Source organism: Vigna unguiculata, chromosome 2 (assembly GCF_037176805.1).
Source record: "Vigna unguiculata cultivar grain cowpea cultivar isolate G323 ecotype 2 chromosome 2, ASM3717680v1, whole genome shotgun sequence".
NCBI lineage: Eukaryota > Viridiplantae > Streptophyta > Magnoliopsida > Fabales > Fabaceae > Vigna > Vigna unguiculata.
The window spans coordinates 30010978-30071925 of NC_140793.1; the positions used below are offsets into that span (position 1 = coordinate 30010978).

At 29.6% G+C, this 60948-nt stretch overlaps 3 protein-coding genes and 1 long non-coding RNA gene across 9 annotated transcripts; 3 read left to right on the top strand and 1 right to left on the bottom strand.

Annotated features, from left to right (window-relative positions):
• Positions 1-17900: 17900 nt before the first annotated feature.
• On the top strand, positions 17901-19360 carry LOC146888505 (uncharacterized). The gene is made up of 2 exons (XR_014992927.1): positions 17901-18194; positions 18319-19360. It is a non-coding gene; the product is annotated as an uncharacterized LOC146888505 (long non-coding RNA).
• Positions 19361-29676: 10316 nt separating this feature from the next.
• LOC114173264 (uncharacterized) lies at positions 29677-40387 on the top strand. 6 transcript variants are annotated; one of them, XM_085669621.1, is made up of 15 exons: positions 29677-29825; positions 30201-30277; positions 30414-30567; positions 32489-32627; positions 32894-33116; positions 33809-33992; positions 34359-34460; positions 34590-34916; positions 34993-35076; positions 35167-35325; positions 35874-35957; positions 36763-36900; positions 37240-37352; positions 37479-37639; positions 38203-39247. In XM_085669621.1, the coding sequence occupies exons 2-15, from the start codon at positions 30201-30203 to the stop codon at positions 38286-38288; spliced, it is 2031 nt and encodes a 676-aa protein (XP_085525747.1). In that variant the 5' UTR covers positions 29677-29825; the 3' UTR covers positions 38289-39247. The 6 variants fall into 6 exon arrangements, with proteins under 6 accessions (XP_085525747.1, XP_085525750.1, XP_085525751.1 ...); XM_085669624.1 differs by having other exon boundaries at positions 33809-33920; XM_085669623.1 differs by lacking the exon at positions 38203-39247 and adding an exon at positions 39901-40387 and having other exon boundaries at positions 29678-29825.
• A 5729-nt stretch (positions 40388-46116) lies between these two features.
• Positions 46117-49215, top strand: LOC114173258 (plant intracellular Ras-group-related LRR protein 4-like). Its single transcript, XM_028057532.2, has 4 exons — positions 46117-47071; positions 47249-48162; positions 48258-48457; positions 48847-49215. Exons 1-3 carry the CDS (start codon positions 46390-46392, stop codon positions 48411-48413), a joined length of 1752 nt encoding a protein of 583 aa, XP_027913333.1. The 5' UTR covers positions 46117-46389; the 3' UTR covers positions 48414-48457; positions 48847-49215.
• Positions 49216-53353: 4138 nt separating this feature from the next.
• Positions 53354-57714, bottom strand: PHT3;3 (phosphate transporter 3;3). Its single transcript, XM_028052926.2, has 6 exons — positions 57360-57714; positions 56624-56973; positions 56489-56532; positions 55705-55919; positions 55491-55615; positions 53354-53686 (listed from the first exon to the last, which is right to left on the bottom strand). Exons 1-6 carry the CDS (start codon positions 57492-57494, stop codon positions 53590-53592), a joined length of 966 nt encoding a protein of 321 aa, XP_027908727.1. The 5' UTR covers positions 57495-57714; the 3' UTR covers positions 53354-53589.
• Between the last annotated feature and the right edge of the window lie 3234 nt (positions 57715-60948).

Below are 60948 nucleotides of genomic sequence, written 5' to 3' on the forward strand. Positions count from 1 at the left end.
TATTAAATATTTGATTTATATTTTTATATTTATTTTAAATATGTTAAGGAACCTCTTAACTATTGTGTTATTTTACTTTAAAATGTTATAGATTATGATATTATATGTACGTTGTAGTGTTTTATATATTATTAAATTACTGATGACACTTATTAGAATTCAGGCACATTAAATATTAATGATTAGTAAAAAATAAATCCTCTGCTAGACCTTACTTATACGGTATACAAAAATAGTTTTTTAAAATATATTTAGGTATAAGCTTAACTTAACATAGAAGTATTATGTATAAATCGTAACAATGGTTTAGTTATTGATTAAATGTTATAAATGGACATCTGACTTATGATATCAGATAAATATTAAAATGAAAAGTAAAAAACTTTAAAGGAAATTATATATATATATATATATATATATATATATATATATATATATATAGGTTTAATAAATATACTACTGTCACTGCAAATAATGTGTCTCCTTTCACATTACGATACTTTAATAATATTATTTTCGTAAAAAAAAATTGTATATACTTTGTTATATTTCATTTTTTTCTACGTATTTATGTTGCGTTATCTAGTTTTATTTTATTTTGTTTTGTCTTTGTACGAATATGAAGTAAAAATATCAACGTTTTTCCTATGTTACATCGCCTTCACTCTTTGGCAATAAAGCACGAACCAACCACCAATCTCTTGTACTCATGTAGAAGTAGTTCTATGGTGTGAATGGGGTGTTACATTCCTTGAATAGCCATCATGGAAAGTGATATTTATCCAAGTTATGATAAACGTTTACCTAATTTTGAATTCAATTGTGGAAGAAAAGGAAAAATAAAACAAGAGAAAATGATAAATACAATAAGTGATTTGATTAAAAAGGGACAAAAATGAAAGAAAAATAAAGGTATGCGTAAATTTTTCTAACTCTGGTTCGATGTCTATTCACCGACACTGTTTGCAGTACTCAGTTTAAGTTTAAGATTGAGTATTCCCTGAATATTAAAAATACAATAAATTATAAATGCAAATATAACGTTGTGAAAAAAATTCCACTTGTTAGAATTGTATAATTTGTGTACAATACTATAAGTTAGGCGGTGAAAGTGTTAAAAAAATAGACACTGTGGTCTCAATTTTTTTCTTGTTTTTCTTATCCTTACATATGTCAAACACAATAGAAAAAAATTCTTAAAAAGCTAAAGAATTATATTTTATAAAGGGTTAAATTATATTTTTATAAAAAGTAAAATTAAAATTCGTTTTTGTCCCAAAATTTGGTAAAGTTTAGTTTCCAAACTTTAAAAATGAATGAATATAATCTTTTTAAGCTAATTATATTATTTTTTTTTAACATATTAAACTGCATTCTAAAGTAATTTTTGAGTTTATACTGTTTTATACATTTCAGTTCAAATGTAACTCTGAAATATCATTTATCTGATACGTCAATACATTTATTTTAAAAATAATAGAACATAATATATGATAGATACACGATATATGAATATTGAAAATATAAATATTAAAAAGTATGAAATATAATTTTTAAAGTTCCATGTATCATTTTAAAAGTAGGTCACAACACAGTTCAGGTTGTTGGTCTCAAATAGTTGGACACTTTCACTCTTCTTTCTCACGACTTTTGCCAACCACAGAGCTAAACTTTTTTTTTTCCAAGTCTGTTGATTCACAAAATAGTTGGTCAAAATCTTGAAATTGTGTGCGATTTAGTAATTAACTTCAAACAGAAATGATTTCTATTTAGAACCTAATAAAAAGAAATAGAATGCAAGAAGAGCACAAGAAGTTGTTGAAATGAAAAGGAAATAGTAAAGTTTGGTACTGTGGTGCACCTTGTTTGATTAATTGCTTAAAAAAATGGCATGAAGCAGATGGTTTCTTACTTGGTTTGTTTTTTAAAGTGTAAGTGTCTTGCAAAATGAGGTAACTTGGAATAGAAAATACCATAAAATCCAAAATGCTGTGATAGATGTGGCAGGCCTAGTTGGTGCGCCATGCATGCATATATATATATTCATTCCTATGTACCCAAAGCGCGTGATCAACGTAGTCGACAATTCAAAATTTCTGATCCAACTTGCTTACTAAACAAATATGACTTAACGTTATTTGGTTTTAGAAAAATAATTTTTTGTTTGTTTTGTTTGTTAGTTTTGTAGTTTTTTACGTGAAACTGTATAAGGTTATTATTTTTACTTTTTTTTTTTATTTTCCATGTTTGTATTTCAGGAAATCAAATTAAATTTGGAAGGAGAGTTAAAGTTGACAAAAATTGATAATTGTGTTTTTAAGTTTAATTCCGTATGTTCTAAATAAAAATAAATAAATAACTTTATTCTTCATTTATCTAAAATCATTATCTTTCTAAATTTTCAAACCCATTTTATCACTATTTCTAGCATTTACCCACTATAAGAAAATTATTGAATTATGATTATTTTTAATGATAAAAAATAATTAGTCATTATAGTAATTTAGATACCAATTTATAAACTATCAATTATTGGTAACTAAAATAGTTTTAAAAAAATTATAATTGGTCACTAAATTAAATTGATAACTGAAATAATTTTTAGGTTAAATTATGTCTTTGGTCTTAATTTTTGTAATAAAATATCGATTTGATTTCTCTATTTTTATTTATCTAAATTTGGTCTCTATTTTGAGACATTTGATGTCATCAAGTCATTTATGTCGTTAGTAGTACAGTAACAACTTTAAAGAGGTGTCACGTGTCAGTTCCTACATTCTTTATTTTTTTTAATTAAAAAAAAAGATTTGTCACATGTCAAGTTGACGTCGTGCCACGTCACAGTAACATTGTGATGTGGCAGTGGCATGTATCACTGTTACACCAAGTATTATCATCTTTTTTTCAATTTAGTCCCTATATTTTTATTTTTGTCTCAATTTAGTCTATTTTTTGTAAAAATTAAGTAATTTTATCTCTCTCAAAATTAAAACTATATTTAATTTTTATATAAATGTTATGAGATTGAGTGTGTATAAAATAATTCAGAAAGGTAATGTCTTCGTTGTGATTAATCTATTGAGATTGAGAAGTTATTTTACATGTGGAATTATGTTTTTGATGTTTTGATTACAAGTTGGAACCTGATATTTAATTTATGATATGAAGTATTTGTTAACTGGTATTGAAACTTTATTTTTATTTCAAATGGAAATGATAGATGAGGTTCATTTTGTAAGAAACGGTGGAATTTTGCATGTTAATATTCTACGCGATAGATAAAAAATAATGAGTATGAAAATATCCAGTTATTTGAATTTCAAGTAGAAAGACAAATTAAAGAAACTTCAATTTCATTTTGCATAATTATCTTCATCCAACGGATCTTGACTAAAAATATTGAAGGAGTCAAAGTAATATAATTTTGAGATCATTAGATTCGATTATTGGTATAATGTTTCAAAAGATGACTTCTCTAACTTAATAATTTGATCAATGTTTCAAAATATATGAAGAAGTAAGGTCTATCTTTTTTGTTTTCATCAATAGTTTCCTTTTTATTACTTTTAAAAAATGGATTTATTCTTTATCAATATACCTTTTTTTGTAAATAATACTAAAAAATAATTTATCATAATTTAATAAAAAATTGAGATACGTAATTATCAAAAAAATAATAATAAAAAATCGATTATGAAAAAAATACATAATATAATATTTATTTTTCTTCTATATTCGTAAAAAAGATGAATATACAAAAACAACATGAGATAAAAAGTAATGTTTTCATTATCGAGACAAGAAACAAAAAAGGAACATAATAAATGAGAAATGAGAAAAATAATGAGTTTATGTCTTCAAAAACATAAATAAAACATTTGAGAGTGAGAGATGTTGCAATTTGTAAAAAAATTAAAAGGACAATGAGAAGGAAAATAAAAATTATCTTAATAAATATTTGGTTTAATTACTTTTTGATTCATGATTTCGTTTAAAAATGTTAAGTTGGTCATCTAGTTATTTATCTCAATTTGGTCTCTATTTTGGAAAAATTGATACAATTTGGTCTTTTTGATAAATTTTGTTAAATTCCTTGAAACAGATCAATGTCTTTTTCATTAAAATTGAAACTTTTAGTATGGATGATTTACTTTATTGATATAATTCTTGAACAAAATTAGGGATCAAAAGAAAAATTAAACATAAATATTTTTATTTTTGTATTATATTTAATTTATGCTTTATGCATAATTTTATTTTTATCAATTCCTAAAATATATTACTACCTACAATTTAAATAATTTAAAAAAATTTAAAAATTTCAAATATATTTATAATATATATATATATATATATATATACATAATTAAAAAACTTAAAAATTTTAGGAGGACCATGCCCCTCCTATCCCTGAGATAACCCCTCCCTATCTCTAAGAACCTCTACCCCTATCTTGATCCAACAAAAATTTCTAGAATTTCGCTTGATATTTTAAAATAAATTTATTATTTATCTTGATATGATTATGAATATTATTTAATTTCAATATAATTCGATAAAAATTGTATGATTGTTAAATTATTGTGTGTTTATATATGAAACATGAAAAAGAAAAATATATGATGAAAGGAAATGATGACGTGAAATCATTGATGTAAAATAATTTGATGATTTTTTTAATATAATGTGGATTGAGTTACCAAACATGCAGATGAAATATTCATGTCTTTCACTTAAAACTTAAATTACGAATATAAATGTATCATGTGATAAAAAAATAGTAAAAATTCCTACCATTTATTCTCATTTAAGATTTGAATAGCATTTGTCATAGGTTTACAAATCAAATAAGTATTAGTGTGATGTGTTAATGTTTAATGCATTGTTCTAAAAGTTATTCAATCTTTAAGTATTTAATTAACATTTTCATTTGTTTATTAATTTTAATTAATCTATATTTGATTATTAATGTTAAATAATTGATTAATTTATAACTTATTTTATTATTCATAGCTTTACCTTATTATTTTTGTAATAATTTTATGATTTAGCCACAACCATTGTTCTTATTATATGTTTAAAAGTTTTAAATTTCATCTTTAAAAAAATATGTATTTAGATATTTTGTTTTGTATATATACTAGTCTGATTATTTTAGAAGTTAAATAAAATATAATTAAATATTCACAATAATATATATATATATATATATATATATATATATATATTATTGTGAATATTTAATTATATTTTATTTAACTTCTAAAATAATCAGACTGAGATAGTCCTATATAATATTTTCTTTACTAGATAGCCCATACTTTTTTTCACAAACGTGTGTCTATTAATGGATTAAAATATATTTTCATTTAATATTTAAAAGTGACTAGTAAAGTTCCACTTTTACAAATACCTTTATATATTTAATTATATTCTTTTCATGTTTAATTAAACCTCATGAGAATATATTGCCCCATCCGACAAAGAGAAAGAACATATGGAGCATATTGTAGTTTAACTTAATACTTTATTTATTTTTTTATTCTCGTAATTATTAAATTATTATAGTTTAACGTTTTTTCACAAATATTAACAATTTCAATAAATATATTACTTACATTTTATCCTTTATAAGTGTTAAATTTATAAAAATAATATTGTTTTTGTATCTAACCAATATTTATAAAGTTTAAAACAATATTAATTATTTTTCTAATTACTTATACCCTTAAATTTTTCATCTAATAATATTAATTTAGCTTGTACGTAAATATTTATTGTGATGTAAGTAAAATAAAAATATTTTTATAAATATTTCGTTAAGATAAATAAAATTGTTATATATTTTTATTTCGAAAAGATATTAAAGGATTAAAGGATACTTAAAAAACGAAGAGAAGTTTATTAAATTAACCTCATTATCTCATTAAATATATTGTATTTTTTTGTGCTAAAAAAACTAAGACTTGATTTATTTTTAAGTGATTTATAAGCATCGAAAATAATATATGCCTATTCACGGTAAAAGAAAAACAAAATTATTATTTAGATTAAAAATCATTTAACTATTTTATTAAAAAAACGAATTTGAAATTTTTAAATATACCACTAATTCCATCCACTAATACAGATATTTTATGCTTTATCAAGAACAGATAACTGTTATTGTTTCTTTTCAAAAAAATGTACTTTAGAAAACGAGATGGTAATCAGTTACGGTTTTTTATACCATTCCAAACTAAATTGAATAATTGTGTACAAAAAAATAATTTATGCATATTAAAGAATCTGAGTTAGGATAATAAAAAAAACACTTTTCAATTTTTTAAATACCAGAGACAGAATAATTAGTCATAATGTTGATCTTAATATGATTTTACCTAGTAACGAGGGCATTACAAGCTGCACAAGTAGGACCAATTGCATAGCAGAAAGTTGAAAATAAATAATAATTTTCTCAGTGTTTGCTTGTGTAAGTAAACTTACTTTATTTAATTACTTCGTCCATCTTATTATCTTCTTTTATTAAAGTTTTAGTGAAGAATGTAAATAAAAGTTGTCCCAATTTGGTTGTTATTTTACACGATGAAACATTAAATACAGATGAAGTTAAGAATAAAAATAGTATTTCATTAAATGAATTTGATTTTTTTTTATACGAAGACTAAATTTGTAATATGTTGGGACAAAAGAGTATTTAGCACACAAAGGATTTGTAGATGTGATTATTGATTATTATCATTAGTGACGTAAACACTTGATAAAATGAAGAAGGTATCTTAGTGTGATACCGACATAGAACTTTATACATTTTCTTTTTGTACATAGTTTTTCCCATTAAGTTGGCCATAGTCAAAGTCATGTATAGTGAATTTCTATCAACCTCATAAACTAGTGGTTATGCCATTGTTGGATTACCTGTTTTTAGTCTTTTCTATTATATGTTTCTTTTTTATTATTATTATTATTATTATTATTATTATTATTATTTTGTATTTTCTGTTATTCACTTTCTTCACTATAAGATAAATTTGACTCTTCAATAGACCTTATAATTAGTGGTGGATTTTTGAACCAAACTTAGGGGTATCAAGATAAAATGTTAAATATGCTTTCAGTTTATGAATTTTGACGCAAAATTAAAATTTCTCACTGTTTGAAATTTTAAAATATTTTAGTCTTCAAAGTTTTAAAATGAATGAATATAATTTTTTTACCTAATTACGTTAATTTTTTTTTTGTATCAAACATGTTTTTCAGCAAATATTAAAACAAAAACGTATAAACAACTCAAATACTAGTATGAAATGGAAAAGGAAAAGAGAAGGGTAGTCATTACCCCCTAAACCTATATTAAATTCTGTCCCTGCTCATGATACATAATAGGTTGAGAAGATTTAATGAGGCATAAGTTGTTCATATAAAAAACCTAATATCACTTTTAATATAAAACCTTAAAATTAGTATTTGGCGGTTTTTTTTAATATTCTACTTAATTATTTTTTTCATTCAACTCATACTTGATTTTTTAACAAGATTCAACTTTCGGATAGAAAAAAAATGGTGAAATCTACCTTTAATGTTTTAAAAACCAAGTTAAGTGATTTTTTTAATACTAGTAAGATAAGTAAAAGTTGCTTTTAAACAAGGTGATATATATTCAACATGCTTATCTTAGCAACATCTAATGCAAAAGACTTTCACGTTTGCTTTAGAATGATTCCATCATACTACATGTTAAACATGACTTTACTTGTGTATTTCCAATTCTTGCGTAGTTTCAAGTCTGAATAAATTTGTTATTACTAATTGGAAAATATCTTCTTCCAACATATACACCACATAATTAGTTTGGTAGTTAACTCTTCTCAACCCTTTATCTTTCCATCAGAATCATAAATTTAAGATTTACGTCTTATAATCATTTCTTAAAATACGTTAATATGATATAAAATTTAAACCACAAATTTTAAATAAAATCTTCATTTAAAAAAATATTTTTTTTAAATCATCAACAATTAAATGAACTATTAATTAAAACTAATAATTGAAGTATAAATTTTATAAAAATAAAAATTATAAAATCTTACGACTGACATGACATTAAAAATTACAATTAGTAATTTAAAACCTCGTTTAATGATTTTTGTAATAATATTTTTTGTAAGAAAGTATTAAAAAAGTGATACTATGCATTAGAAACTAACAAAAATTTAAAAAAAAAATTATATTATAACTTTTGCCATGCTTGTGATTTTTTTTTTCATTAAATTCCTGATAACATAAGTATTGGTCATTCTTGAGACAGCTGGTCCACTCAATTTTTGTAAACCATCAAATTTGAATATAAAATGTGCAACCATATAATTGTTTTTATGATATTTTTTTACCTATATCATGTACTTGCATATAGATAGTGTGATACTGATATTATTCTATTAGTATGATAATTCGCTTAAATTCAATGACAGCCATTACATTAAACATTTTTATTTTACTTGATTTTATTGTGACATATTACTTATAAACTTTTATATCTCTAAATTGGTATCTGTTCTAGTTAGGAAAAATTTGTGAAACAATCTCAGAACAAAAATAAAATAAGAGAAGTATTTTTACTCAGGTTAATGACTTATTTAGGCCAAACAATTCTTCCGTTCCTTGCATGGGAATAACCTTATTTATAGATTTTAAAATTAGTTACAACTGCTTTAGATATCCATAATCAAATACCTATAAAATATTTTTGATAATACTTCTAAAAGATAATTTACTAAATAACAACTAAAAACGTTGTAAGCCGTCAACCCGCTATAATTCGGTCTGCCAAGCCCGCGGGCCAGATCTCTAACCCGTTTTTTTATGTTTAAAATTAAAAAAAATTAAAAAATAATACTTTTTTATATTATATAAATATATATATATATATAATAAATTTATAAACAAAATTTTAATAAAAAGTAAAAAAAAATTTAAAAAAATTAAAAAAAGTTAAAAAAAAAGATGGGCTAGCTCGCCGACCCGCCAGCCCGCCCGAAGACGAGATAAGTTAGAGTTTTTAGCCTGTTTATTGATGGCGGGCCAGCCCGACCCAACCTGTTTTTGACCGGCCACAAGCGGACTGAGCCAAAATGGGTCGGGCTGGCCCGTTTTGCCACCCCTAGCTACGGGCTAGGTTGGTCCCCATAATGGCTACGGGCTAGGTCGGTCCCCATGACAACTACGGGATAGGTCAGTCCCATGTTGGTTACGGGCTAGGTCGGTCCCTCTCACAGCTACAGGTTGGGTCGGTCCCATGACGGCTACGAGTTGGGCCGGTCCCATGACAACTACGGGTTGGGCCAGTCCCATGACGACTACGGGTTGGGTTTGTCCCCATGACGGCTACTAGCTATACCGGTCCCCATGATTGCTACGGGTTATACCGGTCCCCATGACGGCTACGGGCTAGGCTGATCCCCATGACAGCTACGAGCTAGGTCGGTCCCTATGACGGCAACGGGCTAGGCCGAGGCTGGTCCCTATGACGACTACGAGCTAGGCCGGTCCCCATGATGGTTGTGGGCTAGGTTGGTCCCCATGATGGATATGGGCTGGTCGGTCCCCATGACGACTACGAGATAAGTCGATCCCCATGACGACTACGGGCTAGGTCGGTCCCCATGACAACCATAGGTTGGGCTGGTCCCATGACGGCTACGGGTTGGGTCGATCCCATGAAGACTACGGGTTGGGCCGGTCCCATGATGGCTACAGGTTGGGTCGGTCCCAATGACTATTGCAGGTTGGACAAGTCCACATGATTTCTACATGTTAAAAAAGGTTTCCATGATTGCTATTGAATGATGTGGTGTGATATATGTGATATTAATAATTCTTAGATGACAATATTTGTTATTAGCTCCTGGTTGTGGTTTTCACGAGTTTAATTTGTTTAAACCAAAGTAGTATTTAATGTGTGTGTGTGTATATATATATATATATATATATATATATATATATATATATATATATATATATATATATATATATATATATATATATATATATATATATATATATATATATATATATATATATATATAGGAAAATGATATTTTAACTCACTTTTTTTGACCCACTTTTAATCTATTGCTTCAATCACCATTAGATCCTCTTTTTTTATTTTTTTTAATGATGTGATGTGATGATCTAATGGTGATCCTATATATATATATATATATATATATATATATATATATATATATATATATATACTTTAAAATAATTTGTTTATAATTTACTAGCGAAAACACACGCGTTATTGTGCCTGTGTGTTCACATTTTTAAATTTTCATAAAAATTTGAGTTAAGTTAAAATCAATAATATTATTTTTGGAATATATAATAATTCTTTAAAATAGTTATTAAATAAAATAACTATTAAAAACAAAAGAGATTTTTAAAATAACGGTTAAAGGTAAATTATTTATAAAATAATTAATTTTTAAAATAATAAGTAAAATTTGAAAAATAAAATATGTAAAATAAAGTTTTTTAAAATAATGGTTAAAATAAAAGAAGTTTTTAGAATAATGCTTAAAGATAAACTATTTGTAAAATAATTAATTTTCAAAATAATAATTAAAGATAAAACTGAAAAATAAAAAAATTGACAAAAGAGAAAATATTCTTTATATATTGTTATAGATACATCAAATTACTCTACTTAAATATTTAAATTAATATTATTTTTATTTTATTATCTATAACAATATATAAAGAGGTTTCCCTCTTTTGTGTCCACATTTCAAAATATCAATTTTATCCTTTAAAATATAATTATTTATTAAATTTTTCAAAATTGAATGTTACTTTCATAAATATTTTTATATCTCTGCTCTTTTTTTTTTTTATTTATCAGCAGTTATTCTCTCATCTTTTCTAATATATTTCACTTTATTTTTAAAAAATATAATTTTATTTTATATATTAACTTAGTAATATTACATTATCATCACCTACTAATATAATAATATCACATATATTTAAAAAATGCGTACACACAGGCGTGATGTTAGTTTTAATAAAAGAAATCTTATTTTAAACCTTTTACAAATATTAAAAGTTGTTTAGAATGTTTACATTAAATCATTTCATTTAAATATTCAAATAAATAATATTTTTATATTTTTTATTTTCAGGAAATTCCTTTTTGAAACTTATTTTTTTATAAATATAAAATGATAGTTGTAAATTTTAAATAAGATATAACAATTATCTAAATTATAATAAGTTAAATTTATAACTAAACAAATGAAAACACTTTTTTTTAACATCCGAGATTAATTCCCATAAATTCGCAATCCACGCGATTCCCGCTCTCGAAACTGAATGAATTTCCTACTATCTTTTCTTTTTGACCCATTTAAAAAAAGAAACGAAAGAAAAATGGTTGCTGGGTCGCTAACACCAGAGACCATAAAGAAAATATGCAATGGCGATTGTTCCGGTGAGCCTGTGTTGCAGGTTATTGATATGAAGCCGATGAAGCACTCCGAAGAAGAAAGAGCCAGCAATTCCAACAAGTACCGCTTGCTTCTCTCTCACGGTTGATCACGACAAGGAAGAACGTCGAATGCATGTCCATTGTGGATATGAGTTCAATTTTGGAACCTGGGTAGGTTTTTTTATGGTTTTATAACGAGAAATCATGAGAAAGTTTTATTTGATAAATTTTGATAAATAATTATTTTAGTAAAAATAAATAAAATTTTATTATTTTACTTTTGTAACTTATTTATTTTTGTTATAACGTCATTGTCAGTTTTTATTGTTGTAAGCTAATTGAGTATTTTATTGTCATTTGGTTCCTTATTTATTTATTTATTTATATATATATATATATATATATATATATATATATATATATATATTGAATAAGATTATGGTGGTAGTTGACCAAACGATGTGTTGATCGGAGAACCTGAGTTGTTACCAAACGATGGATCTGCATAATTTGGCACTCAATTAGCAGTAGGGTGGCAGGGTATGGCCTCTCGGAGTGGCTCGTGGACCCGAAAAAAAAGGTGAAGTGAATTATGACAGGGAATTTGCAGGCGTACAGTAGTCCGGTCCACGTAAGCTCGTGATCTATGTGGATCGATCCGTAAGTTCGCATAAAGAAAAAGTAATTAATATACACACATATAAGTTTTATGGACTTATATATATTAGTTACTTTTTTTTATTGACTTTTGTATTAACATTTCAAATTCTTGTATAACTGAAAAAAATAAGTATTATGTATTCTTTTAATGTGCTAAGATTTAAAGAATACATTGTGTATACGTCATAGTATGAATATGATGAAAATGTTGAATTATCAATTTATCATCTAACTTCCCAAAGTTTTTACTTAATTTTTTGAACTTCAAATTTACCAATTTTTAAACATTGAAAATTTTATCATAAAAATTTAAAAGAAAAAACAAGTCAGTCCACAGATCAATGATTGTAACCCACATAAATTATGCGGGACAGGACAAGTCAACCCATAATATGCGGACCTTATACATACCAGACCTAAATATATCAGGTCAGGCTGCATTACCATCCATCCTTGATCAGGAGTCACCCCTGAAAATTCATTTGAGTCTGGTCAATAAAAAACATTTTACTTTCTAAAAAAGATGGTAATCAGTTATGGTTTATATATATATATATATATATATATATATATATATATATATATATTGAATAAACAAAAAATTATACATGTTATAGAATCTGAGTTAGGACAATAAAAAGAAACATTTTGAGATTTTTTAAATGCCAGAGAAAGGATAATTAGTCGTAATGCTGATCTTAATGATTTTACCTAGAAATCAGGGCATTAAGCTGCACAAATAGGACCAATTGCAAATAAATAATAAATTTCTGAATGTTTACTTCTGTAAGTTAACTTACTTTATTTACTTAGTTCGTCGATCTTATCTTCTTTTATTTGAAGTTTTAGTGAAAGTATAAATAAAAGTTGTCCCAATTTGGTTGTTGTTTGTTTTACCATGTTGATGAAACACTAATACTTTTTTGTTGAGATGAAGTTAAGAATAACAGAATACTATTTTACTAAATGAATTTTTTTTTTCAGGAAGAATGAATTTGTAATGTGTTGAGACGAAAGAGTACTAAAGGGCGTGTAGCTATGTGATGAATGTTTATTTATCTCTTCATTTAACCTTTAATTTTGATTTTTTAATTGTTTTTTCTGTGTTTAAATTTTTTTTAATAGAAATTTGTTATAATTAATTTTATTGCATAAATATGTAAAATCATATGTTAAAAATAATTTTTTAATTACATAAATATATTTGAATATTCTAATATATTTAATAAGTTAAACTTATGTAAAATTAAATTGATTAAAGTTTTAAGACAAATAAACGATAAAATTAAAAATATCAAATAATCAAAAATTATAAAAAGTCAAATCAATCATTATACGTAGAATGTAATACCACAAAAGTTATACCAACCATTGTACAAGGAAGGTAATAAAAACAAAAAAAAAATAAATAAAAATTAAAGAAATGGTGATTGTTGAAAAACTAATATGACTAAGTCAAACAGAAGATAATGAGCAACAAAAAGTTGACCATACGGTTTATTTTTATAACTCTATAAGCATAATTTAAGTACAGTTGAACTAACACACTTTAAAATATTCAAAACATATTTATGTAACTAAACAATATTTTTAACATATTTGTGTAACCTCGTTACCAATAAATCAAATTATAACAAATTCCTATTACAATAATTTTTTAAACACAAAAACTCAATTAAAAAATTAAACTTAAAGAATAAATGAAGACATAAATGTACATGATGATTTTGATTATAGAGACTTTTTTTCCACCACTCTCGAACTTTATTGACGTGAGTACATTATTAGACATTTTTTTTTTCCAGATTAGACCATTTTAAGAACAATTTATTTTTGTCAAAGACTAACTTCTCATCATATTATTTCCAATTTTGCAAGCTGCTTACCGTTGAAATTCTATATTTTTGAGTAACAAATTTTTAATAACATTTTTCTTTTAGTTTTATAGATTTGTATTTGTATTTATAATTTATAATAAAGTACTTGATTAAATATTTATAATCTTTTATAAACTAAGTGAATATAAATTTTAAAAATACATTTAATTCAATATTTATAAATTAATTGAGAATAAATTTTTTTAAGAGTGATTATAATAAATAAAATAATTTAAATATATTGTATTCATGGTAATAGAAAAATTGTCATAATAAAATATTGTAATTATGATTGTTTTTGGTAAAATTAATTTTGATACATGTATATTTATTTGGTTAAAATAATTTATGTAATATTTTTTTTTTTGTAACAAGTTAAAAAAATTAAATTAAATAATAATATGATTATAGATGAAAATATTTGAAAAGAAATTTAATGTATAGTTAAAAATTAGTGATATGAATTAGTAAAACAGAATTCCAGTCACAAACATGTAAAATTAGAAAAAAGAACATAATGATAATTCAGTCTTTTGAAAAAATAAAGTATACTTAAACAATAAAAACGTCTAGTTTAAAAAAAAATGATAATCTAACCAAGTCAATAAAATTCAAAAACGGTCTATAAACAAAATTATTATTGATTATTAGCATGAGTGACAAAGTGAAGAAGGCTTGTGGGTGTGATTATTATTGATTATTAGTTTTTTCCATTGGGCGCACTCAAAGACATGAATAGTGAATTCCAACATTACCTCTTCTGAGTCTTTTCTATTGTATATTTCGTTACTGTTATTATTATTATTTTTTCGTATTTTCTGTTATTCAACTTCTCCATTAATCCTCTTACTTGAATTTTCTTTTCTTATTTCTTATGCTAATTTTTGCAAATTTTTTCCCTTATTTCTTATTCCTCCCTCCATTTCATTAAAATCATTTAAATTACAATCCGACTATAAAATAAATCATCAAATTAACAAAAATAATAAATATTATAATCAAATTAAATATAAAAATTGATACAAATAAATGATGTGATATTAACTCGACAAATTTAAACATTTTTCTAAAAATAAAAAAAATTAAAAGAAAATAAAATACAAAAATACAAAATGACACATAAAATTATATGAACTTGACACAAATATTCATTTTTATATAAAAAAAAAAATTTAAAAATAAAAAAATCACAAAAATGACTTAACGTTTAAAATCTGTTAAACATTTTAATGGTATTAACGAAAATAATCAAATTAAATAAAATTAACGAATATTAAGACTAAATTAAAAAAGTCGACCGAATTCTAATAACAAATCATTATTTAAGTTTTTTTTTTTTTTAATATATCTCTGAATTGGTATCACATGATATTTTAGTGTAAAAAAAAAACATTTTTGTGGTTCTTGTGTCACTAGTTTTTTAAAGTCGATTCTTTGCCGAAATAATAGAACTTACATATGAATTGTGTGAAATGTCTATTACAGACAACAGATACTTTCATGCTAGCAAACAAATTTTTAGGTATATATTGTATTAAATTAGTTTTGGCCAAAACTATCCCTCGAAGTTATTGCACAAGTTAGCTTTCCTGATCCCTGATTAGAGTCTTTAACATATTTAAAATATTATATTTTATCACTAAAACATTATATGGAGAAATTTTGTGAGATAGATATCACGAACCAGCTAATGTGTATTAGAAAAAGTCAAAATACATTGTAATAGGTTTTGTAAAAAATAGTACTAGGAGAAAGAAATAGAGCATACAGGGAAAAAAGGATAAAAAAGAAAAAAAAAAAACAGAATAAACGAACAAAATCAAATGAAAAATAAGAAGATAGTTGCGGCTTAGGAATAACAAAAACAACATTTAACATTTATCTTCTTTATTCCAACTTAGGGATGAAAGAGAAGAAAAGAAACTTTAATTGAAAAAAAAAATTAGAAGATAATTATTATAAAAAATTTTTCAAATGAAACATGACATGATTTCAAATTTTAAGTTTAGATATATGTTTAAGTTAAGATAAATGTGGGTTTCTCTGGTTTTTTAGTCAAAAGATATTTACATGTGTTTTGATTGAGATGTTGTGTTTTATTGAATTTTTGTTTTGTTAAGACAAAATGATGAGATAGTTTAGAAGTTGTAAGAAAGACTAAATCACTAAATCCATTCATATATCTTAAGACAACTTTGAATCATAATCAGTCGTATTAGGAGACACAATATCTTCCTCTAAAATAATCAATTGTAGTTCAATTAAAAAAAACAAAAAATTGTGAAAGATTGAATAAGTATTTTAATTTGAAGAATTAAAATCACTACGATACATAGGTTCACTTTTTTTTTTCGGTTAATATTTAGTTCTACACACATTAATATGCTAGATTTTAATGTTCAATTAAACTAAAAAAAAGTGTGCAAGATTATATATCTAATCAAAATTACTAATTTTATAATATGCGAAAACTATTCTGTTATAAAATAAAACTAATAATAATATAAAAATATAAAAATAAATAAAAAATGAAAAAATGGAAAACAAATTTTTTTATATGTATAAACTTCTATTTATAGATACAAAATATAAAGTTAAATATAAAAATTTATGTCATTCCATGCATAACTTTTATAACAAAGACAAATATAATCTGATTTAAAGAAGAGTCAAAGCTTATCTAAAATCACATATTATGCAAGAAAATTCGAAAATAAATGTAATTTCCAAAACAGATACATCTATTGGGTTGGTATCGGATAAGGCTGGGATGAACAAATAACAACAAAAGTTAGGTAGCTAGGAGAATTCATGAATCAAATGATTAATAGATTTACTAAATTCTTTTCCATCGAGAAGGAATATAAGAAAATGGTGTTGTTTCGTGTGGTTCTGAATATTGATGATGGAGTGCCATGTATTAGTTCTACCATTTCTATGACTTCTTACGCTTCAGACAAAACTACATTGGTTGGGTCAAGCATTTCCTTAGAGTGTACATTCTGCTTAATTTCCTTTAGTAGCAATTCGTAGATCTATAGATATTTAGTTTTGTTTAAAAAAATAGCAAAAGAAGAAGTTCATAATAAATTTGTTTCATATGTTATTTATATCTTCACGTTATACATAAAAAAATTGCAAAACTATGTTATTATTTTCGTATTAGTATTTGATTTTAATGTTTCTTGCAAATCAAGGAAGATGTCTAAATCGAATTTTAGTATTTTTTTACTGTCTTTAAATATATTGCTTTTGATATTTTAAAATATATTTAAAAAATAATATATCAGCATTAACTTATTTTGAAAGCGTAACAAAAAAAAGAACATTATAAAAAATCCAGACTTATGAAATACCAAATTCTGCTATTTAATTCAAAGTTTAATTAGGTGATATTCCCTCTTGTTCTAATGTATTAGTTTAATACCTATTTTTTAAAAAAGTATTAATTGAGTTTTAATTTTCAATTAAATTTCTTTTAAAAAAAAATTATTAACAGTATTAATGATATTAATATCTAAAATAACTTACTAAATTAAGTATTGATATTTATATTAAAATTTAATAATAAAAATTATAAATAAAAATTAATAACGTTAATAATTTTTGTTTAAAAAAATTCTAAGATATTTTTCAAAAGATAGAATTCAATTAACACCTGCAAATATCCAAACTGACATATTTAATTCAATAATCAGTCCTGTTAAAATGAAGGCTGATTCTTCCTGTACCCCCAATTTTCCTGCCTGCACCCTCTAGATTTTAATATCTCCATTTTATCCTTCGGTCATCAAACTTAATTTGAAATTTTCAATTTTGTGAGTATAAACCCAAGACTTTTCCATTCAATTTCGAGATAGCCCAAGAAGAGCAAAACGCAGCGTTTATCTCCTTCTCAGAGTTACAATTTTGTTTTAAGTGATGGATCCTATTTTCTTTCGCCCAAAGTTCATTTGCCCTCTTCACTTAAACAAGCGTTTTCTCTCTTCTGCAACCCATTAAATTCTCATCATTTTGCGTGCAATGATCTGAATCGTTGTTGTTGCTTCACCGTTATTAATTTTAATTTGCGGAATACGTTTCCGATCGTTCATGCAAAATGATGCAAATTTGTGGGTTTATTTTACAGGGGCTCAGTTCAGCTTGCAAGACAAATAGTAACATAGGAGGTATGAATTATTATCCTTGCCTTTTATTTAATCAGATCTTTATTCGTTTTTAGTGGAATCGTGGAATCACAATTTTAATTATATGTCGCTTGAGTTATCCTAAAACCAAATTTATTGCCTGCAGTTTTAGGGTTTTGTCTTAATTAATGGGAAGGCGAACTGTGATTGATCTTTTTTCAACTAGTTGGATTTTTCTCTTATGCGAATGTAGTAGGACGTTTTGTTTGTTTCAATTAGAAATATTTCTGTAAGCTTACCACGGATTAGTTATAGAGATATTATTTAGTGGTTTTAGGTTTAATCTATGGAAGAGGGATTTTTAGTTTTCACTTTAAATAAAAAAACCCTTTGGGAATTATTGCTCAAGAGTCAGCATCTTTTGTTAACATGTTTGCGATTTTGCTGATTTTGCATTGAAATTCAATATATTAGATCTCATCATTCTCTTGTGAGAAGAGATCTCGTGTTCCTCGGGACAACCTGAGCAAGGTTGAATGTAGACTGTTTCCCATGTTAGTGATTGTTTGATTTGGAATATAGAGTATCGGATCTCCTGTTGATATTTCATAGGCAAAAAAATATCCTCTTTCAAGATTATTTTCAAAATATTTGTTATTATCATTATCATCACGTCTTTTTCATTACTGTAGTAAATGTCTCCACACCATCAGTGTTGTTATTTTTGTTGTCATTTTCACTATTATAATTGTTAACATGTCATTCATATCCACTTCTATCATTATAATTATCACTTTCGCCACTATTGTTGTTGCAAATATCATTTCATTATTACTATTGCTGTCATTTTGATGTCATTAGAGGCAAGAATTCGATGAAGGCTCAGTGTAAAAAACTACTTTAACTACTCATATATACTTTGGGAATGAGCATGCTTCTTAAGCTAGGCGTTAGTTTCTCGCATAAGTGAATGACCAATATCAATGGTTCCTAGTAGAATGACATCAACTAAATTACTAGAGTTGAAGAAACGAGTTGTAGATTTTTACTAGAAAAACAATTTATTTAACCAAGTGTCTCAAGCTTTAGTTCTATTGGTAAAGAAGAAGATGAGCCATTTAATTTGTATATTGATTATAGACAGTTGAACAAGCTTACTATTAAAAGTAAGTATCATTTTACTTATGATTGATGATTAGTTATTTCAATTGTATATTGTGTTTTTGCTCTCTAAAATTGATTTGAAATTCAAGTATTATCAAATTAGATTAAAATTTGAAGATGTACAATAGGCAACTTTTATATTCATATATGGTCATTATGAATATATGTTATGTTGTTCAGTGTGAGAAATACTCCAGTTAAATTCATGGATTATATAAATTATAATTCTTAAATCAATTTGTGGTGGATATAAATGGTATATTGATCTACTCTCACTCTCATGAGGAACACTTGGTGATGATCGTGGGTATGAGATAGAAACAATTATATATTAAGTTGTCTGAATGTGAGTTATAGATGTTTGATTCTTGAAATATGTTATCTTAGGTAAAGGGACTTTAGTTTATTGAAATATGTTTCTCTAGTTCTTTATTGCAATGATTAATGTTAAATTATGACTATGATTCAAGTCAAAACCATCGTCAATTTATTTCCTTTAATTACAAGTAAAACTGATCGATTTACCAATTCTTATATGTTTCCATTAATGACGGTTCGAAAACCGTTTTTGACTGTTGTTAAAAGCCTTATATACCATAGTGTTTGTTGCTATCTTCATATTTCATCATTAATTGTATTACTCAAATTTGTTTCTAATATTATCTAAAAACAATTAAAGAAACTCATTAAATATGAAATTAATAAGTTGAGTGAGGAAGACTAATTACTAACTACATTAATATCTAGATGATAAATTAATTTAAAATTTGTAAAAGGACATGTTATTTATAACAATATATAAAGAAGATTTTTCTTTTGTATTCAAATTTTCAAATACTAAATGTTGTTATAATAAAAAACATAGTAACAACTAAATTTAATAAGATTTTATTTTATAATAATTGTTAACTTATTTTATTGAAATTATTTTACTCAATAAGAAAAGTTCTTGAATTTTATTTTTTCTAGTTTAAGTATAAAATAAAATTGTATTAATATAATTACTTTTTTTATTAATATAATTATTAAAAAAAACATCTCCAAATATGAAAATGTGTTTATCATATTAAAAAAAATCATAACCTAACAACGTTGAAAGAAAATAAACAAAGCTCAAACATAAATTAACAAACTTTATCAGAAAATGAAGAAAAACCATAAAAAATAAAAGAAAGAGGAAGCCCTGCACGGAAACAAATTAACTCATACTCCATAATACAATTTCAGTTCTTCTTTTAAAAAGCCAAAATGATCCTTTATAACATGATTTTAGAAGAAAAAAAATATTTATTATTTTTTTTAATAATTTGAAATCATTCTTACGTTACTTAATCATAATCTTAACAAATTTCAAATTTATCCATTTAAGTAAATTCGTGTTGCAGCCCCCCAGCCCCTCTCCTCCTTTGTTTCCACATGATGATTTGCCTCAAATCTGATCCATGTTTAAAATGATTATTTTACGATTTTTGAAGTAATTGTTTCGAAATTTTTTTTAGAACAAGTTTTCTTAAATTTTATAAATATGACTTTTCGATGGAATATCTGAAATAAGATTTCCGAGATGTGATTTATGGAACGAATGAAATGCATTTCAGAACAAAAATTTTAAAACAAGTTTTCAAGACAAATTTTCCATAATGTATATAATATATTTCAAAATTAATTTTTTAGAATTAACTTTTTAGATCAGATTTTCAAAATATATGAAATGCAATCTCAATTGAACTTTTCAAAAAAGTTATTATTTTCTCTTTTACACGTGTTCTCTATCTTCTCCTTCTTCTGGAGCGTTCTTTCTTTTATTTTTCCATTGCAACAACGGTTGTAGAGTGCCAACGGTAAGGATTCTTTTACCATCCCAGTTTTCCGTCTTCGTAAGTTATATAACCAACATAATTAACAAAAATTTAGAGTTACATATATTTATTAAACTTTAACATAAAATTAAAATTTGTTTTTATCTCAAATTTTAACACATTTTGTTTCACAAATTTAAAAAATAAATAAACATAATATTTTTAATCCAACTATATTAATTTTTTTAGGTTAAAATGCTTTTTTAGTCTAAGTTTTTGTCAAATTTTGTCAAATAAGTTTTAATTTTGTTTTTGTGCTCAAATAAGTATCAATTTTCATCAATTTTATTCAATTTGTTCTTTTTTTACTAATACCGTTTAAATCATTCACAGCCATGAACAATGATTGTCATGTATCACTTCGTAGTTTTTTAAAGTTTTTAAAAAAAAAATTTAAATTTTTTTAAATGTCCACGTGTCAACCCAACATTGTGCCATGTGTCAACTTAGTAGTATGTTATCAGTTAATGTTTTATATTCAATTTAGTCCATATATTAGTTAATTTTGTTCAATTTAGTCTAATTTTTGTTAACATAAACCAATTTTGTCCCTCTCCAAAATGAAACCAAGTTTAATTTTTATATTAAAATTCACATTTTTTATTCAATGTTTTAATATAATATGTTAAATTTGCCCTCATCTTCAACAACGATAAAATTGGTCAATTTTAAATAAAATTGAGACTAAATTGAATAAAAATAACAAATGTAAAGACCAAATTGAATATAAAACATTGACTTTGACATGTAATACCAAATTGAATACAAAATTAGAACCAAATTGGACAAAATTGATGAAAATTAGAACCTATTTGAATATAAAGACAAAATTGAATTGTTTAATATATATACTTATATACTTATAGGCTTCACCCTTACTCTTAAAATGAAATCCCATATACACTTTAAAAGATTTAATATGATATTTCTAATAACTACAAATTATCATACATATATTTTCTTATATTTATTTTTTTTTCTTATAAATTTTTTAAATTTCTTCTATATAACAAAAATTACACAAATCTTATATTATTTTAATAAATATATTTAAGTAACAACCATTATATATAACCACTTTGTATATCTTTTAAAAAAATTTGTTTAAATATCTTTCTAATAATTAATCACCAAATCTTTTATTTCTTAATTTTTTTAAATGAAATATATCTTTAAAAATAAATAACCAATACATCATTATATCTCCTATCATAATTTTTGAAATAAAATAAATAATAACAAACTGTAAAGCCCATTAAAATTGTTTTATTCTTTTTTTCCCTAAAGTAAAGGGCTGCCCCTTATAATTGGGTCTTAGGGCTGGACCAAAAAGGGAAAACAAACATAATTTGTCTCATTATATCTCCTATCATAATTTGTCGTAAAAATAGAAACCACACCTGCTTGAGCTGTTGTTGTCGTCCTTGTTAGGGTTCCAAAGTTCCCTCAGATTCACGTTTGGCTTGACCTTGGTTCTGCTCACGTAAGTATCTTTTAATCCCTACCGCCATTTCTAGTATAGTTTTCGTGGTCACAGTTGGAAGCCCCGTAATAACTCGTTTCTGTCCGCTGTTTCCAGTTTGCGAGTCTGGTTCTAGAGCTGCTGTGCTCTGTGGTTTAGTGTCGAAGTCTCATACGAACCCCTTCCAAGTACGGGAAGCTAGGGTTCGCCCTTTATTTTGAGTTATGATGTTTGTACCACTGTTTTACCATTTTAAATATGTGTGGTATGTTGATGCGAACCTGTGTATGATTATATTGAACCTTGGTGAATCTGTTTGGTGTTGGTGCACGAGAGAACAATGGTGAGCACTGGTTTTCTCGCCCAAGCGAGCATGGCTCTCCTAGGCGAGATCAATAGAGGCTCACCCAAGATGCTTCACGCGAGCGGTCGCTCAAACGAACCACGTTGCTCCTGAGCGAGCGAGCATCTCGCCCAAGCGAGAAGGGTCTCGCCTAAGCGAGATCCCGCATGAGCTACTGTTCCCCTTTTTCGAGCCCTCGCCTAGGCGAAGGGGGCTCGCTTAAGCGAGAGCCTCTCGCCTGAGCGAGACCCTTCAGCCTGAGCGAGGTGCTGGGCGAGACAATGCGATGTGTGATTGTTTTCTTGACTTTGTATGGTTAATGCTTGCTTGGTTTTAAGTATTGTGCTGAAAGTATAAGATAAATGAGTATGCATGAGTGGTGTAAGTCATGAGTTGTGAATGATGGGTTGATATGAGCTTAGCATGAGACTTTAATGAAATGGTTGGTATTAAAGAGACTTGATAACGAGATGAGTTGGAAATCTTTTATACATGGAGGGTTTATGATGAGTTGAAATGAGTTGGAGCTGGAATATGAAAGGTGTTGGCTTTAAAGGTTGGCATGATGAATGTATACTTGCATGGTGAATGTTATTTGGCTGTGTGATTATGTTTGGTCCGTGTCAGTGCGTAATTCCTTGGAGTCTCTAGGTGGGACTTTCAGGGTGCGCTTCAGTGGTCGGGACGTGATCCCATGGCCCCTATTAGTGGGTGTCCATGATGGTGCCCCATCTATATGATCTGGTAAGGATTCAAGGTAAGGTTACATCCTGACGCTCTAAAGAGTCAGTTAGTCTCACTTAGAATGGACTGACTCCTGTGGTGAGAGTAGCAGGAGGCCTAAAATTCATTAAGGGCTAACCTTGTGTGTGAGAGAAATTGATTCATTGTAACACTTGTAACACTTAGCTCGGGGGTGAGCAGCTCAGGGGTGAGCAAAGGTATCCACCACAAGTGCAAGCATCCGCTGAATCCGACCAGGCTATATGTATCCGGATGAGTCGAGTCGAGTCTGATTGAAAGGTCATAACATGCTTGGGTGGTAGATGTATATTGTATATGTATATTGAACTATGAAGGTATATTGATCGCATGATAAAAATATTGTTGGCTCTAGCTTACCCTTTTCTTGTTGGCTGCTTTGTATGTTGTTCTTTTACCTTTGCGATGATCATCAATTATATTGATGAGAGCAGATGCGAGAGGTAACCGTGGTCAACAGGGGAGAGACGAATCCGCTGCTTAGTCTTCTTGGGCTGAACTTTCTGTCCTTCTTGGGCTATCTTTAGGGCTACGACCCATGTACTTGTTCGCCTTTATAATTCTTTATGTTTCCAGTAAACTGTTTAACATGTTTCCTTTACTTTTGGTGGCATCGCGGTGTGTCTTGGTTTGTAAGGAGTAATGTTTAAACTCTAAGACTTCACTGTTATATTATAATTGTGTGACGTTTTCTTTAATTACGGTCATTAATTAAATGGGACGTTACACAAACCATTTGGCAACAACCAATCTCATCTATCCATATAATAAGGCTTAAATAGTTATTTGGTCCTAGTTTTGGTCGACTTTTTTCACTTAGGTCATACTTTTTAAATTGTTTTCAATTTGGTCATACTTTTCGTTATACTTTTTTAATCAACTCCTTTCCGTTAACTTCGTCTAAATTGTTAACGGATGTGAACAATAATTGCCATGTGTCATTTTGTGATTTTTTTAATTTTTTTAATTTTTTTTAATTTTTTTTTTTAAAATTTTTTTTAAAATTTTTTTTAAAATTTTTTTTAAATTTTTTATTTAAAAAAATATGTACATGTGTCAAACTCATATTATGCCACGCGTCATTTTTTTTTATTTTGATTTTTTAATTTTTTTAATTAAAAAAATCCACGTGTCAAAGCTAATATCATACCACGTGTCAGAATTAGATTTTTATATTCAATTTGGTCCTATTATTCGTTATCTGTTTTCAATTTGGTCTTAGTTTTTTTTTTTTTTTAATTTAGTATTTTTGTTCCTCTCCAAAGACAAAATATAATTTGTATATAAATGTTATATGAATATTCTTATTAAAATACGTATTTTTAATTTAAAATTAGAGTTGGTTTAAAATTAAATATTTTTAACCTCTTAAAATTTTAAATTGACGGTGTTATTGCTTTTTTCGTTTTAATTTTAAACTAAATTTAATTCTAAATTAAAATATTTAACAAAAATATGCATTTTAATATATACAAATTAAATTTTGTCTCAATTTGGAGAGGAACAAAAATGTTAATTTTTTTTTAAAAAAATAGGACCAAATTGAAAAGAGATAACGAATAATAGGACCAAATTGAATATAAAAATCTAATTGTGACACGTAGTATGATATTAGCTTAACACGTGGATTTTTTTTAATTAAAAAATCAAAATAAAAAAAATGACACGTGGCATAATATGAGCTTGACACGTGTACATTTTTTTTAAATAAAAAAATTTTAAAAAAATCAAAAAAAATCAAAAAAAATCAAAAAATAAAAATAAAAAAAATCACGTGGCAGTTACTGTTCACATCCGTTAACGATTTAGACGGAGTTAATGGAAAGAAGTTGATTGAAAAAGTATAACGAAAAATAGGATCAAATTGAAAACAATTTAAAAAGTAAAACCAAAGTGAAAAAAGTCGATCAAAACTAGGACCAAATGACTATTTAAGCCATATAATAATAAATAGAAACAAACTAAAAGTAATTTGAAGAAGAAAAAGAAAAATACAAAAAATAACAAATATTTGTATTATTTAAAAAATATATAAATATATCTTTTATTTAATTTGATAAAATATAATTTTATATTATCCCATGCTAAATAATTTAAAAAATATCAAAATAATATATATAATAATAAAAAATAAAAAATAAAAGAATGGATTCAGATTTTTTGATGTCTGCCTTTATCCCGCCTTTTTCATTCTTTTCTCATCCATGCAAAGAGAAGAAGGAAACGGAAAGCAAAACCCTACTGCCCTCCAGATTGCAGTGCTGACCGAAGGGCAAAGAAAATCAGAGAGTGCAACAGACAGGGGCACAAATCACGCTTTATCTTCCCCTACACACTTCATTCTCATCCTTCCTCATTCGTTCCCACTGCATCGTCTCCACTCCATCTTCACCGGCAAAATCACAGCGAGCTTCGATCTTCACTCCTTCGCGCCGCCGGGAGGAGAAACGAAAACCCTCCACCTCTGTAGCAATCTTGGAAAATCAGAATGGAAATTTAGTGAGGTAATTCACCATGGCTGCGAAGGTTTCTCTTCGTTTTCCTCTCGATCGCTTGCTCTCCGCCAAAGCCACATTCACCATACAAAATTAGAATCTAGCGGCCTTAGCCCTAATTCAGTCGTCGAATTCACCGGAGCTGCCTCACCTGGCCATTCGGACAGTGAGAAAGAGAATTCCCATGAGTAATCTACTCTTTTCATTAAGGTTAACAAATGTCCCTATTTTTATTTTACAATCAGTAATGACGGGATGGATGTAATATTTGGTTTGCCCTGTTCTTTATTTTTCTTTTATTTGTTGGTATTGCGTTTGTGGTTGTTCGAGTAATCAGTTTTCCTGAGTTCGTTTTTCTTTGCCTCCATGCTGGTGCGTGTGGTGTGGTTTTCTCTGTGGGAGCGGGTTTTAATATGTTATTTTAATTATTTTGTGTCTTGTTGTATTTTTGGTGCGCTAACAGGGTTTCTAAACTAGGAGATTGCATTTGTTTAAGAACCCAGTCACAGGAGAGAATAGAATTGAGTGCACAAATGTATAAAATTAAGGAGCTAAAATAATATTATCTTTATATATTTAATAATAATTTTAGCAAGGATTTGTCCACCGGAGATAATCATTGGCTTTTGTTTTGTGACTGCTTGGAATGTATTAAAATGAAGTTTTGTTGTAATGTTGAGAAGTTTTCTTTGGTTTTGTGTGGGGTCTCTGGTCGTTCCTAGGTTTTGTGATCATGTGGTTATAAGGTGTCCAGTGTTTAATTTATTAGACCAATTGCTGTACTTAAGCTGGAAACCAATATTGGAGGAAGAGTTGAAGTTTAGAATTTAAGTAGGAATTCATGTTACTGATTGAGTATTAATGTTGATGGTTGATGATTAATGTGTTTTATATATAGAGATATATAAAAAATCTTACTGCTACTTTTTTGGAGAAGGATATCATTTAAGCCCAGTTTTAAATAGTTTTATTTTAGGTATGTTTTGTTCTTTTGGGATTGCCTGTGTATATCTGATTTTTTCATTTTTATTTGAGCCTATCACCATTTTTGCACCTGGTTGAATTGTTTTATGCATGATGGGAACCTTGGCCTTGCTGGATTTAGGTTCAAACGCATAGCCCAAGGCTAGTTTTTCGAGTGGGCCGTGTCTTTGAAAGTGTATTAAATATTCATGTTTCTTTATTATTGCTTTTGTGATCATGCATGCTAGATTTCATAAAACATGTAGCTTAGTTCTAGCTCAATATCCAATTATCAAAATATCTTTTTAAAAAGGTATATTAAAAAAGATAATTATGAAAATTTTATTTTATTTTTGTTTTACTTTATGAAAGTTTATTATTATTATCACTCTTAAATACATTTAATAATTCAAAATTTTATTTATATAGCATTTTAAATTTTTATTATTATGTTTAAGTCTTGAATTTTATTGATAATTAAAGTTTTTGTAATAATTTTGAAGATCGATGTTTATTATGATAATTATCATGTAGAATTTTACACTTGATTGATAATTCAAATTGCAGAATTGATTGAAACAAGTTCGAGATTTACTTAATTAAAGTTTTCGTAATGATTTAAAAAAGTATTTATTATCATATGAGTTTGGATTTGTTTGATAATTAAATTTTTTTATCATGTTTAGTTTCTAATTCAATTTATAATTAAAAAATATATATTAAAATTTTAAAACTAAAATGTTTGATAATTAATTTTTTTTATCATGTTCAGTTTCTAATTCACTTTATAATTAAAAAATATATATTAAAACTTTAAAACAAAAAAATATATCAATCAACAAAATAGATTTCTTGTAAGAACTATGTTATTCATGTTCACTTTGAAGACACTCAAAATCATGTTGATAAATTGTTTGGATAGTTCTTAAAATCAATTTTAAGATGATGAATTTACATTTATGCTAACATAATAAATTTACATTTATGTTGAAGCAACTATTTCTAACTTCTTCATCAATTCAAATTGATTTGAAACAAATCAATTCCACTAAGAGTCATATCTTACGACATCATCACTTCTCTTGATGATGACTCTAACGACAACGAAGTATCTAACCATGTGGCATCACTTCTTTTGATGGTGATTCTAACGACAACAATGTATTGATTGTGTGCTGTCATGATGTTGGCTTCTTGTGCATGAGTCATGACAGACAACACACTAGGATTTTCAGTGAGTTGAAATTTGACCCATTTCAACCCTAAAATTTTAGTCTATTTTGTTTAAAACATTTTAAAGCTCATTTAGTAAATAAAATAAAAGATATTTAATTAAAACCTAAACCTAAAATCCTAAAACTAATTAAATAAATAAAAGATGAAAGGATTTAGTCATTATTCAATTGAAAAGGCATTATATATTTTTGAATGAGTTTTTAAATATTTTAAACGAAATGGGCTAAAATTTTAGGATTAAAATGGGTCAAATTTTAGTCTACTGACAACCTTAAAGTCGTCTATCATAACTCGCACCAGAAGCTATTATCAAGATTGTATATACTTAGATACATCATTGTCATTAAAGTTGTCATAAAGAGATGTAATGTCATAAAATATGACGGTTAGTGAAATTAATATTTTTTAAATCAATTTGAATCAATGAAGAAGTTAAAAATAGTTATTTCTATCATAAATGTAAATTTATCATCTTAAAATTGATTTTAAAAACTATACAAACAATTTATCAACATGATTTTTTAAGTGTGTGAAACCAAACTCGGTCGCCCATGATGAGTGCCTCAGCAACAAAATCATAACTTTCGAAGAGAAAGGGGAGAAGATTGGAGACTTGTGGTGGTTGAAGTGCATTTTAACTATCATGGTCGTTAAAAGATATAGTCATATATTCACGTGATAAAATCCAATTTATATTTATATTTATATTTATATGCTCTTATAACTATTTTATCTTTTTGAAGATTTGTTTAATATAATTTTAACTGAATAATTATTCATCAAATTTATCTCTTATCATAATTTTTAAGTAAATTAAATATTTTAAAATAAATATTAATAAATTAATTTATCTTTTACTTAAAATATTTATTTAATTATTTTTCTAAGTGTTATAATTTTTCAGAATCTTAAATTTATTATATAAATCTTAGTAATAATTGGAATGGAGGAAAAAAAACTCAAAAATTATAGAAAAAATATTATCGGTGTTTAACCCATCTCGGATTGAAAAGCCCATCAAAATAATACAAACAAAATAAATGCCTAAATGTTAAAAGTAAAAATTGTTATTTATGTGTATCAATTTGACTCGAAATGAAAAAGGTGTGAGATATACATTTTATTTATTTATTTATCTTTTTGTTCTGTTTTAACTAAACAACAAGAATTAAGTTTTTGTACGTTTACCAAGACGGAAACACTTACAGCACAAGGATTCAAATAATGCGGTTTTTATAATTTAAGTTGCTGCGTGTCCCTTCATCAGCCCACTCCACTCTCAGTGTAACTCCCAAGTAACCGCTAGTCTCTTCCGTATTTTCGTATTCCAGTTTTTCTCTACCTCGTCAGCACGTTGCTTTATCTTTTGGTCTTGCAATCGCTGCATGTGTAAGTTGTTTCAGTTTTTTGTTGCCCGGGTTTCAATCTTTTTGGAGCTCGTGTTGTGTGTTGCATATTTTCGTTTGAGTTCATCGCATTTTGTGTGTATTTGTATTTTGTATTTTGGAAGTTGAACGGAGGTGTGCATGTGAGTTTGGGGGTTTCATGACCTAAGATGATTGCAGTGGTTGTCCCTACTGTGTGATAGGGAAATTTGTCTTGCTCAAAGAGGTGCATTTGTTTTTTAGTATTTTGGATGGATAAAAAGGACCGGTTGTAATCCTAGCCTTTTGAAATTTTGGTTTTTTAAAAGCATATTGTGCAGTATAGTTTTTTTATTGTCACTATTGTTATTTTATTTTTATTTTATTGACATTTATGCAGATGGTCATGTTCCTTGTTCTGAAGAAAGATAAAAAAATGATATGCACCACGAGGTGCCTGGACCCGCCGATCGAATTGTATGGTTTTTATTCTTATTCAGTTATATTCTATTTATTAATTTTAAAAATACTTCAGAAAATTTTTTGTTAGCTGTTATTGATAAGGTAAATGAAGTATATGGTGTGTGATAGTTTGATCTAAAAATATTTGCAGGCCACAGGAGTTGAGCTTAACATGTGAAATTTCAAAAAAGAAGATAAATAGTCTTTCTGAATTTCCCCAATTTTCACTAACTCCGGTCCCAAATAATTTACACGAAAAGTCTGAGTGGGGGAACTTTTTGAATTACCTATGTAAAAATGACAAGGTATGATGCTCTCTGTTTTTTCTATGTCAAACTCTTTCTATTTTATCTGTAGTTGTTTTTATTTATGCTCTAGCATATTTATGTTTGCTCACTTGCTTCGATACTAAGGATATGTGTGGCACAATCTATTTTTTACTTTTTTTTCTCCTTCAAAATGGTAGGTGGCTCAAACAGTTTTTGATATAAGTTCTTAAAAATATTAGTAGTTTTTTAAGGAGAAAAAAGCTAAAAGATACGGAGCTTTATAAAACTCATAATGAGAAGTTTAGTTATGGCTCAAGCAAAACCTTTTACACTGAACTATCTATCTAAATTCCAGTACATGACATTTTATATTTCTATCATTTAGTAAACAACAATGCCCTAGTCTTATGCATGCGTTGCCTTCACTCCTTAAGTTGAGTTTTTCTTTTGTACTTTTTTTATTGCCTATTGAATGTAGTACAAGAATAATGTAAAATGGGAATAACTTTACAATTCAAATTAGACACTAATATCATGATTTATTTAATTTATAATTTTCATTAAAAGAAAAAGAGTGAGTTTTTAATTTGACAAACTTATAATATAATAATATAATAATGATGATTCAATTAAAAATATTATATTAGTCAAAAATTTATTTGGTTTCATAACAATTACTTTTATTATTTGTTACCTTTACAAGCAATTATATATATGTGCACATAAATACATATAAACAAGTCGTTATGCAAACAATTACTTTTATATAAATATTTTAAAATAAAACTAATTCAACAATAAAATTATATTTTTACACCTATGTTGGAAAACTCGAAGGGGAAAAACAAGGAGATATTTAATAGTGAACCACAAGCCAACTAAATAAGAGAACATGACATAACACTCAACTCAAAACCTTAAGATAATAGGTTTGTTGGTCTTTCTTACTTGTAAAATGCCCAACTCGTCCATTTCTACACTATATGAGACTTCAACTCATATATGAACTCTAACAAATGCCCCCCTTAAAGTGTGAGTCCCTTCCAAAGGTAGCTCTTGCTTGTCTATGAGTATTTAAAGGTCACTCTTATTTGCATTGTTGTTCACCTCAATAGCACCTGCTTAGATTCATTGCCAAGATGATATAGGTGATTATTTACTCACTAACTAGGATCCACCATTGACATCATTATATTTGTTTAAGTCAATCACTATGAACTATTGACTCTGATACCCGTTGTTAGAACACACACTCACAAAAGCAAAAAAGAAGAATGGGAAGAGAGCAAGAGATATGGGTTTTGAATATTAAATTTATATCTCAAACATACATGTATCACAATACATCATTATTATTTATAGCACTATACTATTACGAGAAATTAGTTGACAACCCACTAACTACCTTACTAACATACAACGCTAAGGGAATTATCTACAACACTCTCCCTTAATTCAAATTAGCAATGGACTATCTTATCATCTTCCTAATAAACTTGAATTTGTCAACCTTAAGAGGCTTTGTTAACTCCAACTTCCCTTTACTGACTGATCCCTTATGAAGTGCTCCTTTCTATGCTAAGGTATAGGGGTAAGGTCATTGTACACAGTCTTACCCTTGCATTTGAAAAGAGGTTGTTTCAAGATTGAAAGCCACGACCATCCGGCCACTTAGCCACAACTTTATTGTTGTGCCAGCCTTACTATTTTAAAAGATGTTTTAATCTTATATTAGAAAGGATTGTGGTTGGTCTTTCATTTTTCGTATTAATTTTATTTTCTTTTTTTGCTGTACCTGTTTCACTAAGTGATCAAGGCCCTGTACTAAGTTTCCTCTAACATTTATGACATATCCAGGATCAATGAATTGAGCAAACAAAGAGAATATTTTGTCATTATTTAGCTATGTTATTTTGAGCAGTTAAATGAAGAATCACAAACACGTTATCTTTTGCAGGTTGCTCTTATAAACTTTGAGCAGTACCAGTTTTACATTCTACCTCCTGCGTCAGTTTCAACATCAAGCCCAGTCAACGTTGCATATAATATAGATAATACAGGTTCTGTAGATAATCGTCCAAGGGATTGTGAATCAGGTGTTCCTTCTTTGCAAGACTGATTTTTGTTCTCAACAGTCAATGCTTAATTGTACAAAAACATTGCATAATTGTTATGCAATGTGCATACACAAAATAACACCAATGGATAGAAATAACTAATGCTTTGAAAAGGGGAATCATATTTGTATCTCTGGATTATCTAGCTTGGATTTTGGAATTGTTTTACACATAGGAACAAAGACAATGGAATGCTTTATTTTAGTTACTACCTCTTATGACACAACTGAACATAACTTCCTTAGCAGGTTCACACTTAGAGGAATGCGTTGGACCAAATACAGCTGAAGGTCTTAAGTTTTCGCGAGCTGAAGAAACTCGCAACGAATTTCAATCTCGAGTCCCTCTAAAAAATTTCATACGGGCAGACCCAAGTTACCTGAAAACTCTTGGCCAGGCTCATTCTGGATGGATTTTTGGAGGAATAGCTGAGCTTGTTGATAATTCCAAGGACGCCAAAGCAGCTAAGTAGGTTTTATGTTTTTTTTCCTGTTCTGTTATATCATCCTTTACATGTAAACGTACTGTTTGTGATCTTTAATTTACTCTATTTTTCCATGTTTATTTAATTTCTTGAAATAGGTATAATGACTTGAATGTGAATAGGCAATATAGGAATTCAAGATTCTATTGTTGCTTTTGGTTTGATGTGTAAGATGCTAAGAAAGACTAATGGTTTTTTTTTTTTTCCTGAATTTTCAAACAGTTGAGTTAAGGCAAAAGAAGATTATGTTATTTAGATTATTTGGTGCTTGGCCTGGGGTTTGGATTTTGGCTTTTGTTTCTTTCTTCTTCCTTAGGTGAAGTTATAAATACCAAAAACATATAGTAGAACTAATTAAGACTGTGGATTCTGCATTTCTTTATTTCTCACCCTTTTGAAGAAGATATTGAGTGTCTGCTTCAAATGTTTTGGTAAAAGGTGAATGACATACATATAGTTACTTATGTTTATCTATGTTTCTTAACTTTCTGTAGAAAGTAAAAAGGTGTAGACATCAATGATAAGAGTTCATGTTATACTTTTAATGAGTGCAAGGTGTTTGTGTTTATGTTGCTTAAGAGGTTATTCAAGTTCTCTAAAATATATTGTCTCTTTTATTTTTCTTAAGTCTCCTCAAATTGTACTTATTATAATTGATTTATCTTTGATGGTGCAGAATGGACATTTTTGTAGATATCATCCAGTTGAAGAAATCTGGGAAGGATGTTCCGATGCTGTGTCTTATTGATGATGGTCAAGGGATGAACCATGATGAGATTTTGAAAATGGTATCTTTTGGACATAAGCAATCTGATAAAGTTGACAAGGACCACATTGGCAAATTTGGTGTTGGATTTAAAGTAGTTTTCTCTCTTATTTTCTTTTTCTTTCTGCTATGGGATTTATGTACTCTGTAACTTATATTTGGTCTTCTATGACACAAGATTGGATAAATTGCTTCTTTCTTTCATGTCTGGGGATAACTAGGTTAGCTAATGTTTTTTTAGGATAGGATTGGGTAAATCACTTCTATCTTTAGTATCTGGGGTTTGTCTAGGTTAACTACTGGTGTTTTCCTTTGATGTATTTTATTGGATGAACTGACATGCTTTCGGTTCCATGCTAATTTGGATGAAAATATAAATTATAATATCTTTTCAAACTCAGTTATTTGTTCTTGCTTCTGTGAATTCTGAAGTGTTGTTCTTTTTGCCTTTCTTCTATAGACAGGAGCAATGAGGCTTGGGAGAGATGTTCTGGTTCTAACACAAACAACTACTTCCAGATCTCTAGCTTTTCTTTCACAATCATTGAATGAAGGCAAAGATGTAAGTTACAGCATATTAAAAAAGTTGACCCGTTAAATATACTCTATGTTGATTGGAATTAATTGACTACTCCAGAAGTTAATCCAATTCTTTTAATTTTATTCTGCTTAAATATTTATTTGAGTGCAGAATATTGAAATTCCCATAGTTACCTATTGTCGACAAGGACAACGTATGGAGGTTGACCTACGTATGCAGTCTGAAGCTTTGGCAAAATACAATTTGAAAGCTATTAAGGATTTTTCACCATTTAACAAGTATCTTATTGGTGAAAAGGCAGCCTTGTTTGGTACCGGTACAGGAACACAAATATACATATGGAACTTGGATGAATGGGGATCAAAGTATTGTTTAGAATGGCATGATGGACTGAAAGGTGGGAGTTCTTTTCACCAAGGTGACATTCTTATCCGCAGCAAGAGGACTCGTTCTCGTCCAGGCCAGATTAGTCAAAAGGTTTTGGCATCTCTTTTACTAATGATATTGTCAGCTGATGATATGTTGCTTTTGTCATATTTTCTATTGTCTGCAGGTACCATTTGATTACTCACTACGAGCTTATTTAGAAATTATATTTTTAGTTCCTCGAATGAAGATAAGTGTACAAAGAACATTGGTAATAACATTCATGTGTTCCAATTTGTTTGTTTGGGGAGCAGCCTTCCAAGTCTATTATCTAATTGTTTTGCTTTTTGTTTTTTCTCAGGTTAAAAGTCGACCATTATCAAAATTCCTTACTCAAACTGTTATTGAAACTGGTGACATCTTGAGAAGGCCAGTTGAATTAATTCTTGGATTTAGTCAATTAGAGTGGGAGCGGGCAAACTGTGGAATGTTTTTATATTGGCATGGTCGCCTAATTGAGGTGAAGAGTTGGCTTGTTTGCTATCGTTGATTAATAGGCATTAAAATAGTCATAGAATACCCTAAAATATGGAGGTCTTGGATTCTCGGGTATTGTAATGTCCTTGTACTGATAGGAATTTCGATTTTTCAAATCTGAGATAATGGAGAGAGTTACATGCTGTTGTCCTAAAATCCTCTTGTAGTTAATACTTTCTGTGTATTCTTTCCCTCATGAGTTTCATATGTTCACATTCATAACTGGTCTCCGTGTAGACATCTCAGTACAAACATGCAATATATTGTGGGTTTGCTTGGTCTTTGTGTTATATATAATCTTCATCATGTAGAACTTTTAGTCATTATATTTGCTTCTGCGTTGTGCTTAAGAAATCCTTTGTAAGAGCTTTGTCGTGCAATGCACTCTTAGTTTTAGTAATCAAAGAAAGGCAACATTTTGCTTTGGATGAACTCTTAGTAGGTGAATCCTTGCATTATGATGGAGTTAACTATGTATGCTTAACTTGAATACTTTTCGTAAGTAAGCCTAAATTTGTTTGTTTTTCTCAGGCTTACAAGAGAGTGGGTGGAATGGCTCATAGTGCAGATGTTGGTCGGGGTGTAATTGGTGTTGTTGATGTGACCAATTTAATGGTATTTATTTTCCGATTTCATTTTGTTAAAGAATGTCTTTTTTCTTATTGGTTTGCTTCTACTCCAGGTGTAACCTTATTTGAATATGTATGCTTGCTTCTTGGTTTGATTCATTCATTTGAGGAGTTGGCAATGCAATCTTACAAACATTAGTATTTGGTGGAGTTCAATTTCTACATGAATTTCACTTAATGAAAGTGTTTAGAAAGATGTGTTGGAACTTTTTGTGTTCCATTTATTTGACAAATATATTTGTGTTTGTACAATCTTGCCATATGATGACAGTGCTTTGCAATTTCTTGAGTTACAGGTCAAAATGTTACAGTTGGTCACTTCTCACCCCAACTTGAAAAGCTTGTGGGGTGACCAATTTGGCAAAGAAATGTTTTTGAAAATTCATGCTTTTGGACTTGGGCTTTTATATGCACTAATATAATGTTGCTAAAATATAATTACTCTTTTTCTTTCTTATGTGGATAAGATGAATTGCTTCATGACTTGTGGTTTCTTCTGGGAAAGCGTGACAAGTTAAATTTATGTTCTCGTTAACTTTATCAGTGTTGTGCATCTTTTCTAACGGATTATTAAAAATCTAGCTTGTCTTTACACAATTTGAATGATCCTTTGATAATTAAACAAGCCAAGTTTTCCTGTGGATCTTTTTCTGATGATCGGTTTTTAAATTTTGTTTAAACTTGTTGTGTCATTGCAATCAATTGTTCAACGAATTATTTATTTTCAGTAGAATTTTTCTCGCTCTGTACAACCCCTAAATTCTTGTACTTTTTTCTTTCTTTTTCCATAGGATGACGAGGATGGTCGGGTGTGGGTACATAATAACAAGCAGGGATTCCAAGACTCAGAACAATATGCATGTCTTGAGCAGTGGCTGGGTAGAAAAGTAGATGAATACTGGGACAACAATTTTGATGCTCTTGAGTTGGTAAACCTTTTTTTTTAAATTCTACCAAAACTACCGTTCTTTTTGAAGTTCTTGTTATTATACCAAAATAAGCCATCATCCGAGGTGGTTTCATTTAATTGAATTTGGTAAAAGTATTCAATTTAAATTTTACAATGTCCACTTTACATGAGATGTGTCGGAAGAATTTACTTGTTTCTCTTTGTAAGACGTTGATTCCAATATTGTTACGTGTGATTAAACAGGTTTAGATGAAGTAGATTTTCACTTCTGTACTTGCATGACAAAAATCAGAATTTTGACATGCGTCTCTTCATACCCTGGGTCTTATACTAACTGTTAATTTTATTACTTTTGTAGAACAAAGATAACTGTGTCTTCAAACCTGATCATGAGTGGGTTCAATGTGACAAGTGCAGAAAGTGGAGAATATTACCTACAAATTTTGATAGCAGAAAATTGCCTTTGCAATGGTATGTCAAGAGATATTTCACACAAAAAGTCTGATGTTACTTGTAAATTGGAGTGAAACAAAAAGAGTTTGTTTGCATTTGTTGTGTTAGAATATAATCATTTATGATTTCTGCTTGCTATTTCAGGTTTTGTTTTATGGAGCCTTTCAAAGGTCAATGTTCAGATTCTGAACAGCAGATGGCGCCTGGCATAGTTAATGTTTCCACAAAGAGGTCGGGCTATGCTTGCTTGTTGAAGGATTCCAACTATAAAAAGTTGGAAGGTGTTACGAAAACCTCTGGCACAGGTTAGGCTATATACCAGAATAAAGAACGAAATCATACGCCCATTATTCTTAAAGATTTTTTTTTTTGGTGCAAGCAATCAGGGAGAAAAATCAGGAAGCATAAATATTATATCATTTTTTATCAGATCATGATTTTAGTTTTACTGAAATGTGATTGGGAACAGATATATCAACATACAATTATGAATTAACATAAATTTGGAAATAATTGCTACAATAGAAATTGATATATTGTGCGAAGTAACTACATAGAAGAATAATTGTTACCAATATGCATATATGTTGTGCATATATTTTACTTTGTCTTAGGAGTAATCATAGATTGAATTTTTAATGATCCAATCCACATCCATTTATATCCAAATAATTGGTAGGATTAGCTTTTCGATCCAAATTCATTTTTTTAGTAGAACTAGTTTGGATTTCTTTAAAATCCATATCCAAATATTTGGATCAAGTTCAAAATTCAAAATCCATTTTTTATAAAATAAATTTAAATTGAATTTTCTAAAAAACTTGTGTTCTTAGGGCCGACATGATCAAATTTGACCGAACTTTTGTAGGAACCAATTCGGCCGAATTTCAACATGGGATCGACTTGTTTGACTTTAAGTCGTGGCTGACTCAGTTGAATTTTGGTCTGGGCTGACTTGTTCGAATTCGATCGAATTTTGGCTAGGGTCGACTTGACCAAATTCTAACGAATTTCGGCCGAGGTTGACTCGGTCGAATATGTTTGAATTTTGATCAAGCCCGACTTGGTAGAATTTGGCCGCATACTATCGAATTTCGACCAGGGACAACTTTGTCGAATACAGCCAAGGTCAACTCAACAAAAAATTGATTGGGACCGGCTTTACTGGATTTGGCTGAATTCCTGCTTGGGCCGACTTAGCCTAATACGGCCAAATTTCGACAAAGGTTGACTCGACCAAATATGGCCAAATCTGGACCAAGGCCTACTTGGCCAAATTTTGGTTAAGGATGACTTGAGTCAATTCGTTGGGGCTGACTCAACTGAATATGACCAAATTTTGGTCACGACTGACTTGGTTGAATACGGCCAATTTCGTCTGGGGCTCACTCAGCTGCATACAACCAAATTTCGATCAACTGAATTTTGGCCGAGGTCGACTCGGCTGAATACTGCTAATTTCAGTCACAACCAGCTCGGTCGAAATGGCCAAATTTCGTCCAGGGTCAACTCGGCAAAATACTGCCAAATTTGGGCCAGGGGTCGACTCGACCAAATTTCTATCAGGGTCGACTCGATTGAATCTGACTGAATTATTGCCTGAATTGACTAGGCTGAATACAAGCAAATTTTGGTTGCGGTCGACTTGGTCGAATACAACCAGGGGCCAACTCAGCCCAATGTTGTCAAATTTAGGTCAGGGTTAACTCGGCCGAATACAACGAAATTTGGTCTAGGGCTGACTGAGCTAAATTCAACACAGTTTGTTCAAAATGATTAATTGAAGTTATATACATGAATTTATAGTATTCAATATACTTATTCTTTAGGTTATATGTCGTAATGCATATTTGTTTAACAACATACTCTAGGTTATGTTGAGATATGATTCAACCTTTGATTCTTTTTGTTCATTGTTATTTAACTTGTTAAGCGTGGTCCAAATTTAACCACATCTTGTAATTAGGTCTGGATGTGACACATCCCACGTATAAAAAAGAATCTTCTTGTTAGGTTTAAAAGTTAATGAAACAAATCTATAAGAATAAAATAATAACATATAACACAATTATATACAAATCTATCAAATTTTAAAAAATTGAAAATATTGCATTACATGTAACCAAAACCTGATTCATTTTGTGACATTAAAGTAAACTATTATTATATAGCATATAAATTAAATTCGTTCAACACATGAAATGATACAATTTTAATAAAGATTATACATTATCTTATTGTTAAAATTAATTATCTCTATCCTTATTCTGTTAGACTTAATTCTGTGTTTCTATTCTACACAGTTTAAGCGACCAATGGTATTTTGTTGCCTTGTTCGTGATACATGTCAATTACTGATCTTGTATATAACTGTATAAAAATATATGTATTAGGAAATTTAATTATGATCACAACATTACTGCATATTTAGTTCCTTTGTTACTTTTACAACCATTTTTCTGTAACCTTCAGTATCTTGACCTGTTATACTGGTCTAATGTGTTACTTCAGAGGGGAACACTCCTTTATTTTCGTTTCTAATTCTTGCTATGCCCTCCACTCGCAGATGATAAATTAATCAATTCTAAGGATGCCAAATTTCCAGCATTAAAGCGGTTGAGAAAGGGGCTATGAAAACAGTAGGATTTTGTTTTGGATGAATACGAAAACAGTAGGATGTTAGAACTCCAACTAACCTTAGATAGGATAAGCTCACAACACAAACTTTATTTTTTGTGGGGCGGAGGGTATCAGAGCATTTGGGATTAGAATTGCCTCAGGTTTTGATGGAAGGACATAGTCTCCATTCTACCCTAGTTCAAGTTTTGACGTTTGAAAATTTCTGGAAACAGGGATGCAGTATCTTCTCTACTTTTCTGAATTTCTGCTGTATGGGTCATGTAAATTACATTACCAGCATGCAAATGATTCATATAAATCTCTCTATCACAAGTTGGGTCTATTCACCAATATTTCGGATATGTGTAGCAGATGTTTTTCATGGATACTTCTAAGAGGAAACTAAAAAGTTATTTATAAATTATTTTTCTAATATTTTTATATGATTTCTTTAGATTTCTAGTTTTAAATTGTTCGTAGATTAGTTTTAGATTATGAGAAGTTGGTTTATTTTTTTCTTTTCTTTTAATGTTTTGTTTTGTCAAATGAAATCATGGAATTCATCTTGATGTATTTTTATAATATTGACCATTAGCAACCAACTAGGTATAATAAGCAAGTGATTATAAACAGTTTTCGCAAGTTTACTTAAAAATAAATCAAAACTTAAAAGTTTAATTCGCTAATATTAAAGAATATCATGAACGTGGTCGTGAATAGGTCAAACAAATTGATGGGATCTATGAAATGCCTACATACGATCAAGTTAGTTGTTAGACCATTAAAGAAGACTATTTGACCTAATAGACAATTCTTTTCAAATAAATATAAAAAATGTATTATTATCATTGTTGTTAGATCAATCAAGGTCAAAGGAAGAGTTGAAGGTATGATGTCCTAGGTATTTAGTCATAATTCTAAAGCTTTGTCAAAGAACCTTTTTCTTATTGGCATTGAAAGATAAACATGTTTTTCATAACTCAAACTAAACTAGATAAAGCCTTCAGACAATTTGTTTTTTAATTGGATAATCACATCTTCATTAATTTATCAAAACTTTAAAATAGGACAATTTTCGCATTTAATAATTATTTTAATACAGAGGAAACCATGTAGAATAAGACTTCACATTTAATCGATTAAACGTAGTATCTAAAAGATTAGGTTGTGTTTTTAAAAGTCATCCTCTCGTAATCGAAGCCTGTATCTAATCAATTACGGTTGTGTTTTTGTGAAAACCATCTTCTCGATCGCACTTAATTGATTAGGTTAAGTATCTAATAGATGGTAACATATGAACTTTGGAAATGAATTTTGAACAAATATAATCCATTAATCGTAGTTGCAACAAATTTTGCATTTGATTACTATTTTAAAAGAACAGAAAGGCTTTCAAAAGGAAAGGTTTTCTAAAATAATGTGTAAAGAGTGCATTTTTAAGAGAGCTGAGATCAAAATCTTTCAAGTCCAAGAAGGTTGAGGTTCTTCAAGGCTCTAGATGATTTTGTCATGTAATATTAGTCACAATGAAGTGATAAATTTTCTTGTTATCTTTTGATCTTTTTTAAGTTTGTATTGGCTAAAAAAGTTGGTGGGTTTTTGGGTAATTGATTGTAGTCATTGGCTTGTAAGTTTTCTTTTGTATCTTGAAGTGTTTTGTTCAAGAGAATCTTGTATCTTGCATAGGAGTTTTTGTAAACTACCGTTGATGGTTCTAGTGAATCACTAATTTTAATATTTCATAGAATCAGCAAACATTTAAATTATTTACGTGTTTCAATTATGACATTTACTTATAATCGTTTCTCCTTAATTGATTTAACATTTCTGTAAATAAAATTCTTCTCCGTAGCGATATATCTTTAAATGGTTAATATTTTTCTCTTTTGAATATATACTTTTAACCAAAGAGATAAAACATAAAATAAGAACAAAAAGTAACGGTTGATTTGCTTCTATAAAAAAGAACAATACAAATAGTCCTTCGGATATTTCAGAGTAAAAAATATTGAATCATAAGATGGCACCGTCGAGTGATGAGGTTCCTCCGCCGTTAACTTCATCCGCCGGCAGCAGCAATTCAAGGATTCCGGCAGCTATGGAAATGATTGATGATATATACCGCCACAGCCTTTGGTTGGGTGAGTGCATGCATGCATCGGTGTTTTTTTGCTTTATTTTTATTTTTTAATTTTCAAGATCAGTTTACTTTATAGAAGCTTCATACACACACAATCTTGTACACATTTAAATTTTAAGCATTTATATGGTTTGAAAAAAGTTTTTTGTTTTGTTGCTATACTTGGATACACAAAATAAATTTGTTTCATTTTGCAGAAACTTTCTCTTATAAATTTTTAAATTTTTATTTGTAACTTATTCATATAAAATTAATTTTAACTTATAAAGATTTTTTTTTTTTTACGGAGATACTAGTCAAAAACATGTTCGTGTTACTTTTCTTCAAGCTCGTGAAAGCAATTCCTTTGGCTTATGTGTTCACAAGTAGAAAATCGTTAATTGAACATTCGTAGAAGTACAATGACTGTTAGTTGCAGTAATGAAGGTTCTATGATAAGAATTTATTTATACTTTTTCAGGAATAAAGAATTCTTTCTGGCAGGTCATTATTACTATTATCATTTTTCATTCTTTTCACAATTTTTCTAACCTAATTCATAAGTACCACGTATGAATCTATTACGAAGTCTCATATATGGATTAGAATTCGAGTTTAAATTTCATCTCATAAGTGAATAAATTTATTTTAAAAAAATTTATTATTAGTTAGTTATATTAGTTTAAGGCTACTGAATTATTATCGAATTATCATTATTAATGTCTAATTATACGTTTGAGACGTATATGTTTTAACATTTGATTTTTTGTAACAAAATAATAGTTGGAGAACGATAGAGTCTATTTAAAAAAAAAAAATCATTTAATATTTGTGTTTCAAATTTGATGCTTGTATGAATATAGAATGACAAAGCTTCAGACCAACTATATAATTTATTTTTGCTTTTTGAGGACATTCTAGAGGAATTATTACCATATGGTGCAGAAGGTGAGATTTTTATATTGGGAGCGATTGGTAAAAAGTATGATACATTGAACTTGCCAATCCACATGAGCATCCCGTACCAAACACTGTTTTACGACTCTCTCTTCACTTTTCTTTCTCTACTCTTTACAAATATTCTTACTCTATTTTCTACATTATTTCACTGGTCATTAACATTTTAACATACACTTCAACTGCAACTTTTGTGTAGGCTCCTTTTCTTTTTTCTATGACGTGATCGTGTCCTAACAACACGTTGAATTTGATTTCAGCAATCACCAATTCACATGCAGCGAAATTTCGATATTTCGTCAATAGAAGATAACATTGTTTGGCCAAGAAACCGTGAAAAGAACAAAAAGAGTGAGCTGAGGGTTTTGGTGGTTGGAAGTGATGGTCGGATTCGAGGAGGACCTATACGAACCTTAATCCCAAAAACTACTATTAAGGTTTATACATATCGAGCATCTAAGTTTTACATTAAAAAAATTGAACACGTATAAAGACCAAGACACATAAATCTACCATTTTAAGATTTTAAGTATAAAGTAATGCTAATTTCTTATGTGTGAGTTTAACTCATGTTTCATTGATGTTATATCTCTTAGGTGATTTTTTCTCTAAAAAGTCAACCCAACAATAATATTAGAATTTGATTGTTAAGGGGATCGAACACTTACAATTAGACTAAAAGTGATATTAGAATCTAGTTGTTAAGGAAACACTTACTGTTAAATAAAAAATTATAGTCTAGTTAAGATGCAATTCTTTTTCCTCAAGAACATAACAATTCAAACATCATATTTTCATTGTGGGTCTGTCCATTTCATCTTCACCACCATTCTTTACTAAGGTTTTTGTTGCAGGTGATGGTTAGCACAAGAAATAAAAATGTTATAAAGAAGATGGCGTGTAAAGAGTAGGAGAAGGAAAACGAGGTTTCAGTGTTCCAGTTGGAGGACCAAGCTAAACGTATGGAAGAAGTAATTGATGAGATCTACAAGGCTAACTATAATGAGCTTGTGTGTGTTTTTTCATATTTTCATGCTTTATTTCATTATGCACAGAAATGTTAGGAATACTCGCATTTTCATTTCCATTCCGTAATTAGAAAGAAAAATTTTCGAATTTTGTGACATTGCATCGTATTTTTCTAATAATAATATTACACAGGTCTAGAGGAGGAAATTTTAAGAGAATAATTCATTGTTTAGAGAATTTAAATTTTTGAATTACAAAAGTATATTATTTGGATATGAAATCTTTAAAAATTGATATTTTAAAATTTATCAAAGTAATTAGATTCATTCAAATTTAGAAAATTTCAAATTTTACTTAAAAAAATATACTTCATTTTTTGTAGTTTCTTATTAACTTAATTTAAGTTGAAATATTATCAGTTTGACTAAGATGAATTTTTTTTTGACTGATATCAATATCAGACTAAATAATTCTACGTAAACTGAAAATAATCTCAAAAGTTGTTTGAAATAAACTTTTATATTTCTAAAACACCCATCTTTTCTCTCTCCTTCACATCTTCACTTTTTCATCATCTTACATAAGTAACTTTTCTTAATATAGTTATGTTCTAGAATTTGCTAGTTTTTGGTGGTCCTTTTTTCTGTTTCTTTCCCTTCATTTTTTTCTTTTAAGCTTTTAAGACACAGAAGATCAAAAGTGACGTGTGATAAAAAAAATGGCGTAGGTCGGTTCATGATGAAGGAATTTCTTCTGGAAGGTTTGGATCCGTTGGAAGGAATTGCAAGTTTGGTATTTTAAATGTACTTCCAAACAAATAACCTTAAATTCCTCAAATTTTAATCTTTTAGCAGCATCCAGTTTTTGCAACTGTTGATGTCTTATAACAACTTGTTCCAAAAATTAGAACTTGTGGATTGAGCTGGTTGAAGGCATTTTAAAAAAAAAAAGTTATACTATTTATTTAATTTTCTAAATTAGGTTAACCAGTTGGTAAGTCAACATACTTAACTCAATAATAGATCAAGTGAAGTCGTGTATTCTTTTAGCTCATTCATAAGAGGGTAAATCAGATTAATTTTACCCATAAGGAATGAAAAAGAGTTGTGAGGTGGTTCACCATCACAGATCCAAAAATACACTAACAGTGCTTAAGCTTCACTACAAATAACGTGCGTGTTCGCGGAAGATTCCACCTTTACTAAGAAAAAAAAATTGAACTAATTAAAAAGCACGTCGCTTTCACCAACTCTGCAAATGCGCGTTTAATACACACTGTTTGGCTAAATAACTATATTGTGGCTATTTTGAAGCAAGTGTGATGGAAGAAAAAATGTAAACTTTGAATAGTGTTGAACAGGTAAGTTTGGATTTGATTATGTAGGGAATGGAAAGGTGAAAAATTGGAGAAGAAAAGGAATTTATTTACAGAAGGGGTAAAAGAGAAGAGTGGATGAGGATGATGATGATGCATTATGGTGGTTGGTTGGTTATGTAGATACTAAATAGGTGTAGGAGGAAGATGGTAACATGTACACGGGGTTCGCCTGAAGTTAAGGGGACAGGTAATGGCAGAGCACGTGAGGGTGAATCACAGATCCATGGAGATCATGGGACGACTATCATATCACATCATGTCAAGCATTGATCCAGAGTTTGAGAGAGGGCCATGAACACAACACTGGTAACACTAACAAACAAGGATAATAAGGGAAGAGGGGTTGGAAAAAAGTGACCGAGTCCATAAATCCAGTGTTGTATCTACCTGTTCCGTGATGAGTTGCAGTCTTGTGTTGGGTTAGCCGCAGAAAAGGGTTATGGCATTGCCAGTGCCAGCTGGATACACCTTTCGACGTGTCCCCCCTCTTCCCTTTCCTATAAATTATTAATTTTTTTTTTATATGCACAATTTTGTTTCTATCACATAACTGGGTGTCACTGTTACGTGGGATAACTCAGGAAATTATGATGAATTTATTTGAATTTGTTGGGTATAAATAGGTGGGAATCAACAAAATAATAGAGGCTGAGGCTGGTTTGACGAAGGCGTTAATAAAACCGCGGGCCGGGGAAAACAAAGTTAACGGGGACAGAGGGTGTGGTCGTGCTGTTATTTAAGGAAAGGGAGGAGGGTAAAGGAGGAAACAAAAAAAAAGTGGAGCATAAGACAAAATAGAGAGGGAAGTAGAACAAGTAGAAGAAGAAGTAGAAGAAGGTAGAAGAAGAAGAATAATAATAATAATAAGAAGAAGAAGAAGAAGAAGAAGAGAGGAGAAGGGTATAGGAGATGTTTTGTTTATACTGAAAGCACAATCCTTTCCTTGTGGGATTTCAGATCTCTCTCTGGAATGAGGTGGGGAGGTTTGTGAAATTGTGGGGTGGATTGGGAAGATGGAAAGTTGGACGTCGGTGGATGGGGTGGTGGAGGAGATTATGAGGATTCATAGATCTCTGCCGCCGCGTCCTTCGATTGAAGAGGTGGAGGTGGCCAGAGGTTTGATCGTCAATGTCGAGAAGGAAGACCAGGCCAGGCTTGAGGCCATAGCGCGGCAGAGCAAGGGTGTGGATGTGCCCGAAGAGCTCTTTATGGTGCTACAAGAGATGCAGAGGAACGTCGTGTATTACCAGAGCAAGGAGCAGAAGAGGGAGGCTCTCAAACTTCTCGATCTCGACAACGTTCATTCCCTGTTCGATGAATTGATTCAGAGAGCTTCCAAGTGCGTTTCGTCTCCCTCTGCTCCCGCTTCTCGCAAAACATCCTACTCTAACGGTCCCGTTTCCTCGGTTTCCACGAATTTGTCCATGAATTCGGTTTCTGCTTCGGTTTCCGTTGGTGGTTTTGATAAGCCCCCACCTGTACCTGCTGCCAGTGTCCCTGCTGCTGCTTCTGCTGCTACTTCTAGAATGTTCCACGCAGATAAAGAACGTCCTGAATTGGTCACTCGAGATGACAGTTACGTCAAGAAGTCCAAGTCCAAGTCCTCGTTTTACTCCAATGGGTATGGAATTGAACCCACTATCCCTTCCAAAGCCAGTATATTGAATCCATCGTTAAAACCCACAGCTCCTGCAGGTAATCGGTCGTACATGATATGCTGCTCAACGTTCAATTTTGTTTTTATTGGCTTTGTTATTTAGTTATTGAGTGGTAGAACTAGGTTTTTGTCGTTGTTATTTGGTATTTAGTTGCTTGTATTGGACGTTGGAAGTGAAAGTGTGGGAAATCGTGTTTGTTAATGTTGTTTTGCAGGTCAAGATGGGGATAAGTTGAGTTTGATAAAGCTTGCTAGCTTAATTGAAGTGTCTGCGAAGAAAGGGACTCGTGATCTCAATCTGCAGAACAAGTTGGCGGACCAGGTTGATTGGCTGCCTGATTCGATAGGGAAGTTGTCGAGTTTGGTTACTCTTGATTTGTCAGAGAATCGGATTATGGCCCTACCAGCTACGATTGGAGGGCTTTCATCATTGACCAGATTGGACTTGCATTCCAATAGAATCTCGGAGCTTCCTGATTCTGTTGGGAATCTTCTCAGTCTGGTTTATCTTGATCTGCGGGGAAACCAGTTAACTCTTCTGCCTGCTTCTTTTACCAGGTTAATACGTCTGGAGGAGCTTGATTTGAGTTCAAATCAGATTTCAGCGCTTCCCGACACTCTAGGATCGCTTGTTAGACTTAAAGTATTGAATGTGGAAACGAATGATGTAGAGGAACTTCCTCACTCTGTTGGTAATTGTTCTTCCCTTAGGGAGCTTCGTCTTGACTATAACCGGCTTAAGGCCCTGCCTGAAGCTGTTGGAAAGATTCAGAGCCTCGAGATTTTGTCTGTTCGGTACAATAACATCAAACAACTACCTACGACAATGTCATCTCTAACAAACCTCAAGGAACTTAATGTGAGTTTCAATGAGCTCGAGTCTGTGCCCGAGAGCTTGTGTTTTGCCACCTCGCTTGTCAAGATGAACATAGGCAACAATTTTGCTGACATGAGATACTTACCGAGATCCATTGGGAATCTTGAAATGCTTGAGGAATTGGATATCAGCAATAATCAGATACGTGTGCTTCCTGACTCGTTTAGGATGCTCACTCGACTGCGCATCCTGCGAGCAGAAGAGAATCCTCTTGAAGTTCCACCAAGAGATATAGCTGACAAGGGGGCTCAGGTAACTTCCTCTTTTGTTTTTCTTGTTTAATATTGTTCCCTTGATATTTCAATCTGTTTCCTTTATCACAATTTCCATGTCTTGGTTCATCCTAGGCTGTTGTTCAATACATGGCTGAGCTTGTTGAGAAGAGGGAAAAGAAGGACGTTAAATCACAGCCTCTTAAGCAGAAAAAGAGTTGGGCTCAGATCTGCTTCTTTTCAAAGTCTAACAAGAGAAAGCGTGACGGGGTTGATTATGTGAAAACCTGATTTCATTCAGCGACACCGTTGTTGGCAAGCAACAGATTCCATGTGTAAGTTGAGTTGTTTTCTAGTTCTGCATACATCTGCTGCAAAATGAAATATTTGTTCTAGGCTTAACTTTGGGTAAGTTTCCCACCGATTATTCTGGGTGCATTTGGGTAAAAACAGTTTAATTAAGCATTTAATCAATTTGTTCGTATCATATGAGTGCTCATGTCAGAGATTTAACCCAGAAACTTCTTGGAATAATCTGAAATAACTTATTTTGATAAGCTTAATCATGAAGATAATTAAAATGAGCTTGTATAGAGAGTGATATGAGCTTATTATCATCAGTTCAAGCTTCACACCCTGTTCAGTGATCAATACTTGTTGCATGATTGGATTTCTGGAGAGGGAAGTAATGGCTGCTGATGTTTACTATTTTCCTATGTGACAGGGATATGCATTTAAAAATAGAGACAAATATATCCTTCAGTGTGCGGTCAATAATATGCAGAGATATGGATCGTGCAAGCATGAATTGACAGCCTTCGTAGGCAGTTATAATTTGCTTTGACTTGACGGCACAAATTGTAGATTTCTTGTTCAATATTTTCTGATTTTCTTTCCCTGTATAATTTGAATTTTCTATTTATTTCATTTGTATTCTGTTGTCTCGAAAGTAGAAAGAAGTGTACACAATCCAAAAGGCAAACAGCGATGGACAGTGGGAGAGGAACCGAAGATGATTATGTACTATCGTTATGTATGTACAATTGTAACTTCACTCTATTGTTAAATGAATTACAGGTTACCCTTTCTACCACTTCCACAAAATCTCTTGTTTCACCGATTTTTACCATTTCTTAGCTTTGTTACTGTTGCTAATGCGCTCTGATATGAATTAAACAGTACATTGGTAGAACTTTTAAATGGGAAGAAAGTGATTATAACACTGAAAAATAGGTAAATACAAAATCATGATCACACCATGTTTTCATATTTAATCACTTTGCAGCCATTTTGGTTCATTTAATCACGTGGGCAGCTGGATTCTACTCACACATGTTTCATAAATAACCTTTCAAGGAGATAAATTAATGAGGGTTAAAGTCAGAAAACCAGGTCAATATAATTTATAAAAGACAAAGGTGGCCAAGTTTTAGATTTTTGCAAGTTGTGTTAACCTACTGCTAACTACACTTTTGCTCTGGAAGCTATTATTTTGGTTGCAATCTGTGGCTGATATTGAAGTTCATTGATGGAAAAGTTATAACCAGAGCTCAAAACAAAAGAATTTCTCATACTAACCAGTGTTTTATGAATACTCATTAAAATTAAAAAGTTTAGTTTTTAATATATTTCTTGATAAATACATTGTATAATAGAAAAAGTTAGATCAATAGTTTAATAGAATGCAGAAATTGGGTCAGATTAATTACTGTTTAAAGGTTTATCTCGCATCACGTCCGTATTCATGATTCGATAACCATACAAAATGGAATTTAAATAATTTTGATTTTTTTTAATCAAGAATTTTTCTCAGCCGATGAATTAAAAGTATCTCTTTTAGAAGATTGAAAATCACCCAAATAAAGAATGGCTCTTTTAATATAGTATTCATTTCTGAGACCACCAAAGTAGCATATTTAAGTGTTGAGACAATTTGTCAACTGTGTCAAGTTTCATTAGCATGTATTGACATAAATCTTGAACATAATATCTTAGTTCCCGAAAGTTTCTTCCACCTACGAGTTTATGAAAAGGGTCCACAAGTTGATGTAATCTGGAACATAACACCAAAGATGGAAAACAAGGTTTTCTCTAATCCTAACAGGTGCCACTAATTCTTTCTTGGAAGCAGATAAATGACAGACACTGGTGGGGCAAACCTCAGATTCAACTAAGCCTTCATTGACTAAATTCTCACCCTTGAGAGTTACAACACTGCTTGCAAAGTTAGATATTCCAGTGTTGCTTTCTACATGTTTAATTATGGGATAATGACTGAAGCTACCTTCAAATCCAGGATCACACATGATACTTATTATGGGTTCTCTATGAACCCTTTGATGCAAATTATACAATTTTTTTTCTGTCATTTATCTCAACTCTCTACACTAATTGAATTACATTTATTTCCAATGCAAGATGGAAAAAAATAGATTAAAGAGAGATTTGATATTAATGATAGTTATTTGTAAAGACTTAAAGTTAACGAAGCAGATCGTAAAGAGAAAATAATTTTTTAAAATGCAATAGGAAACATTGAGATCTAGAAGCTTGTGGATAACATTATTTAGTTTGAACTTTGAATATTAGGCTTGCTTAAGTCTTAATTAATTAAGTTGCAGGTGGATTATTTCTTCAACCTGTATCTTCCCAGTTGGTTGCCAGAAGATTATACGCAAATGTATAACTGTTAATCACTTTTTTATTCCCTATCACTCAATCACTTTGTACAACATGCTTATTTAATCAATAAAGCCACAATACTAACAATTACTTTTCTGACATTAATTAACAAACTAAAAGCTGGAGTAATATTCATACACTCTATCCTCCGATACACTTTTATTATAATTTTAATAAAATAAATACATTTTTTGTCCTTCATAAAAATAGTTTTTTTTCTGATTACATCATTAATATTGTTAACTTGTTCGTGTCCTTAATCTAAGAGAGATAACATGGTAAGATTGTGGCCTGTTTGGTTTTGTTTTCACAGAAGAATAATCGGTCTTTGGATATGGTGATATTATGCTTCTATCAATAGAAAGTTGGCGTGATTCAAGAACAACCCTGATACGGATTCATAACTGTTTTGCTGTAGCAATTTCGTGAAAAAGCTATTAAAATAAAGTAAACAGAAACAACTTTACAATGAATCCCGTGAATGTTTCCTTTGAGTTCACACCTCATCCTTTTTGGTAAAACTTACACACTGTATTGATCCCGTTTTCTCATCCATTTTGAAGCATAGCATAGTCTTTTCTGCATCTTCTGAAGAATATGATGTGAAAACATGAATATACGTGTAATTGGAATAAAGTTATCCATCCCAAAAACACTCTAATTCAGTTCCTTTTTACCTCAAAAAGCTCGAAGATTTAACTTAAAAACAGCAGAAAATTTGATACTTTTATAGCAGAAAGTTAAAGACATCTCTCAACATAATGTTTTCATGCACACAAATTTAAGAATCAAATAGCTGACTAAAGGCCTAAAGAATAAAGTAATGTATCAATTATATTGGCACACTACAAAACACTACCTTAAAAATGATCCCCTTTGTTCTGTGATCATGAAGTCATCCTCTGTTCATTAACGTCACACCAACCAGTTTACCTTTTCAGTTTTCCCAAGTACTCATGTTACTACTGTTCTTGGGCCACAGTAGAATATTACATAAAGTTTGTACAGTGAACTTCTTTGTTTGGTATTCACCATTCAGTTATTTGTTATTGTCTGAAGAGCTGAGAATGACAGCGTTTGAAACCATCATCCGATGTTCTGGCTTCTGCATGGCAGGACATTATCACGAATCTAGAGTTAAAAATATGGTAACTAAGTGGGGCCAACCCAACGTGTTGTTGAAGGTGTATGTGACAGTGACATAACAGTGAAAGTACAAGTAGCAGATAGTGAGATTGCCCCTTCAATAACAAACCATATCATGCTGAGCTTTGAAGGACATCTGATGAATGGTGACAATACAAAGCGCTTCCTCATTTCTGGTTCTCATTTATCAGCTAGCTACTGCTTATGCTGCTCGTGAGCCATGAGCTTGCTGTTTCCTACCCCTTCAATAATTGATCACTTATGATTCAGTTGCTCATAGTTTCACAGACAAATTCTACAGTTGTATTAAAAGATTGTGATCAATGATTCTGGCCCCGCTAACTGTTTAAGTGGTGAAATGAAATACTTCTTTCCTTAGATGTAAAAACATGAAAACAAATCAAAAACCTTATAATTTGAACTTTGTCTGACTCAACTCAGAAAGTTAACTCATACAGTTGCCTCTCTTACTTCTGGAACTACACATCTCAAAATTAAGTATACATGATTACACTTCTGCAGACAATTCAATAATACTTTGATAAAGGTGGTGTAATAAATTTAAGAGCCAGAAGGATTAACTTATATAACATCTTAGAATTGGATTTTTGGACTTAAATCCAAATACTAGCTCATGGGATCAGAATTGTCCCCTTCTAAAATACACTATTTTGATCACATGACTAGTCAATAATATCAAAACATAATAGAAGGAAGCACTTACAAGAAAATGTTAGGTTTTTTCACCATTCTGGTGTAATTTCATTTTGAAATTACCACACTGATGCAGGATTTTAAAAAAAATTACATATGAAAAGTTGTGTTAGGTTGGCACAACTTCATAAGGAAGAAATTGTGTCAAGCTGAAACAACTTCACTGAAGTCATGCCAAGTTATAATAATTTATGTGAAAAATGGTCTAAAAGTAAAGTCGTGTCAAGTTATAATAACATGGTCTAAAAGTAAATTCGTGCCAAGTTATAACAACATTATCTAAAAGTAAACTCGTACCATGTTAGCATGACTTGAGTTCTAGGATGAAATAAATTGAAGTCGTGGTCTTAACCAGATCAGACAACTTCAGTTTATTTCATTCAGAATTGAAGTTGTTAGAGTATGGGACAACTTTAATTCATTTCATTCCAGAACTAAAATCAACTCAAATTGTGACGATTTCACTTTTAGATATTTCTTACAAAAGTCATCATAAGAAGTCATGCCAACTTATCACGACTTACCCATATGCAAAAAAATTTTAAAACTTACACCATTTTGGTAATTTCAAAATGAAATTATACCAGAATGTTGAAAAACCGAAAATGTTGATATGTAGTTAATAGAATCCAAGGTTAGGTAAAATGGTGTGGCACGCTATGAGGAATGGGTAAAAATAAAACCTTAAATGGTAAATTGGCAGCACAAGTATTGTATTAAATCTGTGTTTTCTCTTTTTATTACACAACTCTCAGTATGCTAAGTAGACTTAACAATATAAAGGAGCTCCTCGTTCTTTTAGGAAGGCAAATATCAAAGACATCAATGAAAACCTATAATGAAAAATTAAAAGAGACTGCATGGTGACAGTAAGAAAAAGCTACCGCAAAACTAATCCTATACATAGTACTTGCAATCATCCAAGTCAGCCTGAAAAATGTGATTGCAAATTTCCGTTTTTTTCTGAATCTTTGGCTCTTCCACCTCCTTTCATCTCAGTTGTAACTTCACCACTAGTTGGTCTGCAATGGTAAACAAAAACAAATTTCAGAAAATAGAGAATTAAAGTTAACGTTTAGTTCAGGAACATCATTGCTTTCAGATCCTCAAGATGCATTAACATACTTGTAGACAACTAAAGTCTATCAAGTGCTTGGGTTGGTTCTGATCTTATCAAACAGAACAATATAAAAACTACTACTGGACCGAATAAAACAAGGATTAAGTTAGAAAATCTCTATAATATTAAAGCATAGCCGTTAATGACTTGCAAATTTGTCATCAGATGACAGTCTTCTCGATTAAGCAGTATCAGCTGAGACCAGTGCAGAAATTTGCAAGATATGCTTTTCATCTCAGCAATTTTGTTTGCTACCGTATCTTATCTACAATATTATTACTTTCTTACTACAGCAACTTTGGCACATCAACCTGCTTAACTACCACACAGCCTCTATATATTTTTAAATGCTAAATGGTAGGTCATACACAGATCGGGTGAGTTAAACACTCATTCACCCTCTACACCAATAGAAAATGTCAGGAACCCAGGTTAACAATGAAGAATTTAGAGAAAGTGAGAATTGAAAAAGAAAGTTCTCTGTTATTGATTTTCTTAAATCTCTCAACAACATAGTTCAAGTATTTACAGTACAAATAATTAGAAGTAGTTCGTGTAACTTCCTGTAACAAAATGACAGCTAGGACAACATAATTATAGCTGGCATAGCTAACTAAAGATGGCAAAACTAATCTGATGCTTAAAAACAGACGCTGAAACACTTGAGCTAATACACAATCACATATACACTAGTAGTAAATAGAAGAAATAATTTAGTTTTTCCTTGCAAAGATCGGGAATAGGAGAAATCACTCTCATCCAAAGTTTCCCCTTCACTTTCACCAAGAGTTTGTTCGATCTACAAATGATTCAAATATGAATTAATTTCCTTTCCTTCAGTCCTTCTATTTATTTATGCCACTATAACCAACTATCTACGGCTTCCTAAAAGTCAACCTTGTTCTCAATCAGTTATTCCTCTTCCCAGTTCCTTTGAAATATGCTATATTTGTTTTCATTTTACTAATATTTTAACTGTCCTTTTGTATTCTTATAACTTTTCATCAGATAGAATAATATTTTGTATTGTTATCCATAAAAGCCACTTCATGACGTGCCCATTATTGTCATTTTTTATGGCATTTTTTAAAAACTTTTGTTTTAAGATGATGTTTACTTTTCTCTCAAGCAAAAACATTGACCCAATAATTCAATCATTCTGACAAAATAGCACGACCATGTGGCTATGTCAAAACCAAAAGGCATAGAAAACAAAATATAGGTTGATACAAATATAGAAGTAAATAATGAAATTTCATTATTGACAACAGAAATTTCATATAGTCAATCCTCCCTCAAAGTTGGACTCCTATATATACCAGGTGCAAGAAAAGGAAATTATGGCTTGTGTGACAATACCAAGATCCAAACTTGGCTTTCTTATATTGTGACTAACTTACTAACTTGAACAAAAGAATCAAAATCTGAAATTTGGACTTTGTGGGCAGAAATCATTTAAAGATACTTAAGACAAATTTGCTTCCTTTGTGAAAAATAACACTTCCTATTAATTTATTAATTATCTATGTCCTTCTACGATTTGCTCTCTTCATTTTCTTTTGTCCAAAGAGAGAGTGAATTGTAAAATACTAAACTAAAAACATGATGTAAAATACAAAAATGGCAGATTCAAAATGATACATAAAACAGAAGAAACTTCAGAGTAAGCGGCTGAATATTAAAAGTATAGGGAGTAATAAACTTACAATCCACCTAAAACTTTGATGGTGTCGTAGAAAAACCATTGCAAAGTTATAGAAGGACCAACCAGCAACATTCTAATGGGAAGACTCCTGGTAAATAGATTGGCTAGCCCAATATTTCTGATGGCCTGCACACCAAATAAGTGGGGCGAATTCAGTTTGATCTATCCTATCTTTGAAGGAAGTATCATAAACTTGATTGAAAAGAAACAAATACCAGTGCAAGACTATCAGCCTTTCTGTTATAAAGAGAAGATACAATATTGTCAGCAGGATTAGAAATGAAGCTACCAACAGACCCAGCTGCGTACCCAGCTAAACAAGTCACACCAAGTTGTTGACCTATTGAACACTCCTCCTTTTTTCTTTTGACCATATTTCGATACAAAAAATCAACAGAATGCTCGAATGTCGAGAACATAACCATGGAAACTGCTCAAAAGAAAAGGAAGCAGAATACTTAATATTCAGTTCATTTATAAACAAGAGGTAGACTTAAAGCTCACAGTCACCGAAACAACATATCTCATGGAAACAACAGACTCCAAGAGAACAAAATTAATTACTACAAAATCATGGCCCCAATGCTTATTTGAATACTCAGCATGGTTAGCTTGAAAGAACTCAATTATTTTTTTTTTAATCAACAATGCATCTCTCATACACTATTTATCAACTGGCAACTAATGCATATAGCCAGACCAGTCAAATAGCTACTTGAACCTTATTGTACATAATAGAATGATTTAACAAAAGAGAAGGAAATATTTTTTATGGTAGAACTGAATGATAAAGATACAGAATCCTACACCACTGAGAAAGCAAGGTGTTAAAATTTCAGTAATTTCCTGGAAGATAGGTATATGCTAGAAGACTACACAAGACAGAATGGCATCCAAAATATCAATGTGAAAATATTACTGATGTCCCTTTAATTTCTAAATATAGTTAAACTACCATAAGTAGTATAGAATTAACCAACAAGAGATTATGAAAATTACATGGAATGTTTCGACCCAAAAGTGGAATTAGTCCACGGTAGAATCTGCAAGTAGTAGATAGAATAAAAGATAAATAATCATAATCATCTCACAGTGTCCCAGCAGGTAAAAACTAAGTATAGAAATTTTCTTTACCCTCGTGTGCCTTCTGACGCGTATAACTTTGGAAAGCCATCAAACAAGCCCTTAGCAAAACAGGGTTGTGCTTGAACCCTCACTTTAATAGCTTCAAATGGACATAGAGCTACATTGGCAAACACTTCAGCAGACGCGCTACTGAGAAAGAAAACAAAATTCTTGTTCTGGTCTACCAACACGTTTGAATAAACCCCTTTAAAATACTCATAGAGACCAAATCTGCACCCTCCTTGAGCACCATAGCCAATGAACTTGCCGGCCCAACCTTTCCAAAGGACTGCAGGCCCTTGTTCCCTCAATAAGGTAGTAAAGCAAGAGGAAATACTGTAATACTTAATTGGGTGCACCTACATTTAACAAAATCATTTCCCATCAACAAATATGATCAAATCAACAACTATTATTCTACACACTATGATGAGAAAACAATCCATAACTCATTCCAGTATCATCCCAAAAGGGCAGCCAAAAAATTCAATCTTTCAGTATTTTTTTTCTATGGTGTTACAAAAGTGATACAAAACGGGAAAGAGGTTCCCACTTCAACTTTTCAAATTTCCCCATTTGTTTTGTTTGCTAAGTATGTGCCAAGAATCAGAGGCCAACTTATTGAGATATCTCTGAGCATAAAACATAAGATACTAATCACTTCACTAATTTCAATCCCCTAATAAAACATGGCAAAACATGATTTGTGGCACAAAGCGAGTGAACAAAACGATTTGAAAAGCACCTGCATGTTGACTTTCAATACATCAAGAGGAGTGGTGGCAAGGTGGGTGGTGCCAGCACTGAGCATTCCTCCAATGGCACAAAGGGCATAATACCTGGGCGTTAAATCGTCACTGACTCTTCCCTCCATGACCATGACACTCTCTCAAAGCCCCCCAAAACGACGAAAGTTGATAACTTTAGAATAAAACCCGCACCCTAACCCCATTTTTTCTTCTACACGTGTTTCGAAAACCAGCCACTAAGGAGAAAAAGGGCAGCCATTTCGACCCTTCATGCGTTTCTGGCAGAGAAAGACACAAAATTTAAGGTTGTCAGAGCGACACGCAGCATTTTGAATCTGATTCCAATGAAATGTAAAACCCAATACAAAACCTTATACCCTGTTTAGTTGGAACCTCATTGACCTTTCCGAAGAAGCTAGTACATCTCGCAAATACCCCCAAAATTGGGTTTTTTTTTTAAAGTGGAATTTAAGTCTTAATCATCACATATTATATCGTTTCTCTTTAATTTTTTATTAAATTGTTTTTTGTTCTGGTATTTATAAAGTTTTAAAATAATATTTTTTATCATATCCTTAATTTAATTGACATAAAAGAAAAATTAACAAAGATAAAAAAATATAATAATAAAGAAATGTATATATATAATTAATTAATAACTCACTTAAAATTATATTACAAATTAAATGATTAAATAATTTTTCACCAATATAAAAAATATAAATAACTATTCTAAAGCAACAGTGAAAATAATAAATATAAACATCAATAAATTAAAATTATAAGTTAACCTAATCCTCAGTAATCAGAAAGTTATAACATAATTTAACTTCTGTTGTTCATTAATTTCATTTCCATCACAAGCATTTCTGAATGCTAATTTATCGATTATTCATCATTATTTTTAAAACATATCAAAAATATTTTCATCAGTTAAAAGTTTTAAAAAATCAGCAATAGTAATGTCTATCTCTTATAATATAGGAAGTAGTTTTGCTTTCAAAGTAGAATTACATGCTGTTATTTCGCAAATTAAATAGATAAATTAAATAAGTCAAAATTCAAAATGCTTAATGTCTTCAGTATAAATAAATTTTAAGTGTTATTATTGATCTTCATTTAGATGACTTAATAAATAATATTTATATCGGAGCCACTTAATAAGTTAAATATTTTTATTAACATTTTCTATTATATATGTATACCAATTACAATTATCACATATCTGTTGGACAGTTGAATGAAACATTAAGTTTCTTTTACTATTAAGATATTTCTCTGAATAATAAAAAAACATATAAATTGTTCTCATAAAAAAATAAGTTATAGAATAAAAAGATAAAAATGAATTAAAATAATCAACCTAATAACATAGATATAATACAAGTAAGTATTTTTACGATTTGAGACAAAATTTTCTAATTTATTAAATAACCAGTTTATAAAAATAATTTATTAAATACTTTAAAATAAAAATAAATTATATATTGGAGAGCTAAAATTTATTAAGTCAACATGGAACCTCAGACAATTGTATAATAATTTTAGCAATAACTTTAAGATTTTTAACTATAATTATTTCAGACAATTTTATGATTAGTTTTGACAATTCCTTGGAGTTGTGTGGTCTATATCGTCAATTAAATGGTTAAAGAATGAGCTAGAAGCATGAACAAGTCTCTTCATGGGTCCACGATATTAATGTTTTAAATTAACTTTTGTTTACTTATTTCATTTTTATTCGTCAATTATCCTTAAATAAACACATGCTAAATCATACTAAGTGATTGTGTTCACAATCAAACTGTCTTTGTTTACGGTAGAGAATACAGAAAAGAAGTTTATGAAAACTAACGCTTTAAAATAAATATTTTAACTTCTATTTATAGATTTTCATTTCTAATTTACTATTAAAATAATATATATATATATATATATATATATATATATATATATATATAAAGACTAGTTAAGAAAAATTGGAATAAAATTATGTATATTCTTATGTGTTAAAGAAAAAAGGAAAGTCAATGATGATGCCAAAATTATTAATTTTAAATGTGGAAAAAAATTATCTTAGAAGAACAAAATAGTATTAATTATGCTAAGTATAATGTATAAGTAAGCATACATTGGTATAATCACCTTCATTGTCTTTCACATTCGGACTTTGTTGTCTGTAATGGTCAGCCTGGATTTTTTGAAGCCCACCTAACACGTTTTTGGGCGAAAATTTGGAGGTGGAGGCCCAATAAGAAAGCCCAAAACACATCAAAGTAGGAATGTCAACGTGGCGAGTAGGATATACGTAGTAGCTCTCTCGTATCCTACTCGCTGGATAAATATTCGTCTTGTATCCGTACTCATGTCCGTCAGATATCCGTTATGCAGGTACCTATATAATTTTTTAATATTCATAAATATTCACGAGTATCCGCGGGTATTTATAAAAAGATAAAAATAAATATTTAACATATTTTAATCGTAAACTTAAATAAAATACAATACATAACATTCATAAATCTCAAACAAAGTCCAAATAACTCAATAAAATAGTGTTGAATGACAATTTACAAATAAATGATTTTTTCTTAAAACTAATTGATAAAAAAATAATTCAAAATCAATATGTTAATATTTTAATCATATTTTTTAATTTTCTTTAATTTATATTAGATTATAGCGGGTACGGATATTCACAGGTACAGATATTATAATACCCGTATCTATTTCGTTAATATGCGAGTATAAAAAATACTCCTATCTGTTATCCGTAAATATATTCATTTACAATATTCATTTCATACCCGTTGTAAATTTTATCCTCAAATACTCGCGGATATGATTTCTTTTTATATTCTCGATCATAGCCAAAAGAATATTGATGTGAAGATTTTATATGTAAGAACTGCGAGGGAAAGGAGAGTAACACGAATATGATTCTAAACATATGAAAAATAATTATTGCATGTATCATATTTTCATTCATTAATTCTGGATTAGTTTTGTTGGTTCATCTCAATCGATATTCAAGATTTCATGTCAATTTGTATAAATAAAATCTTTAAAAAAGTTTATCTAACAACAATTTTATTTTAATGTTTCAATTCTTTGTTGTATCCCATAAATTTATTAATAAAATTGAAATAAACTAAATAGACATAAAAATATAAACCATATAAAATAAATATATTAAGATTAAACATTTCATGAACAAGAAAATGTAAAAATAAATTAGTGTATAATGTATAAAAAATTATAAAAATTAATCCATAATAAATTTAAACATGAGATTTAATTTACATTCTCTAAATTTTGATGGTATAATATAATGTAGAAGAAAACATATTTGATGATTTAAAGTACAAAATAAAATATATAAAGATCTATGTTAATCACAAAGTATTTTTCATATTGAATCATTATAATTATACAGGATTACAATATAAAATTGATACAATAATTATAAAATTGATTGATAAATAGACCACGAAAATAATAGATCATGTGAGTATCTCATGTTATCTCTTATCACATGTTTGGAAAATTTTCAACATTCCCACCTATATTTAGTCTAGAAAAATT

Bases quoted from the DNA above. Each gene is read 5' to 3' on its own strand.
- LOC114173264 (XM_085669621.1), top strand. From the start codon at position 30,201: ATGGTCATGTTCCTTGTTCTGAAGAAAGATAAAAAAATGATATGCACC. The intron at 35,958-36,762 runs GTATTTATTTTC...CTTTTTCCATAG, and splicing joins TTGATGTGACCAATTTAATG to GATGACGAGGATGGTCGGGT. The intron at 37,640-38,202 runs GTTAGGCTATAT...GAACTTTTGTAG, and splicing joins TACGAAAACCTCTGGCACAG to GAACCAATTCGGCCGAATTT.
- LOC114173258 (XM_028057532.2), top strand. From the start codon at position 46,390: ATGGAAAGTTGGACGTCGGTGGATGGGGTGGTGGAGGAGATTATGAGG. The intron at 47,072-47,248 runs GTAATCGGTCGT...GTTGTTTTGCAG, and splicing joins AAAACCCACAGCTCCTGCAG to GTCAAGATGGGGATAAGTTG. The intron at 48,163-48,257 runs GTAACTTCCTCT...GGTTCATCCTAG, and splicing joins TAGCTGACAAGGGGGCTCAG to GCTGTTGTTCAATACATGGC.